The sequence below is a fragment of the Acomys russatus genome, chromosome 32 (assembly GCF_903995435.1).
Source record: "Acomys russatus chromosome 32, mAcoRus1.1, whole genome shotgun sequence".
NCBI classification, from domain to species: domain Eukaryota; kingdom Metazoa; phylum Chordata; class Mammalia; order Rodentia; family Muridae; genus Acomys; species Acomys russatus.
This window is the reverse complement of record NC_067168.1, coordinates 49,496,664-49,568,752: the sequence shown is the minus strand read 5'-3', so window position 1 is coordinate 49,568,752 and position 72,089 is coordinate 49,496,664. Positions and strand designations below refer to the sequence as shown.

The window sequence follows — 72,089 nt, the reverse complement described above, 5'->3', positions numbered from 1 at the left end:
TACAGAGCAATTTCCAGGAGTGTTACACAGAGAAACCTTGTCTCAACTCCCACTCCCCCCCAAAAAAACCCCACAAAAACAAAAAAGCTGGGCATGGTTGTGCACGCCTTTAATCTCAGCACCCTCCTGAGTGCTGGGACTAAAGGTGTGCACCATATGAATGTTTATTAATAATTATAATTAATAATAATTAATAATATATATTCTTTAAAGTATCATGCATCTAAACTTTAGCCAGCCATTTCTAGCTTAAATCCTCAAAGTGCGCATCTATTCATTAACAATTTTTATTATATCACATCAGGGAGCTGAGGGAAAAATGGGTACAAGAAATCAATCCCCTACACGCCCAGCTTCAGTGACAGAGTCATGTCAGCTAGTGGTGGTTGGTGCATTGTTTTTGCTTGTAAGCCTCAAAAAGTCTCCAGCTCCGAAGTTAAGAGATCACTAGCTGTTCTTACGAAGGCCCTTAGTTCAATTTCCAGCAACAACATTGTAGCTCATAACACTATAATGAGATCTGGTGCCCTCTTCTGGCCGGCTAGCACAATGCAGGCAGAACACTGCATAAATAAAAAATAGATAAATCTTTAAAAGAGAGAGAGAGAGAGAGAGAGAGAGAGAGAGAGAGAGAGAGAGAGAGAGAAGAGAGAAGAAAGAAGAAAGAAAGAAAGAAAGAAAGAAAGAAAGAAAGAAAGAAAGAAAGAAAGAAAGAAAAAAAATCCCTTGGCCAGAAAACACTGGGTTTTTCTTTACTCAGCTGGAGCCACAAAAATGCAACCAATCAGAATTACCTGCAGCCTGATACTTCATAAATACTCTTATTTACATACTTAAAATTGGATGATGGGAAATGGTGAGCAAATTTGCTCACCACAACCATACAAGGACTCTTTCCTCATGCCTACCCGGGACCATCAACTGACTTATGATTTAACTTCATAAAAGCTTCATAAAAGGCGCTGATCTCAGAGATGTGGAGATAACAGGGAGTTGTAAAGTCAAAGGATGCTGGAGGACCCAAAACGTTTATGGAAAAGAGCAGTGAATATAGTTGTGTTTCTTAACAAAATACAGGTAAACTACCTAACCTATTTGTTTTTATTTTTATATGGTCTTCTTTTTAATCTCAAGTATTTTTCAGGTGGGTAGGAATGCATCCCTTGACATAAGAGAATAGCTTGCAGGAGTTGGTATTTTTCTTCTGCTGTGTGACTCACATGGATCAAACTCAGGTCCTTGGATTTAGTCTTCATCTTCTGAGCCACCTCACCAGTCCTACTATTTTTTTTTTTTTCTCTTTTAAGTACTTCAAGGTCAGCCACTTTGGCTTTTAAATTATCATCTGTCAAACTTAGTTTTCATTTTTTAATTAATTATTTAATTAATTTTGAGACAGAGTTTCTCTGTGTATCTTTGCCTGTCCTGGACTCATTTTGTAGACCAGGCTGGCCTCGAACTCACAGAGATCTGCCTTCCTCTGCCTCCCGAGTGCTGGGATTAAAGGTGTGCGCCACCACACCCTGCTCTAGTTTTATATTTTTATATTACTGTTTTAATCACTTCTGTTCTTATCTGCCTGGTTGATCCGTTCTAATTTCTCATGAATGTTCTCTTGGCATAATAAAGCTTGATCTTATACTGTGCACCCAGACGGGACACACATCTGCAAAGACGTGTTTATTTTGGTGGTCAATTACTGAAAATCATATTTTAGAACAGAAGCATTCTTTCTCTTTATATTTAGCCTGGAGCTATTTCTGTAGAGCAGGATGTTCTCCCTGATATCTACCTCTGCCCTCAGTTCTTGGACTAATAGTGAGCCACCGCCTGGACAGGCACTTTCTTTCTTTCTTTCTTTCTTTCTTTCTTCTTCTTCTTCTTCTTCTTCTTCTTCTTCTTCTTCTTCTTCTTCTTCTTCTTCTTCTTCCTCTTCTTCTTCTTTTTTGTTTTATTTTTCAGACCTGGCTGGCCTCACAGATCTGCATGTCTCTGCCTCCCAAGTGGTGAGATTACAGGCACGTGCCACCATGCCTGGCCCCTGGGGCAGCTTCTTCCCAGTGTCCACAAACAATTAACCGTTGGTTCATAGGAGCACGAATCTCAATAGAGATCAGATGTGCCTTTACCATTTTTTGTTTGTTTGTTTGATTTGGGTTTTTTTTTTTTTTTTTTTTTTTTTTTTTTAGATTTATTTTATTGTGTATGCAGGGCTCTGTCTGCATGAATGCCTGCCCTCCAGTAAAGACATTAGATCCCATTGTGGATGGCTGTGAGCCACCATGTGGTTGCTTGGAATTTAACTCAGGACTTCTGGGATAGGAGTCGATGCTCTCAACCTCTGAGCCTTCTCTCCAGCCCTGTGCCTTTCCTATATGACTAAGGTTGGGTGTTTTTTTGTTTTGTTTTGTTAGTTTGTTTTTAGTTGTTGGTGGTTGTTTTTTTAGAGACAGGGTTTCTCTGTGTAGCCTTTGGGTGTCCTAGACTTGCTTTGTAGACCAGGCTGGCCTTGAACTCATATCAATCCGCCTGCCTCTGCCTCCCATGTGCTAGGATTAAAGGCGTGCGCCCGACTCAAGGCTGGGTTTCTTTTTGAGAGAGAAGAGGTACTTGTGGTGAGAATGGATGACTCATGTCATCAAGTAGCTGCAAACTAAGGCAACTATTGGACAAGACACAGATCAGATGCACTAAATTATTCCTTCCACAAGGTGGCGCCCCATACCTGGTAATGCACATCCTCATTTCTTCAGGTCAAGCGCATAACCACCTTTGGCCCGAAGAGGTCGCAAGAACACCAATCTTTTGTTTCCACTACCACTGCCTACAAAGACCACAGGACATAGTTCTGGTTAGAATGAGAAAAGTAGTGTTTTAATTCCTGTCACTAGTAAGAATTACGAGTTGACAAGGGACCCTATTCTGTCATACAATATTATGTTGAAGGTTTTTGTTGGTATAAGACAGTGATCGCCTGCCTCTGTCTCTCGAGTGCTGGGATTAAAGGCGTGTGCCACCATGCCTGGCTTTGTATTCATTGAACGTCATAGAAAGCATCACTTGGGGAAGGAAAAAGGAATACTTTACCAAAATCTTTAACAGTTTTACAAGACATTAAGTCACTGGCACCAATTTTTCAGAAATGAAAAATTATTTAAAACACCATTATCAAGTAATATCTGAATGCTATATTCAATCATTATCGTGAATATTCATTTATAAATTTTTCTACCTCTACTTTTTCTGTATCCAGCAAATTATTATTAGAACACATGCATTATTCTTTGCCAGGGCATGGAAAAGTACTGTGGTTTGAATAAAGTTGGACTCCTATATGCTCATATAATTGAATGTTTGGTCCCTAGTTGCTGGAACTATTGGGAAAAGATTTGTAGGTGTGGGCTCCTCCTCTCCCAGGAGGTGTGTCACCATGAGTGGGCTTTAAGGTTTCAAGCCTTCATTCCACACATCCCCCACCCCCCCACTCTCCCTCACTCTCCCCCACTCTCCCCCACTCTCCCCCACACTCCCCCCTCCACTGTGTGCTCTCAGCTACAGATCCAGCATCATCCCTCCCTGACTGCAGCTGTGCTCCATGCCATGAGGGTTGTTTTGGGGTTCTATTGCTTCTAATGAAACACCATGATCAAAAAGAAAGTTGGCGAGGAAAGGGTTTATTTGGCTTAGACTTCCACATCACTGTTCATCATCAAAGGAGGTCAGGGCAGGAACTCTAGCAGGGCTGGAATCCGGAGGCAGGAGCTGCTGCAGAGGCCATGGAGGGTGCTGCTTCCTGACTTCTCCTCGTGCCTTGTTCAGCCTGCTTTCTTATAGAACCCAGAACCACCAGCCCAGGCATGACACCACCTAAATGGGCTGCACCCTCCCCATCAATCGCCAATTAATCGCCTGCTCTCAGATGACTTGAGCTTGTGTTACGTTGACATGGTCATGAGCTCAATCTCTGAAACTGTAAGAAGCCTCCATTACACATTTTCCTCTCTAAGCTGTCTTGGTCAGAGTGCTTTTTCACAGCAGGAGAAGAGTAGCTAAATCAAGCACATGATCTAATATAGCTATATGTTAGCTAGGGTCATAGATGTTTATTACATGGAAAAGCCAAGGGAAGTAAGTTTGCTTGTTACACTGTTCTCTTTCTCTCATTTTTAAATGCTTATTTTTTTTTTTTTTTATTTATATGAGTACTCTATCCATGTGCACCTGCAGGCCAGAAGAGGGCATCAGATCCCAGTATAGATGGTCATGAGCCACCATGTGGTTGCTGAGAATTGAACTCAGAACCTCTGGAAGAGCAGACAGTGCTCTTAACTGCTGAGCCATCTACCCAGCCCCTACATTGTTTTCTTAAAGGCAGATTAAATAAATAGGCTGAGTACCTAGCAATCTTAGATGACATCAGTGCACCTTATTAGCTCTGGCCGTGAGGTCCAGCAAAAGTTTCAGTTCCAGTCTCTTCAAATGTAAAAGATGTTTCTGTCATAACACACTGACACCATACACTAGACCCAGAGTTTGAAGTGTAGTCACCTGCCACTTCAGCACATTCTCATTAAGGATGGACGCCCTCCCATGTCTTAGGCAGTCTCATAGAATCACAGAGGAATTTAAAATTTATACCATTTGATGACACTGTAAAAGTCTTACAGCCATAACAAAAGACATGTGAGTATGTGATGTACAAAAGGCATCTTTCTGGACTGTGTCTGGACTGGACTTGCTGAGGGCCCCACATGCTGTAGAGTCACAAATAAGTTTACAGACTCAGGGCTCCCCATTAGCCCCCTCAGACAAGCAGGCATACTTTAACCTACTGAAGATCTGCAAAGAGGCCTATCTACAAATCAAAGAGCCTCCTTTTTGAGCCACCCCCACCACCTGCAGTTTTTTACTAGAAGCTGCTTTTATAGCCCTGGCTGTAGGAAAATGGTGGTCAGTTTAAGTTTTCCTCCTTAGCTGCACTACAGCCAGTCCCTAGAGAAGGAATCCTAGGCTCCCTCCCCTCTTTCTTCTTTCAGTCCTGAGCTGCCTGAGCCAGCAGCTCAGTGGGGGAGATTCCGCATCAGCACCAGATTCCATCCTGGACCATGCAGACATTGACAGGGATGAGATGGAGGGAGCTGAGGGTGCTCACAGAAAGCAGGCATTTCACCAGGATTTGCTTCCTTAGTACCCTAGGAATACAGGCAGGGGTCAGGCAGGGTTACAATGATGGCAGGAGGCCACAGCAGAAGGTCTGATAGAGAGCTAGGGATGAGAGTGAGGAATTGGACTTTGTGGGAAAGATGAAGATCTGCCATTAGCCTACTTATTTCCCTAATCTGAGTGGTCTGTGTTCCCACAGAGTGCCTGGTAGGAATGGGACCTGGGAGAAAGCAGCAGGCGGGAGGAAGGAAGTTCACAGACTGTGTGAGCCACTGGAGATGGGGAGAGAGGGGAAAGGAGGCTGCAGTGGGCATTGTGCTGCAGCCCAGGGTTAGCCTGGGGGTTAGACTAGTGAACTTCAGTCTTCTGTCCCTGAACTGGGATCTATATATGTAAATAACTCCCCCTCCCAAAGATGGAATTGCTCACTTTCACTCAGCCTAGGTTTGTCACTGCGCTGTATCCGTGGAATGCTCACTGTCACTCAGCCCAGGCTTGTCACTACACTGTATCCGTGGAATGCTCACTGTCACTCTGCCCAGGCTTGTCACTGCGCTGTATCCGTGGAATGCTCACTGTCACTCTGCCCAGGCTTGTCACTACACTGTATCCGTGGAATGCTCACTGTCACTCAGTCCAGGCTTGTCACTGCACTGTATCCGTGGAATGCTCACTGTCACTCTGCCCAGGCTTGTCATTACGCTGTATCCGTGGAATGCTCACTGTCACTCTGCCCAGGCTTGTCACTGCGCTGTATCCATGGAATGCTCACTGTCACTCAGCCCAGGTTTGTCACTGCGCTGTATCCGTGGAATGCTCACTGTCACTCTGCCCAGGCTTGTCACTGCACTGTATCCGTGGAATGCTCACTGTCACTCAGCCCAGGCTTGTCACTACGCTGTATCTGTGGAATGTTCACTGTCACTCTGCCCAGGCTTGTCACTACGCTGTATCCGTGGAATGCTCACTGTCACTCTGCCCAGGCTTGTCACTGCGCTGTATCCGTGGAATGCTCACTGTCACTCAGCCCAGGCTTGTCACTACGCTGTATCCGTGGAATGCTCACTGTCACTCTGCCCAGGCTTGTCACTACGCTGTATCCGTGGAATGCTCACTGTCACTCTGCCCAGGCTTGTCACTACGCTGTATCCGTGGAATGCTCACTGTCACTCTGCCCAGGCTTGTCACTACGCTGTATCCGTGGAATGCTCACTGTCACTCAGCCCAGGCTTGTCACTGCGCTGTATCCGTGGAATGCTCACTGTCACTCAGCCCAGGCTTGTCACTGCGCTGTATCCGTGGAATGCTCACTGTCACTCAGCCCAGGCTTGTCACTGCGCTGTATCCGTGGAATGCTCACTGTCACTCTGCCCAGGCTTGTCACTGCGCTGTATCCGTGGAATGCTCACTGTCACTCTGCCCAGGCTTGTCACTGCGCTGTATCCGTGGAATGTTCACTGTCACTCTGCCCAGGCTTGTCACTGCGCTGTATCCGTGGAATGTTCACTGTCACTCTGCCCAGGCTTGTCACTGCGCTGTATCCGTGGAATGCTCACTGTCACTCAGCCCAGGCTTGTCACTGCGCTGTATCCGTGGAATGCTCACTGTCACTCTGCCCAGGCTTGTCACTGCACTGTGTCCGTGGAATGCTCACTTTCGTGACTGTCAAGCATCAACAGTGTTCAAGGACTCAGTAGAGAAATACAAGGAGCAAAGGTTTCTTTTTGGATCAGCTTGTCCTCCTGGTCACACTCTGTGCCGGCCTCAGTTTACTTCCTGTTTGATTAACTTAACTATATTTTCACTAAATCATCCTTTGTCTGCCCTGTGCTAAGCAGTTTCTACTGGGGGGGGGGGCGGTATCTCTTTAAATTCATTATTCAATAAAATCTTGTCATTCCCTTCAGCAGTAAGTCCCAAGCTTCCTGTTACCATGGGTAACACTCCATGTCTATGCTCCCCCTTCGTTTTCTCGTCTGTTTTCTCTCCGTGACCACCCATGTTCCAGTTTTCTGTTTTCTTCACTGTTTCCATGTCCAGGTAGCCTGGTCTTTGGAAAATCGCCCCCAAAATGACCTTTCTGGGGCATCAGCCTCTTGGCTGTGCTCCTCTCTTCTCTCAGTGCTCTCAGGGTCTGGAGACAGACGACTCCAAACATTGAGAAGGCTAATCTTAATATATTTCTTGAAGTCACTGTCTCATCAGAGATTGGCATGGTCTCCTTGAGTCCCCTGCCTCTGGCTCCCAAGGACTGAATTTAGAGTATGCCACCATGCTCTGATTAAACGTTAGCAGTTTGTTTGGAGTGTTGCTCAGGGTTGTGCAGCTATCTATAAACTGTTTACTAAAAATAGGTGACGCCCTCCTCCTCAGTAACGTGCCTGTCTTTCTTGGCCCAGTGTGCAGAGCCAAAGAGAGAGCACAGCTGCTCCTGTGCCCTTGACTGTAACTAACAGTCCTGCGCTGTCAGGGAAAGAAGACTTCCTCGGTCTACAGCATCAGAGAACACACATGTGCAGTCAGTGGAGGGAGAAACATCTGCCTAGCTGAAAATTTTCAGGCAATCTCAGCTGCTGAATGAACAGGACCGAGGTGTTACTGAGTCCCCTCAGAACTCAGCACTGCTGTGGAACAGCACAGCTGTCAGGTACCATTGTGGAAACCTGTGTGGAGGGAAGCATCTGGGCTTCTCCTGTCTACACACCCAGTTCTCTTTGTTTCAGCCAAAACCATCCCAGGAATTCTCGGATTTCCTTCTCTATACTGAGCTCCTAAAGGCTAAATACTCAAGGGGCCCTAGACTGTGCCAGCCTGTTATATCACCAAGAAAGGAGAAGATACATGTGTGAGTATGTGAGTAGGTGACTAAGTGCTCAGTCCAAAGTCACAACCCTAGGAAATATCAAAGCCAAGACCAAATAGGACACCATCTTGTCTTTAAGTACTTTCACCTTAATCCCACATTGTTTTGATGCTTTTCAACTTAGGGAGCTGTCCAATTAAATAATCATTAAAGTTTCTTTTCCTGCCTGACATTGTCAAGAGGGGAGTGCCAGCAAAGGTATAGGGTCTACATCAAGGGATGAGATAAAGGCTTGTTGGTTCTCACAAGATAGTCACATGTGTTCAGGATCAGAGATACTGGATACTAAGGCAAGTTCGTTTACACAGAGCCATGGAAACCTCAAGATTCTATCAGCTGCTGATTGGCTGAGAGGGCTGTTAAGGTCCTTGCAAGAGGAACAGCAAAACAACTCTAAAACTCATGGAATGCGGCCCACTGGTTAGCAAACCACGATGGGTGTGTCTCGGCAAGGCATAACCCAAGAACTGTGTCCTGAGGTCACATGTTATGGAGCACAGCTCTGCTTGTTACCTTTGTGGTCCTTATAATCCCCTTAATATGTGAATTGTGTGAGTACTATAAAGGGGGCTTCCAGCCCCTTGCCGGGCAGCATCACTGGCATACTTGATCTCTCTCAGGCATTGCTGCTGGAGCATATTAATGATTCAATTACCATCTCTGAAAACAACCTGCTGATGTAGATTGCTAACAATGACTGTTAACTTTAGAAAGGATTTGGAAAGATAGATTGTTAAACACGGTTAGGCAAAGATGTTTTTGCTAGTGGCTCTGACGTAGAAAGTCTTAGGGAAAGATAGATTGTTTAGCAAAGAAAGGTAAAGATGTTTTTGCTGTTAGCCCTGATACAGGAAATCTTAGGGGACAATTGAAGTTAGGAGAAAGTACACTCTTATCAGTAAAGCAAGGGACTTTCTGAGGTTGGTGAAGCAAGAACAATGGCCCACAGCAGCATTGGCTAACGTGACTCTGTCAAGCTGGGCTGGTGACTGAGATGACAATTGATTTCCTTATTCTATTTTTCTGTCCTCGACTTCCTGATATGATTTAATAAAACATATTGAGTAGATGAGCACTTTTAGGACTTAAAGTAAAAATGGCTTAAAGTAAAATTTTTTATACAGGAGTTTAGATTTGTGATTCCTTTAAGATCTTTATAAGGTTACTTAAGATAATTGGTTCCTTCTTTGTAACTGCAAACTGCAGCCTGCCAGTAAAGAAAAGCTGGCTGAGAAATTCCCTTGCTTGCTTTTATTCTCTGTTAATATGTAACAAGTTGTTTACATACAAATGTATGTGGGTTATGAAAAATAACTTGTTATTCATGTTTGTTCCTCACCCATAGTAGGTAAAACATTTGGTCATGGGAAGGTATTGATCGTGTGAAGGTATTGATCATGGGAAGGTATTGATCATGGGAAGGTATTGATCGTGTGAAGGTATTGATCGTGTGAAGGTATTGATCATGTGAAGGTATTGACGATGTGAAGGTATTGATCATGGGAAGGTATTGATCGTGGGAAGGTGTTGATCATGGGAAGGTATTGGGGAACAAATTTTTTTACGTCCATTGTAATCGTTTACTTATACAGAGAGAATGTAAACACATGGTGATTTTTGCTTGAAAGATTTTGTTGGGGTTTATAAACTGTGAGAAGAAGGATAAAAAAAACAGAAAAAGATAAGAAAATGCATAGAATAAGGATGAAAATAAGAAGATAATAATAAAAACAATAAAAACAGCTCGTTGAGACCTGCCTGCTGGAGTCTGCCTCACTTCATCGTGTAGTGTAAGTATGTGTGTGTGTGTGTGTGTGTGTGTGTTTCTTTTCTTCCCCTTTCTTTTTTAGATGCTTGCCACCATCAGTAGAAGCCTCCGCTAGGAGCCATCAGCTCTGGCCCCCGCTTGCCACCATCAGTGGAAGACATTGCTGCTAACTATCAGTTCCGGTCTGGAAGGTCACCCTCAGAGAAAGTCTGCAGGGTCACCAGGCAGCCACAGGATTCACGCCCCACCTCAGTTTTCCCTGTTGCTGTCAAAGCTGGACTTCGATACTTTGGCACCCAAACAGTAGGACATCAATAGAGGGAGAATGATGTCACAGAACAGGTGACAACCAGTACAAGTCTCAGGCGCTGAGTGTAAACAAGGAAAGAGGGGACACCCTGCTAGAAAGGAAGGCTAGGGCAGCCCTACAATCTGGGCAGCTGAATGAACACAACCGTAGACGACCGTTTCTGTTTCCAAGAATCTTAGTTCAGGAAGAGTGTCACATTTTTCTTACAAGTGGTCATTAGTAAAGTCATTGTATCATTTACATGTGATTTTCATATTTCAACGGATATCAGTATATGTTATATGTACATATATGTCCTTAGTGAGTATATTACTTACTGTTTTATTCCTATGAAGAACCACTATGACCAAGGCAACACCATGAACAGAAAGCATGTAATTGGGAGCTTGCTTTTAGTTTTACAGTGTCAGTCCATGATGTCACGTCATAGTTCTGCAGCATAGCTGAGAGCTTCTGATGCTGCGTGACAAGAGACAGGCAGAGAGAGAGACAGAGACACAGAGGGAGACAGTGAGACAGACACAGAGACACAGACACAGAGACACAGACACAGAGACACAGAGACAGTGAGACAGGCAGAGACAGAGACACAGAGGGAGACAGTGAGACAGAGAAGAGAGAGACAGAGACTCAGAGAAAGAAAGGGACACCGAGACAGAAAGATAGTCAAGACAGAGACAGACAGAGATAGACAAAGACAGAGACAGACAGAGACTCGTTTTTTTGTGGTCGCTGGCATTGGCAACTTCTTTTTTACTAAGTTTATTTTTAATTGATTCACTTTACATCCAGATTGTAGCCCTCTCTCTCAACTCCTCCTGGTCCCACACTACTGCTCCCCAACTCTTCCCTAGGTCACCCTGCATTCAGCCCCTGGCTCAGCAGTTAAGAGCACTGTCTGCTCTTTCAGAGGCCCTGAGTTCAATGCTTAGAAGAGACATGGAGGCTCACAACCATCTATACTGGGATATGATGTCCTCTTCTGGCGCACAATTGTACATGCAGATAGAGCATTGGCACCTTAACCCTCAAAACTCACTTCCCGGTATAGAAACCATATACTCTAAAAAGTCCATACCTCCTAACCCTTCCCAAACAGTTCATCACTAGGGCCTAAACATGTGGGGCAATTATCATTCAAATCACTAGGACATGTAAGAGGAAGTAGGGAGACCTCTAGGCTGAGTGAAGACAGCCCTCCTTCAACTTTGTCATCAATCTAATCTATAAAGTCACAGCAGCTTTCAAGGACAAAAAGACTCTCGAACACTGACAAAAAGAATATTTATTCTATGCAAATATTCAAATCTATAGCATCAGACACTCAGAAACTTGTGCAGCCTGTTCAGCAATGTGTGTTGACCTTCATCAAGAACCCAGCCTGGGTGCTAGAGGGATGGCACAGCTACTAAGAACAGTTAACACCCTTGCAGAGAGCCTAGAGTGTGTTCCTAGCACCCAGATGGCAGCTCACAACCATCTCCAGTTACGGTTCCAGGGGACCCAGAAGTCCCATCTGCCTTCCTCAGCATGGACCAAGTGTACAGGTACTAACACTTACACTTAGAAAGTGTTTAAATAAATTAACCTACTTTAGGAAAACAATTTCTGTTTAGTAAAAATTTCTTAATGTGTGTTTTATTTCCTTAACTGTCTTTTCCTAATTGATTTTTATTTTCTTTTAATCTTGTCATGTTGACATTTTGTCTTCACATCATTTTCTTCCTTAAAAATATTTTTTTTGAGTTTCATTTCTTCAGGACTATGTCAAATATGAAAAAAACTACAAGTCCTAACAAATGTGTGAATAATTTCTATGGCTACATAGAGAAACATATACACAGATTAGGTAAATTGATACAGATAGATAGATAGATGGATAGATAGATAGATGGATAGATAGATGGATAGATAGATAGATAGATGGATAGATAGATAGATAGATGGATAGATAGATGGATAGATAGATAGATAGATGGATAGATAGATGGATAGATAGATAGATAGATAGATAGATAGATAGATGGATAGATAGATGGATAGATAGATAGATAGATAGATGGATAGATAGATAGATAGATGGATAGATAGATGGATAGATAGATGGATAGATAGATGGATAGATAGATAGGGGCACACTCTATCTATAATAGTTCATGATAGGTGATAGATACAGATAGATATAAGTGACAGATGGATGATACATTGGGGAATAGGAATTAAACAGATGACAGATACACGATGACAGATGACAAAGTATATGGTTATAGATATAACTATATTCACCTCTCCAGTGAGTGGATCAGTGTACCTGCTTGCGTGTGATTTCTCACTACTATTCTTCAATTTACCAGTGATAAAATTTGGGTCTATGCAAGCATTGCAATAAACTATTTGTGAGCATGGTGTATATTATTAATATCTAACTTGGTTGTGTAGAGAAGAATCTATGATAAGACTCTAACTGGCAAAGCTCATCTTTGAGTGTATCTCTAGAGAGGATTTACTCAGGGATAAGGAATTACCATAAATGTAGGCGACACCACCGCACACTGGGGTCCAGGATGGAATCAAATGGGGAGAGGAGAGATTGTGAGCTCTGCCGTACACACCTCACTCTGATCTCAGTTGCTGAGTTGTGAACTTTTCTGCCACACCTCCTCTATCCTGCCAGGTGGAACCAACACCTCTGACACTATGAGTTAAAATGAATCTTTTATACTTTAATTTATATTTTTATTTGAACCTTCTTTTTTTACTTTTATATTTATTATGATTTATTAACATTACATCTTGTTATCCCCTTGCTCTTATCTTCCCTTTCCCACACTCACTCACTTCTGCCCTTTTCCCCTCCCCTAGACACTGACATGGGGGAAGTGAGCCTCCTACTCAACCATCTGACCACAGCCTATCAAGTCACATCAGGATAGCCTGCATCCTCCTCCTCCGTGTGCCCTCAGGGCATCCCTGCCAAGGGGAAGTGGTCAAATCGGGGGGGCACCAGAGTGCATGTCAGAGGCAGTCCCTCTTCCCAACCTTGTAGAATGAGCTGTCTACCTGGTACATCTGCGTGGGGGTGTTGGTTATCTGCATGCATTGTCCTTGGTTGATGTGTAAGTTTGTGCACCTCTCCCCACCCCTGGGTCCACATCAGCTGGCTTTGGTGGTCTCCCTGTGGGGCTCCTGATCCCTTCAGGACTTTGCATCCCTCCACTCTTGCATACCACTCTCAGTCTGCCTCCCAGAGTCCTGTTGTAAGTCCCAGCATTTGTACTGATCTGCCATTGAGGACTCCCAGAGCACATCTGTGTTGGGCTAATATCCACTTACAAGTGAGTATATACCTTGCATGTCTTTCTGGCTCTGGGTTACCTCACTCAGGATGATCTTTTCTAGTTCCATCCATTTGCCAGCAGCTTTGGGTATCTGCCAGTGTTCCCTGTGATTCTCAAATTACAGTAGGGTGGTGGCTTCCTCAGAGCAACAGTGACACCACAGTTGCCTGTGAGGAGACATGCTTGCTTTGTTATCCTCAGAAAGCAGTGTGTGAAGAAAGATACCTATTAGAATTTTTGTGGTTACTGTTTATGATAGCAATGCACTGGGAACAATGTTTGACAGCTACAGACTGAGCAAATGAACCCTCAACCCCAGCCAGGAACCATCAACCTGAAGTGCTAAAAAATCAGCATTTTTATCCCTATTTTTAACAACTCTCTTCAATGGCTTCCTGTCTGGGCTGTTTATTTTTATGTGGGACCTGAGAGATCATGGCTTCCACATGGTTTCTGGCTGAGGCAAGGACCATGGACACACCAAAGCCTCCAGGTCTTTTGAGAAAGCGCTAACCAGAAAACAAACCATTATCCATCGTCACCAGTGTGAGCTGCAGAACCTCTAGTTTCAGTTCTATCTGCCTCGTGCATGGGGCTCTGCTCAGCCATCATTTTTTTTTTCAATTTCATGAGCCCACTTTTTAAGAGCATACTGTCATCAACCTGCCATTTTTTCATTATTCTGAACATTGTATGTGGTCTGCAGGCTCATGCTCTGCCGCAGTGTCTCTCCTATGAGCCACCATGGGTCTCTCAGGCTTCTTAGAGTTTTCCATGATCCATAGAGCATTGCTGCTCCTGTTTCCTAGCCAGAACTTTCAAGCTTGTCTTTCCATTCAAGTGTGTGCATCTGTATCCAGCAGAGCAAGGGCAGAGCAAAGTCAACTCTAGTGTTGTGATCTGCTCTTACATGCAAACTAGGTTATATCCCATTTCCAGCTTTTGCTTATTTTTTTTATCATGAAAATGCTTAAATTATCTCATACATGTACTCATTTATTTGCTTTCTTACTTCCCAACTAAAATGTGATTCTATGATAACAGGCATCTGCCTTCACTGTCTGTTCAATATCTATACTAGGGTGATACCTATTGCTTTTAAATTATCAGTATTACCAGTATGATCAGTATGCCTGGCCTAGCAATCGACTAAGACACTGACACTTGTTATATTTTAAAATAGCCTTAGTTAACCTGGGGCAGGGCAGACATTAATCCTCTAAACTACTTCCTGCCAAGACCTGCCTTGTTAAGGGAACTCACTAAGCATGTAGGCTGTCAAGGAGGTAATCTGGTGTTTGCAAGGTCTTGCACCATGATGCACCCCCAACTGCTTCCAGCCTCTGACATGCTGTCAGGAGCCATTGATTTGGGGAAGTCCAGGAGGCATGAGAGATCTCTGGAGGTGATCTGGTATTTGCAAGGTCTGTATCGTGATGTACGCCAGAATTGCTTCCAACCTCTGACTACCCTGTCAACTGTGCACTGCTGCATCTCTCTGAAATCTGGCATTAGCGCCGGGCATGGTGGCGCATGCCTTTAATCCCAGCACCCAGGGAGGCAGAGGCAGGTGAATCACTGTGAGTCTAAGGCCAGCTTGGTCTACAAAGTGAGTCCAGGACAGCCAGGACTACATTTATGGCCAGCCCGGTCTACAAAGCGAGTCCAGGATAGCCAAAATTACACAGAGAAACCCTGTCTTGAAAAACCAAAAGTATATACATCTGGCATTGGTGTGAATTGTTATTTTCTGGGTACTGACCATCTCTGATTGAGCAAACTTCCTAGAGGATCTTATAGAAGATGTACTTTTTGTTATCCAGATGAATTAATCCCTGATTATGGAATTCCTGATTTGGCTCAAATAGTTTTAAAAGTTAAAGTTAGTTTATGGCTGCAATAAATACCTTTGTGGACCTCCAGATGCCTCATTAAAGATAGTCTACTAGCAGATTTGTGGCTTCAGATAAGCCTCCACTGCAGATGGCACCACGAATCCTGGTATTTCACCATAAATATGGGCAAGTTTGTTTAAACTTCTCATGACCTAAGTGGAATGAAGCTACCTAGATATGGCTGAATTTACTCTGTTTCTTAGAATGAAAGACAGATAAACTTATTGTCCTGAGCTCATAATGAACTAAGAGATAGCTGGATAATGTATAGTCAGGTCCGTCCTAGCTGATAAGTTGTATACTCTTGTGAGTATCAGACCCTATTAACCTTAGACCCTGCCAATCTTCGTCATTCTGAACTCACCATGAACTTATGTAATGGATACATAGATAAGAAATGTTTAGATTTAGAATATGTTACCTGTTATATTTTAGAATTCATCTGTTTTTGTGATTAATTGTACTCTTTTGACTGTGAGGTAATTCCCTTTTCTCAGAAGTATAAGTATGGTCTACAATAAATGTGGTGGAGAGAAAATTGAGCAGCTTAACTTCAGTTGAAGTTAAGATGCCTGACTTCATCCACCTTTTCTCCTGATCCTCTTCTCTTGAATGTATGTGTGTGAGTGGTTTATTCTCTCTCTCTCTCTCTCTTACTTCTTATTTCTCTGTAGATTCGCAAATAAGTTAGCCAACTCAGGGCCATCAGCCTTCTATGGCTGATAAGGCTAAGTTTACATCAACTTATTGGAGACCTCGGCAAAGAGGCAAAGAGGCCTATCTACAGACCAAAGAGCCTCCTTTTATGACCCCCATGCAGTTTCTAGCCAGAAGCTGCTTTTACAGCCTCAGCCATAGGAAAGTGTGGTCAGTTTAAGTTCTCCTCAGCCGCATTACAGCCAGTCCCTAGAGAAGAAACATTGGGCTCTTTTTCCACTTCCCTCCTTTCTCTTTCAACTCTGATCGGTTAACTGAGCCATTAGCTCTGCCACTCAAGAGATAAAGTGAACTGGAAGGGCATCCACATCCAGCACTAGAGACCCTACCCTGGACCCTCTCCAGAGCACCAGCCGGGTATTAATAACTTCCCATAGTAGGGCAGGTATGGGATCCCTGCTTCAATTCCATGTCATCTGGGTTTTGTTTGTTTGTTTGTTTGTTTGTTTGTTTACCAATTTCTATCAAGCTACTTCTCATCTATAATCCCAAATACTTGTTAATGTTCTTAATCTGTGCCGAATTCCCCATCCACACCAGCAGGTGCTGCTCCTCCATCTAAGCCATGGCGGCCTTTTCCTCTTCCTTGGGTCTCTCCCCTTCCTCCTTTGGCGATCTTTCTTTTCTTCCCAGGGTTCCTCTCTCACCTAGCGCCTATCTCCTTTGCCCTGCCTTGGTGGGATGGCTTTTTATTAAACAAAAGTGGGTGACAGAGACAGCAAGCAGTAATTAGCATCAAAATACGTCAGACCATCCCTCAACAGATATAGTGTAGCCACTTGAACCACATGTGGCTGAAAGGTAACAGGACATTTTACCCTCGTGTCTTTAAAATATATACTCTGCTTATTTTATCCAGTTATTTACATGTTACTGTGTATTTATGGTTGAAGGCGGTCAGTTCCTTTCGAGGTAAGTTAATTCCTTGTGTAATTATATTGGTGAGTGTTGTATGAACAATGGTGGGTACTAACCTGTATTTTTTTGTTTTAAGTGATGTTATGTCATTGGAATTTAAACTTACATAGTTGCATAGCTTTGATTAAATTCAAGTAAAAAACCACAGCCTTTGGTGTCCACACAGTTCCTTTGTGTTTTCCTACAGGGGTAAAAGACAGGCATGCACAGATATGCATGCATTATCACAGATGTGGAGGAACTTGGTTAGTTAGGAGCTGTGTTTCTGCATGAAGTTCAGAAATGAGAGCACTGGGTCCTGAGGAGTTCAGCATGCAGGAATCAGGTGCTAATTCCACCCAATTACGAGCGACCTTGAGAGCCAGCCTTGTTTATGCCTTTAACAGTGAAGTGGCCTGTCACTGGCTACTAAAAATAGTCATTCTCTTGATACGCAAAAGCATGTGCAAACATACATACATATGTCCAGAACATGAAATACATGCAAATAACAGCATGAAATTAGTGGACGCCAAGTGTGAAGAGTCTGCCTGCTCTGACACTCAGCCTCAGGAGGGATAGAGCAGGTGCAGCTATCAAAGAGCCAATGAAGGGAACAGCAGCCAAGCCATCTTTCCTAGAGAGTAATGGCTTATTTATATCTGTGATAAAAGAAACCAGCACATGCATTACACTCTGCCAGGCCTCATTACCATAGTATACTTTGGTTCACTAATATACTTTTGAACACTGGTTTTTCAGAACCTGCAAGGGATGTTCTAGCAATCAAGGAAGACATGTCATCTACTGCATGTCTTCTGACTCAACAGTGCTGCATGTGTCCTGAGCATGGTGCACCTTTCAGAAGACACTGGTTATGTAGAGAAAGCCTCACAGAGACAGGCATGGAGGGTGCGGGGGAACTATGGTTTGACTGTATTACCAATACCATTCTGGCCACAGAAACTGAAAAAGACTCAGGCTCCTTCTTCTGTGCTTGCTTTGTGGGTCCCACCTTGATGGCCATTTGCTTGCTTTCTTGCCTCCATCCAGGAGGGAGAGGCCAGAAGGAAGGTTCTTCTTGAAGATAAAAGCCACGGAACTATGCCCCACCCCATCTGGACAGACTGATGGACTGACTGACCATCCTCTTTCCCAAAAGAAGAAACTTCATCCTCCCAGCATAAGAAGGCGACCTTCCCTCTTGACCCACAGGTGGTACTCTCCCTACCTCCCAGTGCATTTGCCCTCTTTCACTATATAACTCAGTAAAATAAATAAATGGATACATAAGTTTCCAGTTTTATTTGTTTATCGGCTTTCCCTTTCATCTGAGATAAGTTCACCTCCAGTGTATCACTTGTCCTGAGCCACTGGCTGGCTCTGCACAACTGTGCATGTGTGCATCTGTCTGTGGACTGCTGGTACTCACAGAGACCACGAGGAGCATGTCAGAACATCCAGTGCTCTTAACTGCTGAGATATGATTCTCCCAGTGCAAGATTTCTGTACGAATTTAGTTTGCTTTCAGTGTGAATGTTTTAGAATTCACTCCAAAACCAAACCAAACCAAACCAAATGCAAACCAAACTTGCTCCAGTTGAAGATCTGGTCATCAAGGTTTACTTGGGCTTAGAAGAACCTCTGGTTCCTCTAATCTTCCTTTTACAAATTAATCCCACTATGTGAGAATAAAAAAATCAAAGGAAGGCTTTGTTTGACCTGTTGTTTTCTTTTGGAAGTAAAGAGAAATTTTGCCCCCCTTTGGAGCCTGGATACTGTTTAGTGTCCACTTCTTCCTGAACAAAAGTGAGAGTGAGTGACTTTTTCCAACATTAGTTTTTTAAACTATATATTATATATACATGTATGTATATATAAACATATAATACATTTATGTATATGTATATAACACATTTTCTAAATTATAAACTGGAGAAACAGGAAGTTGACCAGTTGTCCGTCACTTTTTCTTTCTTTCTAATAATCAAATATGAAGAGGTGGAGTCTAGTAGCTGTCTCTTGGCTTCCTGGCAGTCGCTAGAAGTGGGGTAACAGATCTGGATTCCTGAGAGGAGGTTGACCAATTGTCCCTCTTTCATAAAATGGGTAATCAGTCCATCAAAAGAGTTGACCATTTTTATTTATTTAGTTATCTATCTATCTATCTATCTATCTATCTATCTATCTATCTATCTATGTATTTTTTACCCCCTTGTTTTACTTCTTTTTTGCAGAAACAGGGTTTCCCTGGAATTCTTTTATTTATTCCATCTACCCATCTTCCTCTCATTATGTTTATCTATGTGCATGTACACCTGCAGGCCAGAAGAGAGCACCAGATCACCTTATAGGTGGTCCTGAGCCAACCATGAACTCAGAATCTCTAGAAGGTGAGTGCTCACTCCAGAAATAGCAGAATAGCAGTTTTCTGTTTTGTCCCCAGTCTGCTCATAGGCATGCACATTCCCTGGGGGCGGGGAGGTGTGTGTGGAAGAGAAATGAGAAACCTGGAGGAGACAGACATTGGGAAGCATTGTGTTCCCTAAAACTTCAAATTGTTTACATAAAGCAATTAATTCATTTTCTCCTTCTATGCAGAGTGCTGGGATACACCATGACTGGCTCTATTATCTAGGTGGGAAGGAAGGTGCTGAGTGACAGACATGACTACCAGGGGTGGGCGGCTGGGTGAATGTAGACTCAGAATGTAGATTCTGAGATGACTCTGTGTGCTTGTTCGGACCCGCTGGACAATCAACTGGGACCCTCGGACCCCTAGGGAGAGAATGAGGGACAAGAGACATGAAGAACAGAAGCAAGTCAAGGAGTCTGATCAAGCTGACCAAATTTTATTTTCTCATAGGTAATTTATATACCATTGAAGCAGGAGGCTGAGTGGTGTGATCCAGGTGGGCGGTTTTCGCAAGATATCAGGAAGTCAGGAAGTTTGGCAGGGCGAGGGCCCCTGTGGCTCTGGGGCTAGGTGGAAGTGTTAGGCATCTGGAACCACAAGATGTTATCTATAGACTTTGTTTCCCTCCTCCTCTGAAGGCCTCTGTAATTCCACGAATACTGAGAACAGCTGAGAGTACCTTGAAGGAGGGGAAGAGGTCGGAAGGCAGCCTTCTGGAATGTACCCTGAGGCAAGGAGGGAAAGAGGTCACAAGGCAGCCTGCCCCAGGTCCACTCAATATATCATGCCAAGGTCCGAGATGCTTGCCGGCTATGGTCTTGGCTCCCCACACGTGCTAGACTCAGTTCTCTGCTACCAGTATTTGTGGAATGTACGCTTGCTTTGTGGGTCCCACTTTGATGGCCGTTTTCTCTGCTTGCTTGCCTCCATCCAGGAGGGAGGCCAGAAGGAAGGTTCTTCTTGAAGATAAAAGCCACAGAACTATGCCCCACCCCATCTGGACAGACTGATGGACTGACTGACCATCCTCTTTCCCAAAAGAAGAAACTTCATCCTCCCAGCACAGGAAGACGACCTTCCCTCTTGACCCACAGGTGGTACTCTCTCTACCTCCCAGTGCATTTGCCCTCTTTCACTATGTAACTCAGTAAAATAAAGTAAATAAATGGATGAATAAGAAGTTTCTAGTTATTTATTTGTTTATCAGTTTTCCCTTTCATCTGAGCTAAGTTCACCATCACCTGTGTGTCACTTGTCCTGAGCCACTGGCTGGCTCTGCACGACTGTGCATGTGTGCATACGTCTGTCTGTCTGTGGACTACTCGAGCCTGCCTGGTACTCACAGAGGCCATGAAGAAGGTGTTAGATTTCCTGGGACTAGAAGAACAGCCAGTGCTCTTAACTGCTGAGACATGATTCTCCTAGTGCAAGATTTCTGTGTGAATTTAGTTTGCTTTCAGTGTGAATATTTTATAACTCACTCTAAAACAAAAACAAAAAATAAACTAAATGAAGCAAACAAACAAAACAACTTGCTCCAGTTGAAAATCTGGTCTTCAAGGTTTACTTGGGCTTAGAAGAACCTTTGGCTCCTCTAATCTTCCTCTTGCAAATTAATCCCCAAAATCAAAGGAAATCTTTGCTTGACCCATTGTTTCTTTTAGAAGTAAAGAGGAAACCTCCCCCACCCCCATTTGTAGACTGGACACTTGTTAGTGTCCACGTCTTCCCAAACAAAAGTGGGAGTGAGCTACTTTTTCCAACTTTTTTTTTAGGGGGGTGGGGTAGGGATTCAAGACAGGGTTTCTCTATGTAATAGCTCCTGGAAATCGCTCTGTAGATCAGGCTCACGGAGATCTGCCTGCAGGTTTGTTTTTTTGTTTGTTTTTTTTTTTTTCCAGCTTCTTGACATCTATAGGCCTCTTTTCTTGAAGGAAAGAAGGCCACCCCTACCAAGAAACCAGCAGCTGGGAAGAAACCATCAAAGAAGACACCTATCACAGAAGAAAAATCCTGCTGCATAAACTATTAACATATGTTTGATTGCCTATAGCAAATAGAGTCAAGCCTATTTGAATAAAAACCTAATCTCTAACAGGCCTGGCTAGCATCCAACTTATCTGTGGGGTATTTTAGAGGCAATTCCTCCCTCAGCTAAAATCTACTCGGTGTCACTTAATATTCCCTAAGCATTGGTGAATCCTTTACATCATCAACTCTACTCTTTCACATCACAGCTTCATACGCAGTCCCCACAGTGAAGTTATTCTGAGCTCACTGCCGGGTTCAGGGAGGGACTAGGACTAAAAGAGACCTCACAGGTGGCAGTATGTGGCCACTGCTTACCACCCAGATCCAGGGTAGACCACCTGTTACTCCTGGTTGTGGGCAGTGACCCTACACTCACAATGTTGAGACTTTAGAGCGTGCCTAAACTTACCTCATTAATCAGTAACTTATGCGGGATTTTCAAGCCCTGGCCACAGAACCAGGTGCTAACAATTAATCACTACGCCCTGATGGTGAGGATCAGCTGCACCCTGACAATGTCCCTAATCAGCAGGAAACAGCATAATGAACATGAACTTTGTCCGTGTCCCTCTGCTCACCATCACCCCTTCCCAGTTCCTCATTTTTTAAATAATAACTAAAAGTGAGGAATGTTAGCAGTCAGGCATCTCTGCAGCCAGCTGCCGAGGTCTTACAATGGAGCAACAGGCATCTCTGAGACCACTCCAGAGACTCAGCGACAGGGAACTGCCAAGATGCAAAGGTTTCCTAAGCCACCTGTGCTCTTTCTGTGCTTGTGCTGGGGTTGCCTTATAAGGGGACCTATTACCCCGCCCCTCTTGTCTCCCTAGAGACAGTCTCTCCCCAGTAAAACCTCTCACATGGGCCTGCTGTGGCATGACTGTGTCTCATAGCTGCGAAGCATAATCCCAACACTCTCCAAGTCTGGTATCCTGTGGAAGATGTTTCTACACACAAGCCTCTGATGCAAATGCTTTGTGAAGATGCAGCCCCTGTAGTGAAATTATTCAGAGCCCACTACCAGGTCCAGGGAGTGGCTAAGACTAAAAGACACCTCACAGGTGGCCTTATGTGGCCACTGCTTACCACCCAGCTCCAGGGTGGACTGCCTGCAGCTCCCCATTGTGGGCAGTGACCCTGCACTCAACATGTCTCCACTTCAGAGCTTGCCTGAACTCCCCTCACAGCACCCAGCAGCAGCACTAAGAGCACCACACACAAGCCTGCTCAGCTACAGGGGACCTGTAACATGGCACCCGGAAGACCCCTCCTCCTCGTCTGACTGGCAGGTCTGCCTGGAGGCCCTGATTGGCCAGAGACTCACTTGTCCTTACTGATAAAAGTCTCGTAAAAATAATACCATGTGTAATACATACGCAGAGGAACTGCTCCAGACGTATGTGGTTCCTACGCTTTCTGCCTCAGTCTCTGTGAGCTCATATGAGCCTGGCATAGTTGACTAAGAGGGCTTTATTTTCTTGTTGCCCTCTGGCTCTGACAGTTTATCAATAGCCCAACAAAACAACCAAGAACCAACCCAACCCCCTTTAAGGGAAATGGGATGTGATTCTGCTAAGGTTGTTTCCTGTTGATTTTGGGGCACAGAAGCCTTTGTTAGATGCCCAAATAAAATTATGAAAAATGCTTAATTTAGAAATAACATTTGTGGTCCAGTCTCTAAATGTTGAGAAGCTTTACGCTTAAAAGAAATTCTGTTTGGAACAGTCTGAAATGCTGGACCATTTGAGATTAGGAGGTTTCTTTGACTCTGTCCTGGGATCAGGTTTTGAAGGAACAGCAGCTGAAGCAGCTGTGTATGGAAAACGCAGGTTGCTGTAATATATGTGTCAGAGTCTCAACATCCCGGAGGATAAATCTTGTCAGGTTTGATCCAGCATCACCAGTGTCGAGTTCTTTTGTTCTGAAAACATGTAATCTCTCACAAGGAATATATAGTTATAAAATAATAAATATCTGAGATGTACAGGACACACAGATGATTACCAGAAGCTTTCTGTTCTTTGTGTGAGCAGAAGAAGTACACATTTAAAGGCTATGTCTGCCCAGTTCCCTACTGCCTTCTCCTGGGAGCAGAGGCAGCCACTCCTGGATTCGTCCACCCAATAAATCTATTTTGAGAGATTTGCTGCCTGCTGTGACTCTTTCATTGGAGGAAGCAAAGAAGAAAAAAAGCAATGAAGAGAAGAAGAGAATAAGTGGAGCAGGGCTGAGGTTCCTCAGCTCGTCAGCTCAGCTGGGGACACTCTCCCCTGGGAGCTACAACACCTCTGCTGAGAGGGCCTCAGGGTTATGGTCTCAGAGCTGTGTGGTTCCTGGGCTCCCATGCCTCAGCATTCCCTTCTAAACTGACAATTGTTTATAGCCTATCTGCCCAGCCCAGCTTCTCCTGGCTCAACTGTTTCCTAACAATATCTTTTGCACCAATCGCCTTCTCTTCTCACTCTACTTATTATTACTTTCTCAGCCTCTGCTGGCTTTTTTATATTCTCTCCTGTTCCCAGAAATCCAAGAGACAACCAACACCGAAGATCATAGGGTCAAGCAATTCTATGTGCTAAGAATTCTTCTTCTTCTTCTTCTTCTTCTTCTTCTTCTTCTTCTTCTTCTTCTTCTTCTTTCCTTTCCCCCTTTCCTCCTCCTTCTTCTTGCTGTATGTAATTTTTATTATACTTTATTTATATTATATATCACTTGTAGTCCCCTCACTCTTATCTTCCTGTTCCCACTCTCCCTCTTCTGCCCCATTCCCCTCCCCTAGACTTCTGACTGGTGTGGTCCACCTCCCCTACCATCTGACCAGAGCCTACCAGGTCTCATCTGGATAGCCTGCATCCCTTTCCTTTATGTTCCCACAGGGCCTCTCTGCCAAGGGGCACTGTTCAAATCATGTGCATGGGAGGGGGGGCAGTTGACAGGCAACTAAACTGGGGACCCTTTAAAGGGCCAGGTGCACAATATAAATCGCACTACACCCTCCCTTTACTCAGTGCATGGGGGTCTATGAGGAAGCCGGGGTCATGAGACCCTGGAAAACAGTCTGCATATAGTGGCTGCCAGAACCCACAGGGTCAGGGTTAGCCATGCCTCTCTCCTGTATCTGGCAATCAAGTGACTTGGAGCACACCAAGACATCCAGAACCATGTGTGAGTTGGTAGAGGAGGCTTGGACAATTGCAGACAGAAGAAGAAAGTGCACAAACTGCTCATTAAATGGCTACATGGAAGTCAAAATGAGATAGCAGTCTAATCATGCCCCTAATGAACGTGGGCCCATACGTTCAGGTGTTTGAATGCTTGTCCCATAAGGTGTGGCACCATTAGGTATCAGGAGGTGTGGGCTTGTTGGAGTAGGTGTGGCCTTATGGGAAGAAATGTGTCACTGATGGGATGGGACTTGAAGTCTCCTATACTCAAGCTCAGCCTAGAGTGGGACAGTCCCTTTCTGCTGCATTCAGATCAATATGTAGAACTCTCAGCTCCTCCAGCACCAAGTCTTCATGCATGCTGCCAGGCTTCCCACCATGATGATAATGGGCTAATCATCTGAAACTATAAGACAGCACCAGTTAAATGTTTTCCTATATAACAGTTGCCTTTAGAAAAGGGGGTAGGAGGCTGGAGAGATGGCTTAGTGGTTAAGAGCACTGCCTCCTCTTCCAAAGGTCCTGAGTTCAATTCCCAGCAACCACATGGTGGCTCAAATCCATCTATAATGAGATCTGATGCTCTTTTCTGGCCTGCAGGTGTACATGCAGACAGAATACTGTATACATAATAATAAATAAATCTTAAAAAAAAAAAAGAAAGAAAAGGGGGTGGGGGTGCTGGAGATATGGTTCAGTGGTTAAGAACACTGACTGCTCTTACAGAGGTCCTGAGTTCAATTCCCAGCAACCGCATGGTGGCTTACACCATCTATAATGTGATCTAATATGCACCGTATACATAATAAATAAATAAATCTTTAAAAAACAAAAAAGAGTAACCTTGGTCATGGCATCTCTTCACAGCAATGAATCCCTAACTAAGACATTAACGTAACTGTAGAACCATTTTTCTATATGTTTCAGAATCACATGAAGCTTAGTTTCCAAAAGAAAAGTCTGTAATGTTAGTGTTTCTATAGAGAGACAGAAAGAGGAAATAGGAGAGTTCCCAGAAGCTCACAGGCCAGATAGGCTGGCACACACAGTAGCAAATTACAAAATACACAGACTCAAAAAAGGTTCAAAGTGAGGTCTGACACTCAAGAATGTTCTCTGCCCTCCACACATGTACTTGACATGTATGTATACACCTAAATACACACTCTCTCTCTCTCTCTCTCTCTCTCTCTCTCTCTCTCTCTCTCTCTCTCTCTCTCTCTCACACACACACACACACACACACACACACCACATCACAGGATGGGGACCAAAATTTTAATACATAGGCCTTTGGGGGACATTCATGGATTTAGGTGGCATTAAACCACATTCTGAGATCTTACCCCCTAAAACTTTATCTTTGAAAGTCTTGATTTCCCTTTACCACAGTAGTTAAATTCTACTTTCAGCATAAAATCCCCTTTATGTAAATCACTCACTCATTCAACAAATATTCATAGGTTGCCTAGAATGTGCCCAGCCCTGTTCTATATGCTAGGAATTTATCAATGAGCAAAGGAAGCAAAAATTCTGATCTTCATGGAGCTCACATTCAACAGTCAAAGAGAAATAAGTAAATGGTAGGTGGTAGAAAAGAAAGTTTTTATGGGAAAGTAAAGTGATAAAGGAGAATTGAAGAGTCAAATGGTTCAGCAGCAAGAGGCAGCCTTGCTGAGAGGATGGGCAAGAAATCAGCAAAGGATCAGTCCAGTAAATAACACCAGCTGCCCCATTCTTTCTTGTAAGATTCTTATATCAAGGATACTGTAAGTACAAACTAGGTCATAACTTTAGCAATAACTGTGTAGAATAAACAGATATTTTATATTATACTGATTCAGTTTTAGGAACAATGGATGCTCTGTCCCCATCACCAGCATACTGCTTTCAGTTCCTAATCCACCCTTCCCAGTATTGGATAGAGACTGTAGTGACCACATTGCACTGACTTCGCAAGCACTCTTTACCGTGATTTGGAGATAGTCTGTGTCTCACAAAATTTCATGTGTTTGAAGCTTGGGTTTAGTGTGGTGATACTGTAAAAGGAGAGTGAGAATCCATTAGAAAGGCACTGATGCAGTTCACATATGCTCTCAGTTAGTTCATTTAAGAGTGGGTTAATACAAGAAGAGACTCGATATTCTAAGAGCATATATAGGGGGAGGAGGTCTCCCTCAATCACAGACATAGGGGAGGGGAGAAGGGGGGAAGTGGGAGGGAGGGAAGAATTGGAGGAAACAGGGGAAGGCCTAACAATTGAGATGTAATATGAATAAATTAATAAAATAAAAAAAGAGTGGGTTAATATAAGTAAGCAATACTGGTAACTTCTGGTTTTCTGGCTTCCTATCTCACTATGCAACTTTATTCTTTTCCTCATTCTCCTGTTAGGATGATACTCTGAGGTCCTTACCAGCACTGAGTTGGTGTGAATCCATGCTCTTAAACCTCCAAAACTATGAGATAAATAGACCTCTATTCTTTATAAATTACCCGTTACTGAGCATGTTACTATAGCAACAGATAACAGACCAACACACCACACAGGCCGTCTTCCTACTGAGTCTTGCTGGCACCTACACTAGGTAAACTCTACTAAAATATTGTGGCATCTGAGAACAGATTTCTTAACAAAGCGTATTATTCACCTTTTCAAAAACATTACAGTGTTATATGATGAATTTTTTGCCTGGGAAGATACAACACAAACAAATTCACCACAGAAAGGGAATCTATTACAGACCAAAGTAAAGATTGCACCAATGTACAATTTGATAAACCACATTTTTTACTGGGGTTATTAACAGAAATGTGGGTGAGATGTTGCTTCAAAGAATCAGGGATGACTCAAAAGCAGCTGCATGATTCATAAAAGCTGCAACCCTGGAGCTTTCTGCACAGCTTGAGGAAACTAGTCAAAAGCTCTCTTGTCTCTGCCGTTGGGACTGTCGGTTCCTCCTCCAGCAGTTGTTTACATGTGGCCCTTTAGATGACGGAAATAGCCACAGAACAGAATGAAGGAATTCTTTTAGTTTATGGTTTTAACAGTATTGGACAGTTGCTTCTTGCATATCACAACATTTGGCAGGAGCAGAAGAACCAGGAGACTCACAAGAAACATGTCTTCAGAGGCCCATGGGACTGGTGGTTCCTCCCTGAGGATCCATCCTCTGGGAGAGAGGAGACTCTTCAGTGGAGCTGTCTGTGAGTTGTGCAGGATGCTCCAGCTATGCATCCTTTACCACCCACAAGAGTGTGGGCTTTTCAGTGATGTGACTGCCTGACTCACCCAAGTTTCTGTAAGTAGTTCCCCAATCATGTTCCTGTAAGTCATGCCAATAAATTCAATGGTTTACCAAGCTACTCTCAAGCAGAATAATTTTCTTTGTCTGTTGTCATTGCCTTATTTGATTAAAACAGACACCTTATTACATTTTCACAGGAAATGTCATACAAAAGTGTTCAGTTTGTGGTTGTTTGAGTCTATGTACTTGGTCACAGTATGTGGTGGAGGATGTTATTCACCCAGTGGTAGACATAGAGAGAAACAGGGGAAGGAAAGACCTTGAAAAGCACACCTCCAGTAAACTACTTTCTCTTGTAAAATCATTCTCCTAAATGGTTTCCACTGCCTCCAAAAATGTCATCACCATCTGGCTCCAAGTACTCAACAGAATGAGCCTACTAGGGACATTTTGTATTCAAACAATAACACAGAGGCCTGAAGGACACTTAGGGAACTCCCATCTTGTGAATCTCACTCATATATTTCAGGCAGTTTCAGGCTCTCTAGACTGAACCTGCTATAACTCAGTATCTTTGTTGACTGCTTAGTGGTTCACAACCTTTCCCTCCTCAGCACTACTTATATTAACCCAGGAGGGAGCCATGTTCAAAGCTAATTCCTTCTTTGGGTTCCCTACTTCAAGCTACAGGTAACGGCTGCTCCCTGTAGTACTATTCCTGTGTCCTTCAGAGTTCTTCTTATTCTCCTTTGTAGTCCATACCCTTTACTAGTTAATAATTCTTTATATTTGTTTTTGTTTTGTTTTGCTTTTGTTTTTCTATACAGGGTTTCTCTATGTATCCTTGGATGTCCTGGACTCACTTTGTAGACCGGGCTGGCCTCGAACTCACATCAATCCACCTGCCTCTGCCTCCCAAGTTCTGGAATTACAAGTGTGCATACTTCTTTATTTTTAGTGTCCATTGTTCAAGTTACTTGTGTGCTTTCTTTCTCATTGGTGGGTGTTACTTTACACATAAACATTAAATTCAGCTCAATGACAGGATATGGGAATGGTGAGATGGTGAGTAGTGACTGGGTGTCAGGTGTCAAGGCTTTAAGTTGACATTCAAAACTGATGTTAGATTTTTGGAATTATCCTAATAGAATTTGTTCCTTATAACTGTCTCTGAAAATATGTTTTCATAGATTATCTAGTACTTTATTTTTAATTACATTATAGAAAAATCGAAATGCTTATTTACAAAAGAATGTACAATGGTGAAACTGACAAATGGCATCTATTCTAATTGTCATACAGTCCTTAGTGGGAAAAGCACAAAAACTACCTTTAGGAAACAATCTGTTTCTTCCTGGGTTAGTTCTTTGTTGTTGAATAGCAGTTTACATGGGTAAATACCCACATGTTGTGAGTTTTGGAGAACTATTTTTGGCAAACCAGAGATGGGGCACAGGAAGAAAAAGTCACAGAAATCTAGGTGGTAACATTTTATTACCTATTGACTTCTGTGATTTTTCAGTGAAAGAGAAAAATTAAAACCAAGAACCAGATCATTTGGATTCCTGGAAACCCAGAGCTCCAAGAGGGAGTGAAGCATGTGTGGAAAGCTTGTTGGTCAGAGGACAGGATGAGGATAAATCAGGCAGAGTAGAAACGGTCATAATGTAGTAACAGTCTGTGCCCATCTAATACCATAAGGAACAGTAGAGACAAGATGGCCTTGAGGAATGTAGTACACTGTGTGAAGGTGTGTCTCTGTCCTTCCCCATCTACCTAAGGCAATCTCTGATTAACTTTAATAAAAAACCCGATGGCTTATAGCTTGGCAAGAAGTGGAAGGTGGGACTTCCTGGTAGAGAGAAAGGGACAATGGGAAAAAATTAGAAGCAGGCAGCTGGAAGTGAATATGAACAGAGATATAGCAGGTCATGGTGGGATGTAGGCAGATCAGGTTAGAGGAGCTGGGAGGTACACCGAGTTAAAGACCTAACCTTTTAAAATATACAAAAGTCTCCGTGTCCTTAATTATGTGCTGACATGTCCATAAAAGTCCAGCTGCACTGAGGAATGTTCTGAATCTGGGCAGTTAGACCAAGCCTTTCCATCAGCTCCCATGTTCAGCCACTCGCTGAGAAACACTAGAGCCTGGACAGGCAGTTCCAGGTCTCAGTAGCCCCAATCCCTAGTAATCTGGAGAGTGGGAAGTGCACTGGCCCAGAAGAGGGCAGCTGGGCAGGTCCCACAGCAAGCATCCTTTACAATTAGAAAAGGGGACCTGGATTTCTTACAAATTATATTTAATCTGAATAATAAGAAATGAAAGCTAAAATTCATAAAGCTGCAGTTTTGTAAGACGGTAGAAACCACACCAGGACACATCACCCTGAAAGAGGAAGTCACGGGCTCAGTGGGCACAGTGTCTATTGCTCCACTAGACTATTAGGTTGGCTTTTCATTCTACCCTCAAAATGTGAACAGAAAGATCAGAGAGGAATTGAGACATTTCCTCTTCTTCGCTGTTTGTTTGGACACTCAAGATTGGACAGCCTCAGAGAAAAATGTTTCCTTTATGTTTCAGTATTTTAAAATTAGATAGCATCCTGATTTTACAATAGTACTTCTAATAAAATTAAATTATGATTCATTCTAATTGTACAGGAAAGTGGTTTCAGTCTGTGCTACAGTCTAGGTGGATGGCCCTGGGTTCTAAACCCTGTTGAGCACTTAGGAGCCTCTGCTTCCTCCCTGCTAGCTAGCCCCAGGGTCAGTGCCTGAGACTCCTAGGGCCACACCATTCCTTTCAGAGGCTCCAGAGCCTTCAAGGATGTAATCTGAGCCACTCCTATCTACCCCAATGTCAATGACCCTGGAAAGGGTCTTAATAAGGTGCCTCTGTTCCAAGCAAACCAGGCTTTCTAAACCACAAGGCTGTTCTCATGCTTTCTGAAGAGACCAGACATGGGGACAGAAAAATTGGTGGTTTTTTCCTGTGGCAAACAAGAAAAGTATTTTTTCATTCTTTTGCATTAGATCACTAAGGAAGAATCAGGCAAGAATTGGGTGATCTGCCATTCTTACACCATTACAAGGCTCTGGGTGCTTTGTTGTCATGAGCCAATCTTTGCAGCATTTACCATTGCTGACACTTCACTTCCTCTTCCCTCCAGGGTTCTCTTCCCTGGGTTTCTATATACGTCTAGTACTAACTTACTTTTGCCTTTCCTAGAGAATTTTCTTGTTCTTTAGTTGCTTGTATTGCTCCAAGTTCCATCTGAGGCATTTTGTTAACCCTTGAGGCTTCCATTGCTCATGGCTCCAGGTGCATCTCTCTACTCAGTCTTCTTAGCGCCCTGCCAGTATTTCACACCCAGTCTCCCCTGCTGCCTAGATTTTTCCTGTAGTTTCTAACTAAACCTGTCTTAAAAACTGAAGCCATTTTCCCAGTATTCTGCACAGCATATAGTCACTTAAGCGGATATTAGCTAAATAATACAGGATAGCCACACTACAATACACAGTCCTAAGGAAACTAAATAACAAGGAGGATCCTGGGGAGAATGCTCAATTCTCATTCAGAAGGACAAATAGAATTAGAAACTTGGAGCAGTTGAACAGAAGGAACAGGAAGGGAGCCTACCATAGAGGTCCCTGAAAGACTCTACCCAGCAGAGGATCCAAGCAGATGCTGAGACACACAGCCAAACTCCAGGGTGGAGCACGGGGAGTCTTAACAGTTGGGGAACAGAAGAACCTCGAGGTGGGGGTGGGGAATGGGGGGTGTGGGGTGTCAGGAGCTGCACAAGGAGACCAATGGAGCCAACAAATCTGAGCAGAGAATGGGGTGCTGCAGAGACTGATGCACCAACCAAGGACCATGCATGTAGACCCTCTGCTCAGATGTAGTAGATACGCAGCACAGTCTCGTGGTTCCCATAATATGGCGAGTAGGGACTACTTCTGTCATGGACTCTGGCCCCACACATTGATCACTTCCCCCTGGCAAGGCAGCCTTACCAGGCCACAGAGGAAGAGGATGCAGGCAGTCCGTATGAGACTTGATAGACTGAGCTGACATGTTAGGGGAGGAGGGAATCCCTCTTTCTGAGGACTAGGGGAGGGAAGGAGAGGGGGTGATGGAGGGAGGGTGGGATTGGGAGGCATGGAGGAGGGGGCTACAATTGGGATGTAAAATGAACAAGTTAAAAATAAAAAAGTAATAAATAAATGAATAAAACCAGTGTTATTCATTTTGCTGATTTGAGGACCAAGCTTAAGTCCCCACCTCTCCCTAAGTTCAAGTCTTCAGGAACATCCAACGTTCCTCATGACATTTAGATCAGAGCCTCTCTATTCAAGACAATGCCTCTGCTATAGTTTCAAAGCAACACTAGTCACATCTGTCTTCAGCCTGACTCTTCTACCACTGTCTCCACAAGCCGTCACTAATGAAAGGTTCCAAACTGGTACTCAGACTGGATTGGTATTCTATCACAGACATGAAGATAAGTCATAGAGGCTTTGCTTGACAAAGTTCCAAAATCTTCAGCTCATCACCAATGCCCCCAAATATTTTGTATGGTACAGGTGTAATTTTGACTAGAAATCTGCTTTTTTACCAAAACCTTTTTCTCTTTATTTCTCAGCCCTAAGAAAATTTATACAGGGAAAACTTTTCCCACAGAAAATGTTGAAAAGAGGGCATCTGGCCAAAGGCTTGAGACAATGGTAGAGTGTTTTGCTCTGATCGTGTGCACCCAAGCAGAAACTGCATGAAAGAAAGTTAAGACCTTGACATAACAGTACCTGGCTAGATACTGTTACCAGCAGAAATGTTTCTTTAGAATCTGCTTTGAGAACAGTAGCAAGTGGGCTTGGATCGGCATGCTTTACAGATACTTTACAATAAAGGATCCCTTGGCAGTTAGTTTAGGCTTGGATAGTACACATGTTGGGACTAAATCAAGTTTTGTTTTTTTTTTTTTTTTTAAATTAGAGAACATTTAACTCAAGCTATGTTGCTATGTCAATCTTGTAAACATATGGGTTTAGCCCGGGAAAATTTGATTAAGCTTTCCTGAGTATTGTTTGAGAAATGATAATCATAATAAATCTAAAAAAAGAGAAAGAATAATCAAGTTATGCTGACCATTGCTTGGAAATTGGTTGATTTTTGCTGTATGCTTTATTGTAAGTTATACCGAACTTTTTATATTTCTTTGTTCAACTGTTCTTTTTGTTGATTTTTGAATGCCCCATTGATTGTAAAAGATGAGAAAAATCATAATGTATCTGTAATGAAAAAAATTGAACTTCATTTTAATAAAATACTGGGGTTGGCCCAAGAGAACAGCAAGGAGTCAGACAGAGCAAGACGGAAGAACAAGCAAGCAAGACAGATGGAAAATAAAGTTCTCCTGGGCACTTGTAGCGCATGTGCCTGGGTCTCCAGTATTTCTTTTTCCTCAGTTCCTCAACCTCTCCTCAACAACTATGTCCTCTAGCTAGTTGTTCAATCAACGGTTGGTTTCCCTTAACCAGCTGTTCACCACCTGCTCAATTCTCCCTACCATGGATCCACCTCTCTCCACTTCACTGTTCCTGGAGCTGCTCTGTGGGAGCAGCAGTATTCTTTATCTTTTACACTCTATGCAAAATCCATCTTTTTTTTAAAGGTTTAATTACTGATTTTATTGTTCATAATAAATTTAAAACCAAATTTTTTTTTCAAAATAAGCAATTTGTCTTTTACAAGCAGTTTATCTCACAGTTACATTGAAACTGATTTTTTTGTTTTTATGAAATATTTTTTACGTATACATTTATATTATTACACATATATACAATAAACTACCTACAGCAAGAAGAACCATGACACAATCGGGAGTTATATAAATATTACATTCTTAGTGTTTTGGCTATTTGTATTTGGAAGCCTTGAAGAAAACATCTTTCTTACCTTGGTGTGTCTAAAATTCTCAATGTAAATCAATATCTATCATATCTCTTTGCAAAATCTGTCTTATCTGTCTTCTGACTTTATTCTTTCTTTGGGTTCTCTGCTTCAACCTACAGGCAATTGTTGCTACCTGCAGTGCTTATTCCTGTATCCTTTAGAGTTCTTCTTACTCTCTGTAGTATGGAGGGGAACATATGCCCTGAAAGTGTAGAGAGTGCCATCCTACAGGCTAGGACCACAGATGGAGCAAAAAGAGGAAAAAGAAAACTAAACAAAGCAGCTCTTCTTTCTATGCTTCTTGGCCATGATATTAGGTACTTTGCTCTACCTAGTGGCCTCACATCTCTGTAGTGGATTCTAGTTCCATTGTTTTTCCAGTTCTCCCTTGTGGAGGTCTCTGCAAGTGTCATGAGCAGCAGTGAAGTGAAAATGAAAACTCAGTTCATCTTGACTCAGTTGGGGTGGGTCAAACCTCAGCTATCTGATGCCAGATGGATTACAGCAGATTTAAACACAGTCCAATTTGGGAGAAAGTTTCCCAGTGTGCTACAACCTCCAGTGCACAAAGAGGAAAATTGCATCAAAACTCAATTCAAACTATGTGCCATTTCTTCGAAGAAGATGGGTTCTAGAGATAGGCTTTATGTATTAGATTAAGGGCCTAAGAAAGAATCTGGCATGGTCTCAAGAACACAGATAGTGTAGAGGTTATTTGGGCTGTTAGCCACCTCTAGTCCTGGTTGTGGGAGCTTGACATGGCCTGACCCTACAGATAAAGCAGATCACCAGGATATTACTCACTTCCAATCTTCTGGATGGAAAAACAGATTATGCATCCTTTTTGTAGAGGGATCACATGTAAAGACTTTCTAGGTTCGTGTGATCTCTGGTTAGAATGCAGACATGTCACACAGCTTTATTCCCTCTGGTTGGAATACAGTCATGCCCTTAGTACATACCTAATCCCAAACAATGAAAGTAAGATTAGTTTACAGAGGGAGGCAGCCATGTTTGAAAGTGACATCCAATTGAGGGGCAGACAAAGTGACGAATCAGAGAAAGGCTTGACAGAATGAGTCAGAGATAGGATACACCCATCTCTCACAAGATCAGACAGGAAACAGAGGTGACTTAAGAGAGCAGTGCAGAGAAAGGGGAGGCAGTTTTCCTGGGACAGTTTTACAGAGAGAGAGTTTGAAGGTAAAGACAGAATGGGCCAGAGAATGAAACGTCAGAACATTAGAACAGATTGCCAGAGTTAGTTTGAGGCTAATCAGAGCGATCCAGTCAAAAGCCAAGAGAAGCCGTTTGAGTCAGTCAGCTTGGAGAGGATTTTGAGCCAGAACAACTAAGTTGGCCGACCCAGCCAGAGCTGAGAAAGGACTGCAAAGGGTGAGCTTATTCAGCAGTGAGCCTCCAGGACAACAAAGTACATCCAGTGAATACAAGTTATTTTTACACTTTCCTTTGAGAGGACAATCTTGTGTGATTAATATTCCTGGAGTCCCTAGTGATCTGTGGGCACAAGGAACTTTGTGCTCCCAGCACTCCCATACTTTCCATTTTTATAGAGTCCAGATAGCATTCTGGGGTTACTTCTTTGTTTATACACAATTCTCACTGGAAATCCAATCTTCACTCCCAGTATCTCTCAAACTTGAGAACCACTTTGGGAGTTAGAACACAGGCACATTGTGGGTTGAATAGATAGAATTGATTACAGTGGGAATCACTGTAAGCTCCCCATGTCACTTGCAAGTGCAGTTAAGACTAAGCGGGGACCAGAACATAGCCTTCATTAGCTGTAGGCCTAGCTCCTGAGTTCATCCAGGCATGATTTTAAGGGGTGTCACTGACTAGGAAACACTGTCCTAACTTGCTGGTGCTCGGAGCCCTCTCTGGGGCGTGGAGTAGACTCTGATCTTCACCTGCAGGGAGAGGAATCTGTCTGAATGGTTCTCACTAGTTTTCCATTTTAAATGTGTGTAGTGTTATAAGAATGTTGCTTCCATTGGTATAATAACAGTAACGGACAAAAGAGAAGATAAGAGTCAAAGAAAACCACCTGCACCTCGGGTGTATTTGATCGGGATGTGAAAGAGTGAAACGCAAGAGGAGTTTGGGGGCGTTTCACATATGTGAAAAATGCCTAGTTATAAATAATTTCCTGACCTTATTCAAAGTCTGGGCTCCAGCATTCCCCAACTATTTCAAAGTGTCAACTTGTATCCTCAGCTGATGCTCTTCCTGTTCTTCAGAAGCAGTGAGAAAGAGCTGTGTGACATCTACCCTGAGCTGCTCTGTCCATACTGGAGTGAAAGACGCAAACCGTAAGCAACTCAGTGAGAGCATGCTCTTTGTAGGATGCGGTCAATGCTGGCTGCCAAACATCCTTGTTATTTGCTAGTTGGCCACTGGGGGGCAGTATGGAAGCAGTTCTAGCCTAGGCTGTTTGCGGTTTTGCTAGCTTTCCCATTGACTCAAGCAGGAAAAAGGTTCATATCCTCAACCTATGCTTTAAAAACTATTTTTTTTTTTTTGAGCCAGGCAGTGGTGGTGCATGTCTTTATTCCCAGCACTTGGGATGCAGAGGCAGGCGGATTTCTGAGTTCGAGACCAGCATGATCCACAGAGGGAGTTTGAGGTCAGCCTGGTCTACACAGAGAAACCCTCAAAACAAACAAACAGTATTTTTTAAAGCAAAAATAAGCTTCTGAGTCATGACAGAATTACAATAACACCGAACTTATAACAGTATAATAGTAACGATATAGACCCATGAAACATTAAAATAATTTTTTAAATTATGAAAAAATATATACTTAGTCATATGATACCTCAAACAGCTTCTCTTCATGGATTCATCTAACAAAGGGAAAAGGAAGGAGTCTGTATATCAACCACGACAAAGGGCAGCACACTCTCCCACACCCCGCGACAGCTGCTCTATCACAGCCGTAGAGAGGCCTCCCTTCCTCTGGTTCTTTTCTCTCTTCTAAGCCCAGCTGCCCCTGCTCTTCTTTGACACGGTCCACCTTCAAATCTAAGGGATGAAAAGCAACTCTTTGACTCTGTACTAGCCAGAACCCTGTCTTGACTGCTACTCAGTTTGTCTGTTTTCCATTCGGAGCACGCAGATAGAACATCTCCACATCCTGCTTTGGAAGCTAAGGCTGTAGCAGCCTTAAAACAGCACATTCCAAACTCTCCCTAGAGCATTTCTCCTCTCCCTGAAAAAGAAAATGTCCATGTAAGTCCCGGAATCGCCAGAAATTACTAACACTCTTTGGGAAAAAAAAAAAAACAAAGAAAAGAAAAGCATTGTCCGGGTGTCTCTATCATGTGTCTCCCACTCAAATGCCAGATCACTAAGTAGCATGTCTTTATTTTCAACTAGATTCTTGACTTCCTGACATGTTTGTAAATATATTAAAACTCTTTTGATTGAGAGTAAGTACAATTTGAAATTTATAATCTTTCAGGACAACTTTGCTCAGAAACTACATGCTTAGAAGTAACATCTTTAATAACAAATTATTATAACAATTTGTCTCAGGAAGAAAGTTGACTGTTAAAACATTTTAAAGGAAATATAATCACCATCAACATCATTTAACCTAAGAACTATATTTAAGTAAGTACTATTTGAGGGTGCTCTCATAATTTTGTGTACTATTCACTAGATCTTTACTTGATTGAAAGAACAAAAATGCAATTATTTTTTAAAAAATCCCTTCCTCCGCCTTTGTTTTTTTCAAGACAGGGCTTCTCTGTGTAACCTTGCCTGTCCTGGGCTCACTTTGTAGACCAGGCTGGCCTCAAATTCACAACAATTTGCCTGCCTCTGCCTCCCTGAGTTCTGGAATTAAAGGCATAGGTCACCATGCCTAGTTATAAAGCAATTTTAATAAGACTCATAGTCAAAGAATTTATAATTTTCTATAGGCTTGAGAATGTAGCAATACAGCTAGGTGAATATATATCTGTAATTCCAGTGCTTGAGATGTAAGCAAGAGAATTTTGAGCTTGAGGCTAGCCTGGGTTACACAGTGAAAAAGAAAATGTAGGAAAGAAAAGGCAAATATTTACTTTCTGCTGACAGCAACAAGGCTTTGATTTCATATTCAGAGCTGGAGAAAATCCGGTAGCACTTCTTGTTAGCCAGATACTTTAATACTTTGAGACACTCTAAGCCCTTTTTCTTTCCTTAGTCATCACTATGAAGATCTTAACTGCTCCAAATTCAAAACAGCATCATAAATAGCAACTGCAAAAACAACAAAAAATATTTATTTATTTATTTATTTATTTATTTATTTATTTATTTATTTATTTTAAGACAGAGTGTAGCCTGGCTGTCCTGGAATTCACTCTACAAACCAGGCTGGCTTTGAACTTACAAAGATCCACCTCCTCTGTTGGGATTAAAGGTATGTGTGCCATAAGAAAAATCTTAGACCTCTCTGCTATGGCTAGATATAGCACTGTTTGTGTGGAGAAGCCATCTGGAAAGGATAACTGAAGCCCTCACACTCAGCCTGGAACACAGAGGGCAGTAATTACACTTTTAGGTTCCTGAAACTAGCAGCAACTTGTTTCTAAAAGGATGGTTATCTCCCAGGTTTGCAGATTGCTAGGTGAATAGAGAAACTTGATGCTCTTTCCTCATCTCTTGGAGCCTCTACTCAAGGTTATAAAGCACTGGGCTCAAACTATGTAAACAACCCTCACCTGGAGTCCACAGGGGGGTCTGGGTTATTCCTAGACCTCAGGCTCATGATTCATAAGCCAAGTGTTTCACAATCCCTGGTTACACCTCAGGAGCGAAGATGGTATGGCAGGATTTGAGTCGCAGCGCAGGCAGGAACAAAATGGCAGCCTGAGCAACATTATGTTTAGGCTGTAAAATGAGACTACCTTCCTAGACCAGGCTTTTTCCTCTACTCATTGTTTTTTGTATTTGTTGTTTCCTCAATGGTTATTCCAACCTAATTAAGCCTAGGGTTCTTGCTCATCTCTACCTCCTATTTACCCCATTTTCTGTTAACTTTGCATTTTATACACAGTGGTGCTTCCCCACTGTCTAGCACAGGTGACTTGATCTTCACCCTGACCTTACTGCTGCTGATCTGCTTTGCCCTAAGTGCTCACCATTGCTAGCACACTCTTAGCCATGGAGTAAGCTTCGTACCAAGCTGTCCTGGTCCTCCCCATCCTGCCCAGAACTTTGAAGAAGCAATGCTGACATGGTGCCTTAGGATCTTTCTCTCCATGCCGTTTTCAACTAGCCACAGCAACACATTTGCTTTGCTCATGCAGTCATGCCAGCCAAAGAATGGTTTCCCTCTCATTTTCTAACATATGACCTATTTAAAATTTCTTCTTATGAAGACCTGTTCCCAGCCCTCCCAGGCCACAGAGCACTTACCTGATCATACAAGTCTCTGGAACTAATTTATGTAGCTTAGTTATCTATTTCCTAACAAGTCACACCCTCATCTTTTCTTAAGAAAAGACATAGACCTGTTTTAAGTACATTTATAACCTGAATTTTTCCTTGTATAGGGAAAAACTGTACAAGGAATTCTCGATTGATGTTGTTATTTCTGTTCAGATAGTCAAGCTCAAAAAAAAAAAAAAAAAAAAAAATCCCGCTTTTTTCTATAGTGAACTTTTGTGGCAAAAGAAGAGTTTGCCAATAACTGGGGGTAAATAGGAATGAGGCCAGGGATTGCTATCTCATCAATACATTCTCATTTGGCTTTATAAAACCGATCAGTTTTAAAAGACCCAGTCTATCCAAAATAAATATTAGAAACATGCATGTATCTTAGGTCCTGTATGAAACTAATTTCCTTTCTTAAAGGACTCAACCCTACTCCCAAGCTACATAGAAAAACTAAGTGAAACACAAAACTCAGCCCAGGTCATAAGCCAGTAGAAACTTCCTGTTCTCCTGTGGATCGGGTATAGACTGAGTTTACACGATCAGGATTGTGTTGCTGGAAAATTGAACAGTGTCTGCAAAAGCGCTTGACAATGTGTTTGTGGAAGAACACTGAGAGATAATTCCGGAACTTCTCCCCAACAAAGGCATAGACAACAGGGTTGATGCAGCAGTGTGTCATTCCAAGAGTCTCTGTCACCTGCATGGCCTGGTCTAGTCTATTAGAACTACTGCAATTATTCAGTCCGAAGAACTCCTGGAAGGTTGTCAGGAGGAGAACAATGTTGTACGGAGCCCAGAAGAGAAAGTAGACGATCATGATGGCGAAGATGAGCCTCACAGCCCTGTGCCTCTTCTTCTCGTTCCTACAGCGAAACAGCGTGTGGAGGATTCCTGAGTAGCAGATGACCATGACAAGCAGGGGCAGGACCAGGCTCAAGATGACCATCTTCAATGTTTGGAAACTTTTCCAGAAATAATATTGGGTGTATGGAAAATGAGGACTGCATGTGTAATGAACACCTTCTTTTTGAGATCTGGTAAGGATTATCTCTGGGAGAGAGGCAAACACAGCTACCACCCATGTGACTCCACTTGTCATCACCCCAAAGGTGACTGTCCTGGCCTTTAAAGCAAACACAGCATGGACAATAGCCAAGTACCTATCAATCGTCAGGAGGATGATGAAGAATATTCCACCAAAATAACCAATGTGATAGAGCCCTGTGAAGAGTTTACACATTATATTCCCAAAGACCCACTCGTTTGCAGCATAGTGAGCCCAGATTGGGAGGGTGAGTAGGAAGAGCAGGTCAGAGACGGCTAGGTTGAACAGGTAGATATCAGTCATGCTCTTCAGCTTTTTGCAGCTTATCAAGATGAGGAAGACCAACATATTGCCCACAAAACCAAAGATGAATACCAGTGAGTAGAGTGGTGGCAGGAGCTGGGCTGCAATTTGTTTCACGTTGGTTTTCTGGCAGAGTGCTACTGTATCGTAATCAGTGTAGTAGGCATAAGTGGGGCTTGTCACTTGCATATTCATCCTGCAAGAACCTATGGACAAATAAAAGACAATGCTTAACACAGTTTAAAGCAGTTATTGGCCTAACATAATTACAGATTGTTTTGTAACTTAGTAGGTCTTTGAGGCATAGGTTTATACATTTAGTTTTCCCATCATCAGATGAGCTGAAATTCACCAAAGATGCATTTCACAAAATAAAATTTTGCTTTCCATATCAACGTGGGGTGAATTAATCTGAAACTGAGTTAGGCACCATGTAGCTCACAGGGTTAAGACCATCTCTATTGAAGATGCTGTTTCTAGGCATTTACCCGTAAATAGTAGGTTTCACACAAGTGCCAGTAAGGATGAACACTAGGTACTAATCACTGTTCTAAGCTTCTTACTCATTCACTCATAGTTGAATTAGCTGTTGGGCAAGTAACATTGTTCACATATTTCTAGACAAAAAGCCCCCTAAGTACAGAAAAAAAAAGATAAGTTAACACAAAACCACACCACCAGGAAGTAACTGAGTTTGAATTCGGGCAGCATGAGCCCTTAACTGAGTTGGTGCCTGTCAGTCATTGGTAACTAATAAGTTTTTAAAAGTAACATGGTCCCTCTCTGTAGTCAGGATGAAATGGGCTAATATCCAAGTATTCCAACGGTGCTATAGAATCTAACACCAGTTATTAAAGTAGGCCATCCTAAGTTTTTCTCTGAGGTTATTTCTACTTCCTAAGTTGCCACCACCAAGCGCTCTCATATAAACAGAAGAAACAATCCATCTCCATGGCTAATATCATACAGGCTAACTAGCTCAGTGTTCAGTCTCTGCAATCAGCTGGCTTGTCCTAAGTTTCACTGCTTTACTTGAGAATTTTCTCTCCTTGACTCTAAGGCTATTCATACCTCCCATTTAGGCAGTCGAAAGAAGCACCCTCCCAAAATCTCATCTTCTAGTGCTGAGCCAGAACAAGAATGCTTTACTGAGTGTGCCATAGAAACTTTGATACCTGTGATTTAATATGAACTTAGACAATTTTTAGGTTTCCCTATTTTCTGGGAGACAGGCAGAGCAAGGCAAGAAAAGAGCACAAGAGACTTAGAGCTTCTGGCACACAAATGTTCTAACTGACCCATGGCAAGGTTTCACTTCTTCTCAGCTGAAGATAATGATTATAGAATAAAATTTCAGCCAGTTCCATTGCTCTATAAGCTATTTTTTTAAGAGGAAAGAACTCTTCTTGCTAAAAAAAATTACTGTCTCTTTAAAATATTTCATTAATACTCATGTTGTATACATTTGGAGACATCACATGCTGAAGCACATCCTACGGTTTACCTTTCCTGTATCTTGAAGATTATGTTTTCAGATAATTCTGTGAGCACCTGGTGCAGACAGATGTTCTCTCAGGGTTTCCTGTCAAAGCTTTTACTCATCACAGAAGTGGAGCTAACTAACCTTCCAAGGGCTGAGAGGTGACTTACCAGAGTTTCTTGTAGTGGGAGCGGATGTCTCACCTCGTCTGGCCAAAGGAGCTGTACAAATCAAACTTAAAGATGGTATAAAGTAAGAAACACAGTCTCTTTCAGAGGGGGTGGAGTTTAATGAGAAAGGGCATTACGTAGTGTTCAGGGTGGAGGTGTCAGATCAGTTCTTCTTTTTCTTTAAAGTTGCGTTTAAAGCAGAAAATAGAAGGCAGTCTGTCTGAAAGTCCATTGAGGAGTTTACCTCATTATTTTACTTATGTTTTCTGCTCATCCAAATACACAGTTTATTAGAAATTAGAAGAAATTAAAGGGCATCAACGCCAGAAGAACACTTACATCCTGTACCCAAGGCCCACATTGGGATCAAGGCAGTCACTGTCCAAGAGACGAACAATGCACACAGCATCTCTGCTTCTCACTGGTAAAGCCAAAGGCAGCAGCACTGTTCTCCTCATCGCTCTCCTGGATAAAGGAAACTCCAGCCAATGTAAAGTCAGATAGGAGGTCTAGTCCACACGACAACCTCGCTCCTTCTTTTACTCATCTTCCCCTCCTCGTCTCATACACAGTTTTACTGCTCTGTATGACTGTTTGGTGTGAACTAAAACAACTGGTTGTCAAAAGGGTTTAGTACACATTTTCCTGGGAACTAAACATATTTCTCAGTCCCCCCACCTATCTGGTAGCAAGTAGTCATTTATGAGGGCCTATTCTATGCCAGATTTGGAGGTAACAGAGTTTCTCACTCCAACAACAGCAAAATTACAGCTTTGCACATGGACCCAACCTAGGCTTCTGCAGCCAGTATGTTAGGGTGAATAAGAGCAGCCATCTTGCTTTATCATTACTCCTCTTTCTCAAGATACGGCCTTCTCTCTGTATCTTGTCTTCAAGGTAAGACTAACAGCTCCGCCAATGCAGGATTGTCTAACTCAAGTTCTTGGGACTACTGATTCTACACATAGACCTGATTTCTGCTCTCACATAAATAGTCCCATTTCCCCCAAAGACTTGGAAATGGGGAGTTGAGATGTAAGTTTACTTCCTTCTGGGTGACTGGGGTCCTCAATAAAACCTACTTTCTTTTTTCCAGTTTGTGTCTCCTAGGGATTAATTTTCCATGTAAGAAGTATTCAGACGTGAGTTTGGTAGCAGCAGTAACAGGCATGCCCTCATAGCAAGCATAGAGATAAGCCACACCATCTCCCCCCCATCTCACCATCTCACACCCAGTGATCTTTCCAAAACAAACACAACTTAAAATCCTCAAATCATTCTGTGACGTGGACCTCGCCAGTGCTGCTAGACAGATGTTATAGTTCTCTCTATGAATGCTATTGATTCTGAGTGTTACCATGTAGAGCTAGGGCTGAGGTAGCTCACCTCCAGAGGGCAGTGTGGAGCAGCTCTGCCTGCTCCAAGTCACTCAAACCCCGCCTCTAGTGGCCTTGGCAAGATACTACACCTCTGAAACTCCGTTGCCTGTCCAGTCAGTCATGTGCTAGCAGATGTGTAAAAGAATAAATGGAAGAAGCCAAGCTGAGCAAGCTTTTACCCTCTGCTAAATGCCTGGTCCAGAGGTGAGTTCCAAATATGCACAAGGAAGCGAGGAACTGTGGACCCATGGGGAAGTCTTTACTAACAAATGAACTTTACATTTTATATGCATTGCAACACAAGCACACTGTCCTGCAGCTTGGATTTTGGTCTCCGCTTCGCTTACTACTTTGTCCCTCCCAGGTTGCCGTGACCTAGTTCTCATATATGCTGTCCTTAGACTCCCACAGAGAAATGATCCCTCTAGATTCAATGTCCATGTGCAGTATCTTAAGCCAGCTCTCCCTTTGGGACATCAATGCATCTTTAAGCAAATTCTTCATCCCTAGTCATTGTATTAGTGTCCCTATCCTTGCTTTGCTCTCATTGCCAACAACATACCTGGACCAATATTCAGAGTATCTTCAGCAAATATGGAGATGCTAATCTTCCCCTGTGAGTTCAAGGGACCACCTACAAGAGCACAGCAACTTCATCCTAAATCCTTATCAGTAGGAAGATGGGCTGTGAAAACAACAAATGAGCAAATATCCAGGTTAGAGAGACAGCTCTGTGGGTAAAGTGCTTCCTGTGGAAGTATGAGGGCCCGAGTTTGGATCCCCAGTGTTCAGATTCAACAAAAAGAAAAGCAAGAGGTCAAATGCGTCCGTACATGCCTGGAGTCCCAGTCCTGAGGGACAGGGACAGGAGGATCCCCGGGAACCACTGGCCAGCCAGCCTAACAAGTAGTGAAGGTGAGGACTATAGAGGACGGCATCTGATGCTGAGCTCTGGTCGCCACACGTCCACACACAGGTGCACAAACCCACATACACATGCATGCACCACATACAGACAAATGTCTATTTATAAAATATGCTTCTAATATGAAGTGGTGGAAAACAAAAATAAGAAAAAAATAGCCACATTCTAAAATTTAAAAACTAGCCCTTTTAAAAACACATGTTAATCTTAGCTCTTTCCCATGAGCCCTTTTAAATTGTTTTCACACATAAATTCCTCCAGCTTCTGGGTTTTCTGTTTTGTTTGTTTTGTCTGGACCATTTTCCTCAATACTGTAGCAAGTTATTTCCTTGTACTATTAAACGTTTTGAAGGTCTGGGCATAGTGGGGGTTTATCTTTAATTCTAGCGTTCTTTGAGTATGAGGCCAGCCCAGGCTCCACAGTAAGTTCTGGGCCAGCTAGGGATAAACAGTGAGACCTTGTCTCAAAAAATATTCTTATTGTGAATTTATTTCTTTATTTGAAGTTTTAATTGAGGTCCTATATTTCAGTCATATAGTCTTATCAGCTCTGATTTGCATGGATTTATAAGACCACCATCAAGATTTGGTGATAAGGAATATATCTTCCATATGTCCCAGGAAGGTGTCCCCCATCCTGCCTGGAGGGTAAGGGTCACTCTGACCTTATATAGATCATGTAGCTTTTAACGTCATAAACAGAGAATTTCTTATGCTACCTTCCTTCTGCCTGGTGTCTTTTGCTCCACACCACAACTTGAGCTGCCATCTACTGAGCAGATAGTGTCTTTTCTGTAATTTACTAAACGGAATAATCACCTTACTAATTGTTATTGTCGATGTTCTTTTGTCCTGTCAAGAAGAAAGTCTAGTTCTTACAAGGCGCTACCTTTTTATTAGAGTAGCCAGAGACTCCTCACAGTCCTTATGAGAATAAGAAAATTCTACTTACTACCTTGTGATGTCACACACTGTCACCCATGTGCCTCAGCAATAATGCTTGGGTTCAATGGCTCCCAGCCTTTTTACCTTCTGCCTCACACTCCTGTCATGGAAAATGCAATTGGGAGGTACAACGCTATTTTCACACCTCCATCTTTGTTCTCCAGATATTTGTAATGGAAAATATAAGCCTCTCCCAGCCTGTAAACACATCAAGCCATGTAAACACCCAGAGGGTGTCTGCTGTATGTAAGTCTAGACACACCATAAACCACTTAGCTCAGTGTGGGACTCTGCCCAATGTATTTGGAATCCTTACTTTAGAACAATGCTAAGACATTGTCTAAGGCAATCTTGGGATGATATCAGGCTCTAAGTACCATTTAAGGCTTACAACATGCCACTGCCACCTTGAGTGTCTCAGATCACACCTGTAGCTCTATGCATAACAGGATATTATGTAAGACTTTTCTGATCACTCTAGACCTGGAAACTATAACCTAAAGCTGAGGACAAGAAGTGTTAAGCATTTCACTGTCGTAGAAGAAACCACTGACACTTGAGGTTTGACACCCCTCCTGGGCTTTATTAAGAAGTGGCAGAACCAGAACCATCCCTGTGCTGTTCACCAACTCCTCCTAATACTGCATAAGTAGCCATTAGGGGAGGACAGGGTTAGTGAGGCCCTTCCCCTCAGAGCTTGGTGGGGCTCTGAGAGAATCGCATTAAAAATGGGGGCTGCACTCCTTAAACCACAGGTCTTCGCAGGGAAACCAGCCATCTGAACAGGGTGGCACAGCCATCTTCACTGGAAATGGCGGGTCATGAAGGCATGCACAATTGCTTGGCACAGTTCCAGCAAAGCTGAGCAGCTGTGCTGCAAATGCTGTCCTTCCATCCATAATTGTTGGGTTTGGTCTCTGCGTGTTGCATTCCTGGGGACTTTCTGCTTTATGATTCAGTTTCTGTCTTTTCCTGAGAAAATTATGTCTGAGTCTTTTTAGGAAAAAAAATCCTAAAATTAACTTCATTTGGCCACTATTTGGAAGTCTTCCTTATGCCCTGGAGATCACTAAGCACAGATAAGCACATAGCTAGATGAGGCCATCACTCCAGGAGTCGTCATGGGATGTCTGCTCCCAAGAAAATTCAAGCAGTGTAGTTGGTACAGAGTAAACAGAGACAAACCCTGACTGGCCAGGAGAATAAATCTCTTTTTATTATAGGCTTAGAGGTCTCTGAAAATGCAGTTTAAAGGTAGGAGGTCATACAGGGTAAATCCCTAGAGGAATAAAACTCAGTTAACAAGATCGATCGACAAAAACAAACGTTTCCTACCTCGTAGAGTAGATGATGAAGCACACAGTTAGATATCAGCATTTGCTGTTCACAAAAAGAGTGGTTCAGACATTTTCTGTTTGTCTGGGGTGCTTTATAACTGCACACACTGCCAGCCTAAAATCAGGCCATCAGATACTGAGTGTGTCTGCTCAGAGGAGACAGTCTTTAGATTCTTTACATTGGAGTAACAAGGCGGATAATAAGGATAAAATCTGTTCTGTTAATATTTTCTAAGTATAAATGAACTTGTAACCCTGGACATGTTATGAAAAAAAAAATCAAACACATAATCTGTACTTCTTGGGTAATCATTAGTCTGTCTTTGTTCTCTGAAAGTTGTATAAATAAGGATGCACCAGATTGCTAGTCAGTCAGAGCTCCACGATTCCCCTGACCCTGGTGCCCAACTCCCTCCTCCCCCACTGACTCCTCATCCCATCTGTAGGCCGCCCAGAGGCTTGCTCTTCTCTCTGTAATCTATGTGCAAAAATGAAGTAATTTCCTTTCTCTTGAATAAAGTTCAATTGGTCTTTTGATTCAGTTGGATTCTGAGAGGCTGTGACTAAAGCAGGTATGGGTTCTGCCTTTTCTGTCTCAGTAGTCACGGTCAATGAACCAAAGCCTTACTAGATTCTCTGACCTTTGCTTATGAATTGCCAAGTTGATGTGACACAAACCTTTCTGCTGGGGCCAGCAGGGATACCAGTCTTGATTTATATAAACACGTACATGCACACATCATATACCACACCACACCACACCAGAATCTCCTCACAGTTACAGATAATATGTGTGTGGTTTGAGTAAGAATGGCTTCCCATAGGCTCACAGATGTGAATGCTTGGTCACAGGGAGTGGTACTATTTGAAAGGATTAGGAGGTGTGGCTTCGTTGGAGGAAGTGTGTCACTAGTGGTGGGCTTTGTGGTTTCAAGGGCCCAAGCCAGGCCGTGTATTGCTCTTCCTACTGTCTGTGGATTTGGATATAGAGCTCTCAGTACTTCTCCAGCACTGTGTCTGCACGCCGCCGTGCCCTCCAGCACTGTGTCCGCACGCCGCCGTGCCCTCCAGCACTGTGTCTGCACGCCGCCGTGCCCTCCAGCACTGTGTCCGCATGCCGCCGTGCCCTCCAGCAGTCTGTCAGCACGCCGCCGTGCCCTCCAGCACTGTGTCCGCACACCGCCGTGCCCTCCAGCACTGTGTCTGCACGCCGCCGTGCCCTCCAGCACTGTGTCTGCACACCGCCGTGCCCTCCAGCACTGTGTCCGCACACCGCCGTGCCCTCCAGCACTGTGTCCGCACACCGCCGTGCCCTCCAGCAGTGTGTCCGCACGCCGCCGTGCCCTCCAGCAGTGTGTCAGCACGCCGCCGTGCCCTCCAGCACTGTGTCCGCATGCCGCCGTGCCCTCCAGCAGTGTGTCTGCACGCCGCCGTGCCCTCCAGCACTGTGTCCGCACGCTGCCGTGCCCTCCAGCAGTGTGTCCGCACGCCGCCGTGCCCTCCAGCAGTGTGTCAGCACGCCGCCGTGCCCTCCAGCACTGTGTCCGCATGCCGCCGTGCCCTCCAGCAGTGTGTCTGCACGCCGCCGTGCCCTCCAGCACTGTGTCTGCACGCCGCCGTGCCCTCCAGCACTGTGTCCGCACACCGCCGTGCCCTCCAGCAGTGTGTCCGCACGCTGCCGTGCCCTCCAGCAGTGTGTCAGCACGCCGCCGTGCCCTCCAGCAGTGTGTCCGCACGCCGCCGTGCCCTCCAGCAGTGTGTCAGCACGCCGCCGTGCCCTCCAGCACTGTGTCTGCACGCCGCCGTGCCCTCCAGCAGTGTGTCTGCACGCCGCCGTGCCCTCCAGCACTGTGTCTGCACGCCGCCGTGCCCTCCAGCACTGTGTCTGCACGCCGCCGTGCCCTCCAGCACTGTGTCAGCACGCCGCCGTGCCCTCCAGCAGTGTGTCAGCACGCCGCCGTGCTCTCCAGCACTGTGTCAGCACGCTGCCGTGCCCTCCAGCACTGTGTCTGCACGCCGCCGTGCTCTCCAGCACTGTGTCTGCATGCCACCGTGCCCTCCAGCACTGTGTCAGCACGCCGCCGTGCCCTCCAGCACTGTGTCAGCACGCCGCCGTGCCCTCCAGCAGTCTGTCAGCACGCCGCCGTGCCCTCCAGCACTGTGTCAGCACGCCGCCGTGCTCTCCAGCACTGTGTCTGCATGCCACCGTGCCCTCCAGCACTGTGTCAGCACGCCGCCGTGCCCTCCAGCACTGTGTCTGCACACCGCCGTGCCCTCCAGCAGTGTGTCTGCACGCTGCCGTGCCCTCCAGCAGTGTGTCTGCACATTGCTGTGCTCTCCTGCAGTGTGTCTGCATGCTGCCATGCTCCCTGTCATGACGACAGTGGACTAAACCTCTGAAAATGCAAGCACGCCCCAATTAAATGGTTTCCTTTATAAGAGTTGCAGTGGTCATGGCGCCTCTTCACAGCAGTAAAACAGTGACTAAGACACTATGCCGAAGTCCATATCTCAACACATTGCAGCTTCTGTTGGTCACTTCCTAACCCTAGTGTGGTCTCTCTCACCCTACCCTGAGCTGTCTTGCCGAATCCCAGCCCAGACTCTTCGTCTCCTGTGATATGTTTCCTTAGAGATACCTGGGCAGTCAAACTTGCTGAATAATCTCATTTGAGGCAAATGGGGTAAAAGCAGGAGAAGGACAGGTTTTAATGGAGTCCTTGCAAACAGCTGCACGCCGCTCTGCATATGTTCAGCCTCTCCAGCTATTTTGATAGCATAGGCCGAAGGCTGTTTATGAACAGTGCCAAGCCTACAATTCCACCAAAACTGCTTTAAAAAAAAAAAAAAAACCACCCATCCTTTGGTATGGTGGCCTTTCTTCCCTTTATTTGCACTTTCCTCCAATTGTCCACTCAAAGATTACCCTCAGATGACTTTAGAGCCCTCCTCTGGAAATACAGAGCAGGCAACGCCTACAGGGCAGTTTATTCTGTGCCAAACAAAACAAAACAAAACCAACCAACCAAACAAAAAAACCCAAAAGCCCCAAAAATCCTACTGTATATGTTCATATTGTGATCCGTGGCCATCCCCATCTCTGGACTTTCCCTGTGTTTATGTGATCATATCTGAGCCCTCTGCACCCATTGCCTGTCTATGGGGCCCTGAGCTGCAAGGTATAAAAGACATGAAAGGCATGACAGTGATACCGTTTTCACCTTACCCACCCAATCTTTAGACCCCAGGCTGCTTGTCATACTCCATCCCACAGTAGAGAAACAAATTTTTAAAAACATCATCTCTCGTGTGTATTAGTCAGCATTGCACGTAACCCATCAGCCTCCCACCCAGTGGCTTGTCATAGTGGACACGAACTTCTTACTCCTCTTCTTCCTGGCTGGGTCCCAGCTTCTCTCCTCATATCTTCTCACTCACTGAGATACAAGGCTACAGTTTGTTGAAAAGAGGCTCATCTCAGTCATGCTGAGGCTATAATTGGACAAGGTGGATGTCATCTGTGTTTATCTTCTATTAGACTAGCTGCAGAAAGGTGTGTAGCCTTGTATGAAAGCTGAAAATCATACCCCTCCATCAATACCCAGGTACATGGACTGGTGAAGTCAGGGGAAGACATGTATAGTTGTGAACGAAACAGTAACCCACACTGGAATAACCAAATACATGCTTGTTGGTTTTTTTTTTTTTAATATTTCTAGTAATATGATAGAGCATGATTTATTTTCTAAATAATAGTTTTGAAAACAATTTACATCTCATCACCATTAAAATAAAACGAGTAGGATATCTTCAGGTGATAATCTCATCCCCTACTTCTTTCAGAAACTTTTTCTCATCATGGGGTAGCAGAGCCAAAACACCATGACTTTCAGCTCCCAGGTTGTCTGCTCCTTTGTGTTTTGCTTCTGTCAGGTAAGAATTGCACCAGTGGACAGGGAAAAGCGCTCCTGCTCTTATGGGAAGGGGCTTCTCTAACCTCTGCCTCTTGTAAATTCACTTTTAAAGCTTTGTTTAGAAGATGACTAGAGCTAGGAGTTCCCACTCACTCAAAGGATAATCTGTCACCAATAGCACATCTACAAGGAAAGATGCAAAGGAAATTGACGAAAACGAGCCCAAGAGAGCAAGCATATGGCTGATATGGCACCTGCACAGCATGCACTAGGATCCAGATGGCTTGGAGTCTAAGTCACCATCACTGGGTAAACCTACAGACCCCAAACCCTAAGTTCCTGGCAACCCAGAGCTGTCTATGTCAGTCCATTTGTTCAAAGCCAGAATTTTCTCTCTAACTAATCCAATATTTTCAAGCTTGGAAGGTAGGAATTCTCACAGAGGTGTTTCATCATATATATGTTAAAGTTTCAAGTCTTGTTTTATTTTTTCTATTTATGTTAAATCTTTGAATTATGCTTGTACCCAGAGACAAGGCTCTGGAGATAATCGATGACATGTTTCTTCCTAATTCATCTATAATTTTTGTATCAGGCTTACCCTGCTTGGCAGTTTAGATATGTTCTCATGGTAGAAGGATTATTTCCAAATCAAGGGCTTCTGTCCCTGGTATATCCAGCCCTTTCTTTGTCCACAACCTATACCCAGTGCTTTTTCTCACCTGGGATTATCCAAGAGTTAATGTTTGGCTGTTTTATAGACACTTTCCCCAAGCCCACTGAGTTTTGAAGTATGGATGTTAAGAGATAAAGACCGTGGGGAAAGAGGCAGGTGTAGAGGGCATGGGGACGCAGGAAATATCAGCAACAATATGGCCAGTTTACATGCAGACAGCAGCTCCTTCTCAGTGCTGACACATCCATTTTGCTTCTGATTCCATGTGGCTCTAAACACTTCCCTGCTGTTGCCCCAGAGATCCCTGTCTGTTTGCTAGAGCCCTCTGTGCCTTGTGGAGGGGCTGGCTTTTCTCCTCATGCTTGGTAACTCACTACCTCCAGCCTTAGGCTCTCCCTGGAAAGATCAAACAAGAGCCTTTATTATCTTTAGGCTAATCACTAATGATGCATATTTTATAAACAATAATTTTATCAGGTAAGGAGCTGTGACTTGAGAAACAAGTAAACAAAGAGGTGTGATATTGAAAAGATCTTCCATGTTGTCATAGATAAAAATAACCAAGCCAAAAATGTGTCTTGCAGTTATGTATAAAAGGATCATGGAACTCAAGTGAAGTTCCCCACAAGCTATTGCAGTTCCTAGACTTCTCACAACCTGATAAAGCCTTCAGAATTAAATGCAGGTCGGAGATGAAGTCAAAGACCAGGACATTTCGTTCCAAATGAAAAGGCCCCTGCTCACTTTCATCTTCATCTGGATCAAGAATGCTTGTCACTTCCTCCTCCTCCTCACTCAGTCCTGACATGCTTCTTCCACTCCTTTCTTGTTAGACACAAGGAAAAGCATGGTGAAAATTGGTAAAATAGTATTATCACAAGGCAGTGAGGCTCTTCCTAGGGACAGAGATGAGTTCACTGCAAAGCTGAAGACTGTACCAATAATTATTCTAGGGTATTTCCTGAGCATGCGTTACATATACAAGAAGAGAGATGGTTCAGTCTTGGCATGACCCTAAGGCTCTGGACACCTGATTTAAAGCTCTTTAGTCTTCAATACATTTTTTGAGCAGTGGTTCTCAACTTTCCTAATGCTGTGGTCCTGTAATACAGTTCCTTATGTTGCGGTGACCCCCAACCATAAAAATATTTTTGTTGCCATTTCATAACTAATTTGGATACTGTTATGAATTGTAATGTAACAATTTGTGTTTTCTGATGTTCTTAGGTAACCCTTGTGAGAGGTGCACTTGACGACCCAAAGGCTTCATGACCAAAAGGCGAGAATCACTGTCTTTGAGATTTATTCCTATATACAAACTGCTCCTTCCTCCCCTGCTTTAAAAAAAAAAAATAAAGCAAACTCCTGCTTGCTTTACAACCCGACTGAGACTTCTTGCTCCCCAGTGGAAGGGGTGAATGTTGAGCTCACTCTATCTGCTGTCTCCCTATAGAAAACTGGGCATTGTTTGCACAGACGTTTGGCAATGTGCTTTCTGAAGAATATGGAGAGATACCTTCGGAACTTCTCCCCAACAAAGGCATAAATAACAGGATTAATGCAGCAGTGTGTCATCCCAAGAGTCTCTGTCACCTGCATGGCCTGGTCTAAGTGCTTGCCAGTCGTACAGTTACTCAGTCCAAAGAACTCCTGGAAGGTTGTCAGGAGGAGAACAATGTTGTACGGAGCCCAGAAGAGAAAGTAGACGATCATGATGGCGAAGATGAGCCTCACAGCTCTGTGCCTCTTCTTCTCGTTCCTACAACGAAACAGCGTGTGGAGGATTCCTGAGTAGCAGATGACCATGACAAGCAGGGGCAGGATCAGGCTCAAGATATTCCTCATTATTGTATGGAAATTCTTCCATATTAGTGGAAAATAAGGACCACAGTTATTATAAGAATCTTCTCTTTTGAATTTAGTAAATATGATTCCTGGGAGAGATGCAAACACAGCTACCACCCACGTGACTCCACTTGTCATCACCCCAAAGGTGACTGTCCTGGCCTTTAAAGCAAACACAGCATGGACAATAGCCAAGTACCTATCAATCGTCAGGAGGATGATGAAGAATATTCCACCAAAATAACCAATGTGATAGAGCCCTGTGAAGAGTTTACACATTATATTCCCAAAGACCCACTCGTTTGCAGCATAGTGAGCCCAGATTGGGAGGGTGAGCAGGAAGAGCAGGTCAGAGACGGCTAGGTTGAACAGGTAGATATCAGTCATGCTCCTCAGCTTTTTGCAGCTTATGAGGATGAGAATGACCAACATATTGCCCACAAAACCAAAGATGAATACCAGTGAGTAGAGTGGCGGCAGGATCCGGGCTCCAAATTGCTTCACGCTGGGCTTGTGACAAGGCTCACCATCATCGTAGTCGTAAGGTGTGGTGGCCTCTTCATCGAGCTCTTCGATACTTCTTGTAAATAGAGAATGAGATGTTGATAGTGTGTTATGGATGATCTGAGATAACATAGTACTGTCTTCCATTTCCCTGGAGTCTGTGGACAGAGAACAAATGATTATCTGTAACACAAATTTCTTAATCCAAATAGCCTTGCGCAAACTCTGTCAGCATCCCAGTTCCTCATGTTGTGGTGACCTCCAACCATAAATTATTTTTTGTTGCTGCTTCATAATTGTAATTTTGGTACTGTTATGAATTGTAATGTCAAGATCTATGCTTTCTGATGGTCTTAGGTAACGCTTGTGAAAGGGTCATTTGACGTCCCGTCTGATTTCTCCTTTATAGTCGTCTTCTTCACATCATATGTGCATCACTTTTCTCTTATTCCTAACAGCAGACACACCTTGTCAACTCAGCAACTATGTCTGCATTTTCTACCTTCTCTGCATGTAGTGAACACAGGCGTACAACCCATCAGCGAATGATAAGATGTAAGTAGGGTCCTCTAGAAGGCTTCTAGGCTGGCTCCTCCATAATAAAAGAGATACAGAAGAGACACTGATGGCCCCTTCTCCTATTTTAACTTGTCTAGCATAAGCTTGGTGCTTTTTTGGACTATAAACCAAAAACCTAGAGATTGTATAGAAGCCACATAGAGGACTCACTTTCTGACTTCTTATCTGAAAATGAAAATAAGACATTATAAATTGCACCATTTATTCCTTGAAGATGAAATCTCAACTTTTGCCTCCACCACCCTCTCACACTTCTTTTGACAAGGTTGCAATGACAATTCAATGTTAAAATGCCTTAACTTTGTTCCAAATTCTTTTCATTGGGCATTAACTTCTTCATTCAAAACTCTTTTTAAGAGATTGAAGATGGCTCAGACAGAGGCACTTCCTGCTCTTGCAGAGAACCCAAGTTAGTTTACTGCACCTACAGCAGGGAGCCCATAACTACCTGTCATTTCAGTTTCAGGGAATCTAACACCTCTTCTTGACCTCCATGGGCACCTGCACACATGTTAGTCACATAAACTGAAGTAGGCACAAATACACAAAATAAATGAATGTATAAACCTTTTTAAATACATTTTTTTAGCTTCTAGGACACTCCTACCTGACTGTGTGTTAACATCTTCATGCCCACTTCATCAAGCGTCCCAGCCACTATACTTGTCTTTCTGACACCCCTTTTACCTTTTGTCTCTGTATTCTTGCTCCAAAATTCTTCCGATTCAGACTGGCTGCGTTATGCCAGCTAACCGCAGGATTTTGACTCTCCTGTATACCTATGTTTTCCAAGGCTCTGTGTGCAAGTCCCACCTTCTCTGAAACATCAGAGTTTTAATTTTTGCTGTTTGATGGTATCTCTTCATGAATTGGTCCACATAGCTAACATTTATTTAGCATCCAGTATGACTTATACATGAGGGGGACACACATACACTGGCACACATGTTTGGAGATCACTGGGCAATCTGCTCTTTCACTCCTATGTGAGCTATAGGGATTCGAACTCAGGTCACTAGGCTTTTACAAGTACTTTGACAAAGGAACTATCTTGCCGGCCAAATTGTGATGTCTTTATCTTAGTTATTATCACCTATTACATTGTATAAGAAGCAAAGTCTGGTATTCCAAATCATTCCTCTTTAGAAAATTAAGAGTTGTCCTTCAGAACCAAATAGGTTGGATTCAAGTCCTGCCTCCAGCTTAGCTGATTAGATAGATGACTCAGTAGCTAAGGGTACTTGCTGGTTTGCAGATGATTTGAGTTCAGTTCCAAGCACCCATGGTAATTCCAATCCCCTCTTCTGATCTTTGCAGGCAGCTTAACTCACATGGCATTCACTGACACAGATCTGCACATATAAATAAATAAAAATAATCTCAAACATAAAATCCTGCCTCTAAGGTGAAAGCTATGTAATTTAAAGTCAGGCATGTTTTCCTGTATAGAAACTCGCTAAGCTGCTGTGATGAAGACTCAGCATGCGCTGCAGATGGATGCTCTGTGGTAGGACTGTGTCTGGGAGTTCTACCCCTACACCCTTTTCAAAGTCATCCCCTCTGCCCTGTGTGAGCTGCTAGTTTCTTGCCTTATCTGCTACTCACTCCACACCGAGCTTCTCTTCACCACAGCTCATCTCTCATTCTGCTCTGACAGTTGACACTGCATACGCACTCCTCAGCTTGAAATCCCAAGTAGCCACATGACATGGATGTGGTGGGACCTCATAGTGGTTGATCTGCTCTCAGATTCGCAGTCCTGTGCACAGCCACAACCATCTTCCGTTCATTTCCTCCAAAGTCACCGCTTCCTTAACCATGCTTCAGTAATTTACCCCATGCTTGTTTCTTGGCGTAAAATGGCTCCTACTCAAATTCCCCTTCTCTTGTGAAGCCTAATCTGCACCCTCTGACTAATCACTCTGCTCTTGTGAAATCTAAGTAACCCTTATCATGCTATCTGTTACATACCGTACACCTCTCTGAGGTTAGGGCGTGGCAGTGTTTTTAATTCGCAACTCTTATAATTTCATCTGGATAAAAGAGTTACAGCAAATGCTCACTGAAAGAGTGCACAAAAGTCTATAATAATTATAAGGTTATAAGATGTAACCTTATTAAATCTTGATGTTAAGACTGTTTTTCCTGATATCAACTACAAATTTATTTTTAATCCACCTATATAGCACAGCACTTTCCCCATCCTTTCAGTAATAGCCATATTTTACAAGCTTGCATTTCACATCACCATATCACTAGCCCACAGAAACTAGATGAGATCTTCGATGAAAGTAAAAAAAAAAAAAAAAAAGAAGAAGCATGACCCTGAAGAATTACACTGTGCTAAGCCCTGGTCTGTTCTGAAGTTCTAGCTATTATGGAAAACACTAAGCAAACACTCGTTCATCTAACACTGTGGCACATTGAGAGAACCCAGCTACTAGACCAAGTACTCAGCAAAGTAACTAAAAGGTACTGACCTATGTATCATTTTTGGCATCAAGACCTAGCACCCAGAGCTGTAGGGAAGAGAGAGAGGGGATGGGTGTGTCTTTTCAGCCTGTGTGGGCCTCATGATGAGACAAAAGGCAAATTTAAAAGGCATAGATAGACTAAAGGTGAAAGACTTCATGATTAAAATTCTAGAAATTTGATCCCTCTGCATGCTGAGAGGGACAGAGTAAGTCTGTGGGCGCCTAGAAGATGGCCAGGCAGAGTGCCTTTCCTTCCTTTGCTGTCCCTTTATAATCACCTGATCCCAAAAGGATGGTCCCACCCAGCAATGCGTTGATTTCCTCACTGCCACGAGGGTCTTTCTAGCATTTCTTGGTGCACATTATCCTCTCTCTTCTCCTCAAATCTTGATCATTGTGTCCATGTGCACAGGCTGTACAGCCCCTCTGACTGTCTGCCTAGCATCCTGCACCTTAAGCTTGGAGATGCTTGAGCTGAAAATTCATAAATTCGTGGAAAAAATCATGACTCACCAGGAATGGCTTCTTTTTGGTGGCACTGGTATCTCAGGCTTCTCAGCAACAGAACCTCAGATCTGGAGGTACAAACTTGGTGTGCAGAAGTAGGAAATAAAGTTTCCTGCAGAAAGAGAAGGCGGAGATAGAAGGCCAAGTGATGGTAAAGATTTGAAGAAAAAAAAAATATCAAAGATTTGCAGTTCTTCTTTTCCAGCCAGGAGTGTTATATGCTGGGCTGAGGTCTCCACAGGATTAATTGTGAAATCTTGTTTTTGCAATTGTGAGTGTGAGTCAGCCACTCCCTGTCCCGTCCCCCCCCCCCGCTTTAGTATATGTCAACTCTGGGCTTCTTTGCCTTACAGGTCTTTCATTGCTTTTCCACTACCTGTTCTTCTCTCTGTGTTAATTAGAATGATCCAAGTACAGTAGAACTTATCGCTCCCAGAGAATAAATGCTAAGGAAGCCATTGGTCATAATGAAGGAAAAGCAGAGATGTTTCACTGAGACTTGTGTGTTGCTTTCAGAGTGTAGAGAATTGGAATCTGGTTACAAATCTAACTTAAATACAGATTTCTAATAAAGGGAAATGCTTAGTGATCTTTAGTGTTAAGGATCTTAGCAGGAGGAGCTGTTATTGTTATCATTGTAAGTTCTTTGAAAGAGACTTTGTTTAAAACAAAATCTGCATAATAAAGCATCTACTTAGGAATATTTTGCAAACCTGGACTGAGTTATCTGACCTGGCCTCTGGAATTCTGCAGAATCAGCAGACCTGGCAGTTAGGAAGAGTTCTGAGGCCTTAGGTGGGCAAATGGATACAAAACAGATCATGAATAAATAATCTGGTGTACAGTAGGCATCCAGAAGAGAGAAGGGGGAAGCACCCAGGCTGCTGAGGGCAGTATACTGAGGAGCGCAGCCCCTGGAAGTGATGGCAGCAGCAGGGTCGCTCAGTGTGGACCACGAGTCCTCTCCAGGTTTCAGCAAGCTGGCAACAAAAACAGGTTTTGTTAAGCAGTAGGGTCTCCAGTGTTTCTTAGAAAACTTTCTTTTCTTGGTCTAGAACAGATCCACGTCTGTAATCAAGACCCCTGGTTAGGACCACTTTTCACTTCCATCTTCATACTGTACAGATCACTGATTCTAGCCATGGTATTTTGAAAACAAGGAGAAACACAGCGTTGGGGAGATGAAGAAAGATCTGACTCTGGAGACTAGAAAGTCGAGTAGGGTCTGAAGGACCAATGTCTAGAGACTGGCAGCAGTGGAAGCTGCTGCCCCTGTGTTTTTGCAGGCAGCCCATGTTTACCTCAGAACATGACTCTTGGCCATATTTCTTGGTATATTGTTGGTGGCTGGTGAGAAGCTACAGATTCAGAAAGCTCTCTGCCCTCCCTGTTACATAAAAGCAGAACACACACATTTTGAAGGCAAAAGGTGTCCTTCCACCTTAGAGAGAAATGGCTAACTACTGAAGACAGCGTTAGGTCTTTATCAGCCTGAAAATCACACCAGAGCAATCAACACGCACACATTTTCTAAACTAGTCTTTTGCTATCATTTTTCAACTGTCCCACAAATTACCACCCATAAAGATGTAAATTCCCTTTCTCTTTGTGTTATTACTTCTTTAAATTTACTTTTCTTTGTTGAAGTGTCTATATAAGTTGGAATCCAAAGCCATATGTTTGAGAAGTATTTATTCTTTCCAAATATTAAATATACTTCTTTTTTCTTCCCTTTTAACTTGTCATTTGATACACAAGTCTATTCTTACTTAAAATAAATAATGTCCAGGGCTGAGGAAAGAACTTTGTTTTTCTCCTTATAACTTGAAGAGTCAAAACCAAAACAAAATAAAACCATCACCTGAGCTCTGACATTCAGAGCTTAAAATCAGTTGCTAGAATTTGGCAACATGGGGCAGAAGAAAAACCTCAACTGCCTCCTCCCACTCTCCGACCCCGAGTCTGACTCCCAGTGACTAGACCCTACAGGACAGTAGAGCAGTGGGAAGTGAAGATGTCAGGGTGCATCTTGGGGAACCACTTACCACTTTCATCTCACTTACACCAAATAAATAGTTAAATTTTTTGAGAACTTACATCTGAAAACCTTTATGTGCATAAGGAAAACAGAAAGGATGCTTTTGTGTGTGTTTGAGAACTCCATATCTATCTGCCGGCAATGAGTTTATGTTTTTCAGGATTTTCAGCCTGGAAGATGAGTGCTACGTGGGTCTGGATTATACTCTAAAGAAAACACACCACCAGCTCACAGCTCTGGTACGCCTGCTATTAGTGTACAGGCAATTCCACTGGCCTGCTCTTAGGAACCTAGCAGCTGCTTATGTCACCACCTGCTGTCTCTGCCAGGTGTGTGCAGCAGATAAAAGAAACCACTCACCACTTCTGTCTCAGCAGTCCCTCTCTCTCTGCATGTGCCCATTTTCTGCCCCATCTGCCCACCTCTCTCTGCCCTCATGGCTCTCTCTGTTTTGTCTGTTTGTCTACATGTCCACTAGTCAGCCTCTATCTCCCCCACAGGTTCTCACCCCTTTCCCCTCCTCCAATAAACCTCTTTTATACCAGACCTATTGCATGGCGTAATTTCTCAGGGGCGCACCTTGGTACCAGCTGGTCAAGGATATCCCCTCGGTGCATTATATTTCATAACTCATGCTAGCTAAGAAGGATGCCATTGAAGGCATGGTTGTGGCACTTCAGGTTGCCTGAAGAAGGATGGAGACCATCTCAACTCTTCTGCAAACCAATGAAATGAAAACCATGTGGACTCCCCCAAATGCTGTAAGAAGACTAAGACTGGATACGAGATGCTTAAGATCATGCTGAAGGTTAACTAAAGGTTATGTTCTCTCAAATGTCTTAAAAGGATTCATTTAAACTCCATTAGGGGTTAAACTATTCAAACTGAAAGTTAAGTTGGTATCGAAACCTATCTCTCTGCAGTGGTGCTACAAGAATACAAACGTTCAAAAAAAAAAAAAAAAAAAAAAAGAATACAAACGTTCTTGCCTCTTCTCATCAAAGATGCTTTGGGCTGACTGTGGTTTCTATGGTTTGTGTGCTTCCTGTGACCTATTAAAATAAGCTAGTGAGTTCTAGGATTTTATACCTTTAGTTTGGTCACACATGATCTGGACTATTATGATACACACAGATAAAGCAGTCATTATATTTTTATTTTCTTTGTTATCTTCATAATAAAATATACATGATTTCCACAGCCCTTGTGCCAACTGGTAAAGTAAGACAGGACACAGAAATGCAAAAGAAGAAAGGCCAGCAACTTCTGGTCCTTGTAAAGGATTAGAAATCAGGTATGAATTTCTCTCCCCTTTTCTAAGATCATGAAAAGTGCCTAGATGAGTGAAGAATAAACAAAACTACATAATGAAAAATAGAAATGAGGGTTAGGAAGATCATTCAGAAGGTAAGAGCATTTTCTAAGCAGTGTAAGAAAATGGGTATGAATTGTCAGGCCCACAGGGTTAGTTACGGCTGTGCAACCCTGGCACAATGGGGCATGGTGGTCAAAGTATTGCACAGGCTTGCTGGCTGCCATCCTAGCTCCAGGTTCAGTGAAAGACCCTGTCTCAGGAGAATAATGTGGATGAGCAGGACACCTGGTATCGTCCTCCGCCTGCCATGTGCACACACACACAGGTGTGAACACCCACATGCCATACATACCAAACATATACACACATATCAGAAAAAATATTCCAAGTAGTAATTAAGTTTTAGTTAATTTATAATATAAAGGTAGCAGATTAGATATTTCTATTTCTTTTTATTATGACTTCTTTTTAACATATACATTTATATTATTACACATGTATAAAATAAACTACACACAGCAGGAAGAACCACGAAACAATCAGGAGTTATATAAATGTTACGTTCATAGTGATTTGACTATTTGTATTTGTCAAACTTGAAGAAAGCATCTTTCTTATCTTGTTGGGTCTAAATTTCTGAATGAAAATCAATATCTATCATATCTCATCTCTATCAACTTAAAACATCTATCTTGATCTAAAAACATCCCAACCCCTAACCAACTAAGCTTAATTGTAAGAATAAGCTATCTGGTCTTCAACTCCATCAGAGACTTGAGAAGGAGTAAAACTTAAATACCTGAGTGAACCGGAAGTGTAGGTTAGCAGCTTCCAAAATGAAAAAAAAAATGACTGAGACAGCTCACTGCCTGAACAGTCACCCAACACTCTCTATAACACTGGAGCATCATCTTCAGCCTTCTAGCCCAATATCTCTGACAGACATATTTGCGAGGCAGGAACTATAGAAGACTTACTTACTCTGTTTTGGCAGAGTTCAGCCATTGACTCTGCCTGCATCTAAACTTGCCCATTTTTAGGCAGAATTCTGTCTGTGGCAGAAACGAGGACATTATGCCCAGTGGCTAGTTTGCCATATTTGAAACCAGCTCCATAAGGAGGCTCTTTGATGTTGATCACCTTCTTTGAGGTAGGCTAAAGAACCAGACACTGATGCTGGATCAGGCCTGACAGGATTCATTCCTCTCAGCAGGCTTCATGCTGACATCCTGCATCCTCTGGGTTCCAGTCCCAGGTGCCTCAGTTGCTGTTACCCACCAGAATTGCAGAGCTTCCAGGACAGCGTTGTAGAAAGCACCTGATCCCAATTGGTCCAGCATTTCAGACTCTCCCACACAGGTTTCCTTTTAAGCCTGGAATTTCTCAACATTTAGGAAACTGGACCACAAATGCTATCCCTGGCTTGCTTAACCATTTCCCCCAATTTTGGCCCCTTCAAAGGTATTATTCGCCCTAAATCAGCCTGAAGAAACCTTAAGTGAACAAAATCCTCTGGTGAGCTTTCTAAGACTGATATAACCCCACAGTTTGTGATTTCAAAGGTTTAGAATGTGCCTGAAAAAAATACACTCTTGACAAGCTGTCAGTCAAGCCTTCTGATTTGGTCTAGCAGGCTTAGATGTAAACCTGATACTAAGCAAAGCTCGTGGGGTTCTGGGAACTGAACCAGGAGGAGCAGCAAGTTCAGTATAAAGAACCAATTATCTGGTTGTGAGAGTTCAGCAAAAAGAGCATAAGACAGTTACCAGACAGGGGCAGTTCTAGCCTGGCCTCTAACTCAGGGAAGGCTTCAGCGGTCATCAGTGTCAGTCTCTCAGATGGAAAGCAAGGGCACAGAAACTACAAGAACAAAAACTGTTTTTGCTTTTAAATATTCTTTTAATAAAGAAATTATACTACTCTCCCATGAAGGACACTTGAACTCTCAACTGGAAAAGTACAGAGAATTCTTTCCTCTGGGCTGCTATTCATGGACCATTTCCACCTCGTTGTTTCTTGGTGGAATACTCAGGGAAGAGGGATGGACAGTTGTAAAATAGCTCAATTTCTGTTCCTCTTTTTCTATGATATTATCTTCCTCTTTTGGTATTTTACTCTGTGAAATGTTTCGCTTCCCTTTCCGTATTTTTGGACCAAGTTTCTATCTTTCAACAGACGTGTCATGGGTACTTTTTACTGGGTTCCTTAAGATCAAGACCCCTGTGGAGAGCCAACATGAGATGAGATACAAAGCCTCTGATTTAAGGTGCTGATTTTGCTTTGGATGTTTGTTTGGGGTTTTTATTTAGCTTATAATCAGTGCTGGGGTTTCTTGGTAAGTCATTCATTGGCATAAAGATGAAGTCATCTCATTTTATAATGTTCAGTTTTGATAAAATATTTTTGCATATTTTATACCATGCCTCACTTTTGTCCATCCTTTTTGCCATTTTAATAACTATCAAAAATGTAAACTATGTGCAGCACACGTATCTACACAATATACCAGCCACGAGTTTCTCATCTCCCTTCTTTCTGCTTTCTCAGCATTGTTGCTGGTTAATAAACAATTTTTCTCTTCTTTTATTATTATTATTATAATGTATTCACATTCTGTCCTGACTGTTATCCCCTTTATCTTATCTTCCAGTTCCTGCTCTCCCTCCCTACCTCCTCTGCCCTATTCCCTCCCTTACACCTCTGACAGTGGGAGGGGGCCTCTTCCCCCACTGCCTGGCCACAGCCTGTCAGGTCTCATCAGGATGGTCTGTATGGCCTCCCTCTGTGTGTCCACAAGGCCGCCCGCTGAGGGGAAACGATTGTGGGCACCAGAATGCATGTCAGAGGAACCTCTAACAATCTTTCTTTTCAAATTGCTGAAATCCTTTTACTTTGTGGCAGGCTGTGTTGGTTCTCTCCATTAATCCTAACACACTGGAGGCAGAGCCAGGTGCAGCTCCCTAAGTTCGGGGCTAGCTTTCTCGATCTAGCAGTTCCAGAGCAGTCGGAGTTACATAGTGAAACCCTGTCTAAAAACACTTTTCAGACAATGGAAAACACTGGGAATAAGAGACGAATGCATTTTTTTTTTTAATCAACACTGCTTAATATAGCACTGGAAGTCCTCAGCAGAGAAATTAGACAAGAAAAAAATTACTAAAAGAGGTCTGAAGAAATTGTTCAGTTAGTGAAGTGCTTGCAACACAGGCAGGAGAGCCTAAGTTTAGTTCCCAGAGCCGACAGGAGATGGGGAAGGCCAGGCATGGCGGTGCTGACTTACAGTCCCAGCTCTAGGAAGGTAAATATGAGTGATGCTTCGGGTGCACTGCCAGCTAAGCTAGCCAAGTTGGTGAGCTCCAGAGCAGTGAGAGACACCTTGTTTAAAAACCAAGGTGGACGTTTTCCACGAAGCAACATCTGAAGTTGACCTCTAGCCTACACACACACACACACACACACACACACACACACACACACACACACACGTGTGCCTGTGCATTTGCATTCACCCCAGCACGTACGTGCACATAGGACACTGAAATTAGAGGAGACATAAGAGACCCCTGCTTATCAATTACATGACCTTTCATGTAGAGTCCACACCAAAGAGAAAAATCTCTTAAAGGTGATAGATTAATTTGTCAAAATTACAGACACAGAATCATACAAAACGGCTTGCAATATGTCTAAAAACATAAAAAGCTAAAAAAAAAAAATTAAGAACAATTCAACTTGTAATCATACCACAAAGAATAAAATACATAAAAATAAATTTAATCAAGGAAGATAAAAACTCATAGCTGTAAACTATCAATGTTGCTGAGAGAAATTAAAAGAAGCTTCCCGAATGGAAACATCTTACACTTGTGGACTGGAGGAGTTAATATTATCAACACTGTTCATGGGTTTTGCTCTGGCCTGGCCTCGCTTCCTGGTCCTGGTGATTGGCATTAAAAGGCAATGGTTTCTTAGGTACAACACCAAGAGAACAAGTAGCAAATAAAAAAGATATATTACACTATCACATAATTTGATATGAAGTTTAAAATAAAAAATGTGCTTACAAGCCGGGCATGGTGGTGCATGACGACTTTAATCCCAGAACGTGGATGGCAGAGGCAGGCGGATCCCTGTGAGTTCAAGGGCAGCCTGGTCTACAAACCAAGTCCAGGACAGCCAGGGCGGTTACACAGAGAAACCTTATCTCAAAAAACCCAACACCATACTTTCTTTCTCTCCTTAGAAAACACACAGGCAAAAAAATATAATTTTTTTTAAAAGAAAGAAAAACCATGAGAAACATATGAACACACACATGTACACACATACACGTACACACACACACCACACACACCACATCACACACACAAACACACACACACTACACACACACACACCACATCACACACATACCACACACACACAAACACACACACACACAGAGCACACACACACTACACACACACACCACACCACACACATACCACACACACACAGAGCACACACACACCACACACATACACCACACACACACACACCACACACATACACCACACACACACACCACACACACACACCACACACACACCACACACACACCACACATACATACCACACACACACACCACACACACACACACACCACACACACACACCATATACACCACCTGGTCTAAAGAGCGATTTATATACAGTGTGAGATTCCATCGGAGAAAACGAATTTTTCCTTTGCAGATGGTTGTCAGTTAGAGCTAGCTTTTCGGTTAGGGAGGGAAACTTGTGTCCATTTTCCCCTCTCAGTGCTGGGATCCCTCTGGCTTTGACTTTTGTGTGTCCGGTGCATGCTGCCACAGTCTCTGTGAGTTCGTATGTACACCAGTCCTATTGTGTCTTGAAGACCCTGTTTCCTGGTGTCTCCTTGCCTCTGGCTCCTAGAATCTGTCTCCTCTTCTGCGTAGTTTCTGAGCCCTGAGGGGTTTAATGAAGACAATCCACATAGGACAGTTTTCTAAGGCCTCTCACTCTCTCAACACTGTCTAATGTGAGTCTCTGTGTTAGTTTCCATCTACTGCAGGAGGAAACTTCTCTAATGATGGCTGAGCAAAATATATGTGCATAGCAGAATGTCACCAGGAGTTATTTTATTGCTATGGTCCTTTAGCAGAAGATTAGTAGTTTGTTTTTCTGTTCCCCACTAAGAACCGTCTAGTCTCAGGGTCTTTGCCTCCTGTCAGTGGTAGACATGAGTTCAATTGCATGGAGTGGGTCTTGGTGACTCCATCTTTGTGCTATCATTGTACCGTGTGCATTGCAGGCATGTCACCTCTGTAGATCTCAGGGTTTGGAGCAGGATTGCTGGTTACATTTTCCCCCTGGTAGCATGGAGAGTACCTTCTAGTACCCTGAGCACTAGTCAGTCACTAGGGGTAAAACCTCTACTTAGTACCCAGCTCAAGTTCAATGTACTCAGTGAGATATATAAGTGTTGTCTTGAGCAACAGGACCTCATCATCAGTTTGTAGAGAACAACCAATAGCCTTGTCAATATCCTGAGCTGTTTTGGAGTTTCTATGGGGCCAACAACTCAATTAGATTTAATTCATCCCTGGCATTGGAGGTTTCTGTTATTGCTGATGTTTAGCTTTAATCTCTAGTGGCCAGACAGGATGCAGGGTGTTATTTCAGCTTTATTACATCTGTTGAGATTTGTTTTGTGACAGTACATGGTCAATTTTGGAGAAAGTTCTATGAGCTGGTAAGAAGAAAGCATAATCTTTTGTGTTTGGGTGAAATGTTTTGTAAATATCTTCTAGGTCCGCTTGATTTGTGATGTTAACTCCAGCATTTCTCACTTAATGTTTTTCTGGATGGCCTATCCACTGGCAACAGTGAAGCCGCTGTTACTGTATCAGGGTCAATATGGATTCTAGCTGTAGCAGTGTATCTTTTATGAGTTTGGTTGTCCTTGTGTGCATAAATGTTAAGACCTGCAGTCAGGTAGTGGCGCAACACACCTTTAATCCCAGAACTCGGGAGGTAGAGACAGGTGAATCTCTGTTAGTTGGAGGCCAGCCTGGTCTACTGAGTGAGTTCCAGGCTAGCCAGGGCTACACAGAGAAATCCTGTCTTGGAAAAACAAGCAAGCAAACAAAAATGTCTGCATGTGCTCAGTGGTGGTGGTGCAATGCCTTTGATCACAGCACTCAGGAGGCAGAAGCAGGCTGATCTTTGTGAGTAGGAGGACACCCTGGTCCTCAGAGTGAGTTGCAGGACAGCCAGAGCTGTTACACAGAGAAACTCTATTTCAAAAAACCAAAATAAATAAATAAATAAAAGAATTGCAATATGGTCTTAGTGTTTCCCCCCTTTGATGAGTATATAGTGTTCCTTCCTATCTCTTCTGATTAGTTTTGATTTGATGTCTATTTTGTCAGGTATTAAAATGCCAACACCTGCTTGCCTCCTGGGGCCGTTTGTTTGGAATACTTTTATCCATCCTTTTACCCTAAGATGGTATCTATCTTTGCAGGTAAGGTGTGGTTTTTGGACACAGCAGAAAGATGGATCCTGCTTTGTATATTAGACCATGTCTTGTTATTGGGGAATTAAGACCATTAATATTAAGAGTTACAACGTGCAGTGTTTATTGCATCCTGCTATTTTGCTGTGATGGTGTAAGTTTTTCCTGCTCTTTTTTTTATTCTAGGATTATGCATTCCTTGTGTTTTCTTAGATGTTTCCTTAGACACGATTTTCTTCTAGGACCTTCAGTAGAGTGTGTAGATAGATACTGCTTATATTTCATTTATCTTGACATGTTTTTCTTTCTCCTTATATTGTGAAAGGTGCTGGGTATAATCTGTGGTCTCTTAGAGTTTGTAGAACATTTGCTCAGGTCCTTCTGGCCTTTAGAATCTCCACTGAGAAGTCAGGTGTTAGTCTAATGGGTCTGCTAAATGGTACTTGCTCTTCTTCCCTTGCAGCTCTTAATTTTTTCTTGTGTTCTGTACCTTTAGTGTTTCGATTATGTGTCATGGGAAATAAGAACAGTAATTTTAAAACTTTTATATGAAAATTAGCAAAGACCTTGAAAGGGTCTTTTCTTTTTCTATTTTTCTAAAAGAGAATGACAAAAAAAAAAAAAAAAAAAAAAAACCCAAAAAACAAAAAACAAAAACACATGACAAAATATTACTTCTTTACTTATTTCATTAGGAAAATGCAAATAAAAATCACATCAGGATACGTCACATTCATTAGGATGACTATATGTTTATATCTCTCTATATATGACTATCTATCTATCTATCTATATATGTAGAAATGTGGAAAACTAGAACCCTTATTCATCACTTGTGGCAATGCAAATGCTGAAGAAAACTTACAAAAGTTTTTCAAAAATAGAGCTATGATATGATCTTTTTTTATACAATCTTCTTGATCAATGAATTGGAAGCAGTACTTAAGCAGATGACTATATATATGGACTTATAGCAATTTTTAACAGTAGTCAAAAGGTGGAAGAAATCCAAACATGCATCAATGAGTACATGAGGAAAGAAGATACACTTTTATAGATAGTCCTCGGTGTAAGACGGTTTGAGTTATTATTTTCACCTTATAATGTGGTGGATATAATATGGATTCGGTAGAAGTCATACTTGAAATTCTGAGTTCTGATAATTTCCTAAGCTAGTGACATGTGGTACTATACTCTCTTGTGGTATTGGGCAATGAGGGGGAGTCACAGCTTCCTGTCAATCATAGGATTACAATGGGAGGCAACTATGATTCCAAGACGTAATTTTTAGTGGGGTACATGTAATCAATGCACTTTTGACATGATATTCTCAACTTAAAGCAGTTGTACATATAGCCCATCATAAGCCAAGCAGCATCTGTACACACAATGAAATGAAAGCTATTCAGACACATGCTAGCACATGGATCGACCTCGAAGACATCGTGTTAATGAGATAATCATTCACAAAGGGGGAAATATTCTATAATTACATTCATATCAAATACTTAGAGTAATCAAACTCTTAAAGACCAGATGTAGAATTGTGGCTATCGGGGCTCAGGACAGAGCCTCAGTTTTTAATTAGGACAGAGTTTCAGTGTTCAGGGCTCTGGAGATGAACCGTGGAGTGGTCATGAGTACACTTTGAACATCACAGAATTGTTCACTTTAGAATGGTTTAAAATTGTAACCTTTGCACCATGGATATTGTGCCACACTAAACTGTTAGACCAGATTTCACTGCTTCAAAAGGTATACAGCTGAAAGAGTTCTTTACGGCTAGACATTCCATCCCACCTACAGCTGGAGAGAGTGAAGTCCAAAGAAATGTTATGTCTTGGTTGAGGTGAGTTTCATATAGTTAGCAGAGGAGCCCATACATACATGCATGCATGCATGCATACATACATACATACATACGTACGTACATACATACAGAACCTCAGGTATGAACGGCAGTGGGGGTAGCTGAGCTCAGCAGATTTCAGCCTCACTTCCTTGTTTCCCTGAGTCAACTGTAGCAAAGCAAGGCCTCTCCTGCTTTGGGAGCCAATGCTTCTCTATCTCCATCTGCGTGAGGGTCCCCAGATAGCTCACTGGAAAGCTAATTCGGCTTCAGTGGGACTAGAAGGAGCTGGAGACTTGAGTTTTTATTTGATTTTAAAAATTAATTCATTCCTTTTGCAGTGTCCAGGATCAAACTCACAGCCTATACATAGTAGGCAAATTCTTTAGCACTGAGCTGTATCTCCAGCCTGTGATTTGCAATTTTTAAAAATGAGCTCTTGGCTATCGCTGAGACTGCTGGCCTTGGATACAACACTGAGCTTTTGCAAGACCAACTTGTCTTCCCAGGGAATAGATGTGGTTTGTGTTGTTTATAGCAATGTCATTTAAACATTTTTTTTCATAATGGAATGACATGAAAAAGGATGAGCTCTACACCAAAGAGTTGTTTACTTTGGGTGGGTATAAGAATCACCTGAGGAACCACAGGCCCAGGCCTTATCAATTTCAAAGAGCATAAGTCCATAGTCCTCTATTGTAATCAGTCTGTTAAGAACAAATACATTTTGAAGAGACACTTGTGCCCTTTATTTGGCTGCCAGACTATTAAAACAACAGATTAAAAAAAAAAAAAAAAAAAAAAAAAAAAAAAAAAAAAAAAGGAAAGAAAGAAAGAAAAAAAACCCTGCAATTCCTCTAGCAATTTTATACTGGGAAAGAGAAAACCTAAAACCTGGTGCCAGCCAGAGGAGCACTTGCTTCCCAGAAAAGAGATTAGACACAGTGCTGACAACTTGTCAGGCCACCTTGCTGGAGAGACTGAAGGTCAGCACTTGGGAGCAGGACTGCTTAGAGATGAACATGCCTGGCCCTCTGAACATTAATGTTACTTTAGGACCTTGAAGAGGGGTTTCACTGGAGGTCACTGGATCTCTTTGGCTTACTTCCCAGTATGGCCATATAGAATATATCTTTTTCCGGTTTAATTTTAACTTTTTTTTTTTTTTTTTTTTTGGCTATTAATTTGGTTCTTGTGATTGACTTATTGAAGACTGGTGGCCTACCTGGGGCAGACTGTGACCTCAAGTTTAGTAACACCATGGCTCTGATCCATATTACAGTGTAAGAACCATTGCTCAAACTGGGTGATTTTAGATGCCTCAGGGACTAGGCAATAACTTTCAAGAATGCGGTAATGCCCTCCATCCACTGCGAAGGGCAGCGAGGCTGGTTTTTCTCCATTCACTTAGCAAACAGGGATCACTATGTGTGATTTGTGGTTTTTGAACGCCAGTGATATAGGTGCACAGAGCTCAGTCAGCATGGACTCTTCTCAAGAAAAACTCGAAAAACTCAAGGCTTTGCTCAAGAAATAACAAGGGGTTAGTTGGAGTAAATCCTGTGAGAATTGACACTCTCACAGAAATAATAAGACATATATTTTTGTAATGTAATCTCCAGGGAATAGTTACTATGAGTCAGGTGCTATGGTTACAAAGATGAGTAAGATAGTGTCCGTCCACGGGAAACTTGCGGACATAAAGACAATGTAGATGAATAGATTAGCATGTCAGTGTTGCTGGGAGTCTTGAACGGCAACTCAAAGAAAAAACAGGCTTTTCTCACTCAAGGATTCGTTCAGATCAATACCTGTTTAAGTTGCCATAGAAAATAGAATGAGTCTTCATTCAAAGTAGTTTTCACAGATATGTTGAAATGCCTAGTTGATATATTTCCCCAGATCCATCTTTTATGCCTAATTCACAGCTCAAAGGCATCAAAGGGGAAAGATTTTGATATATACTCTTTCTTTTGTTTTCCTTTGAGATAGCGTAGCCTAGGTTGGCCTTGAATTCATGATCTTCCTGCCTTATCCTCAAAAATACTAAAGTTACAGGTGTGTAAACCATACCTAGGTAATGTTTAATCAAAAGAGAATTTCATCTTTGACATGCCACAGCCTATGACATAGCAGTCTCATGCTCATCTATTGAGGTAAAAATATTAGGGTAAGACAAACATTGGGAACAATAGGAAGATAAATAGGATGGCTTATATCTGGGTATGATTTAGCCACATTGACAAGATAAGGGGAAAGATAAAAACTAGGGCTATAATAAAAACAACAAAATGGGTCTCACAAAAGACCTTTTGAGGAATACCTCCAAGGCACTACTGTTGTGCTTCCTGAAGTAAGCTTTTTCACTCTATGAGTAGCCACATTTTTATACATACTACTAAATCCGTGACCTGCTGATTTGTGAGCTAGGCGGCTTCTAAGAAAGCCTCCGCCTATTCCAGAAAGGAAACCCCCGCCAACAGCCCTAAGGACAAGGGGAGAGAAGTGACAAACCAAGGCTTACACACTGAGAAACTATAAGCAGCTGCTGCCTGTTGCTGCTCGACTCAGTCTGCATCCACTCTCGGGGGGTGGGGTGGGCTGCAGTTTGCTTTTGCTTTCTCATTTGACAAAATAACTTCAATTACTTGCTTGCTCTACCTGTGGCCCACGTGAACTCCAGGGGCACAAGAGCTAATGCTGCTCTTGAAATTAGGATGGGGGGTGGAATTTGGGGAGGACACATGTCTTTCCTCATCAATAACACCAACCTCTTCCTCTTTAGTTCCACTTTATTCCACTGTTTGTAGTTTTTGTGTTCTCAAATCCATACAGCAAACTTGCCACAAAAAGGAGAGGCTCACTTTGCTCTTCCTTACTAGAAGCTACAACTGGCTCAGAGCAGAAATGACTCACTTCCTCTGACCTCCCGCTCCTTGTATGTCAAGGCTGTAAACTACACAGTCAGAATCAGGCTTATGAGAGCCGTTTGCTATAGGGCTCTGGTATCTTCAGCTGTACCACCTGTGATAAGCCTAGGACTAAGGTCACCCACCTGAAGCAGAA

The 72,089-nt window shown here is 42.9% G+C and overlaps 3 protein-coding genes across 3 annotated transcripts; 1 reads left to right on the top strand and 2 right to left on the bottom strand.

The window, feature by feature from the left end:
* Positions 1-39,406: 39,406 nt before the first annotated feature.
* Positions 39,407-42,367, bottom strand: LOC127183924 (C-C chemokine receptor type 5). The gene is made up of 2 exons (XM_051140054.1): positions 42,217-42,367; positions 39,407-40,772 (listed from the first exon to the last, which is right to left on the bottom strand). Exon 2 carries the CDS (start codon positions 40,759-40,761, stop codon positions 39,697-39,699), a length of 1,065 nt encoding a protein of 354 aa, XP_050996011.1. The 5' UTR covers positions 40,762-40,772; positions 42,217-42,367; the 3' UTR covers positions 39,407-39,696.
* A 5,549-nt stretch (positions 42,368-47,916) lies between these two features.
* LOC127184173 (keratin-associated protein 10-11-like) lies at positions 47,917-52,664 on the top strand. Its single transcript, XM_051140418.1, has 2 exons — positions 47,917-48,840; positions 52,620-52,664. Exons 1-2 carry the CDS (start codon positions 47,917-47,919, stop codon positions 52,662-52,664), a joined length of 969 nt encoding a protein of 322 aa, XP_050996375.1.
* On the bottom strand, positions 52,607-57,479 carry Ccr2 (C-C motif chemokine receptor 2). Its single transcript, XM_051140052.1, has 2 exons — positions 57,308-57,479; positions 52,607-53,899 (listed from the first exon to the last, which is right to left on the bottom strand). The coding sequence occupies exon 2, from the start codon at positions 53,886-53,888 to the stop codon at positions 52,767-52,769; it is 1,122 nt and encodes a 373-aa protein (XP_050996009.1). The 5' UTR covers positions 53,889-53,899; positions 57,308-57,479; the 3' UTR covers positions 52,607-52,766.
* Between the last annotated feature and the right edge of the window lie 14,610 nt (positions 57,480-72,089).

What these genes read in the sequence shown, in the direction of transcription:
- LOC127183924 (XM_051140054.1), bottom strand. Translation starts at nt 40,761, where the DNA reads ATGAATATGCAAGTGACAAGCCCCACTTATGCCTACTACACTGATTAC.
- LOC127184173 (XM_051140418.1), top strand. Translation starts at nt 47,917, where the DNA reads ATGCCGCCGTGCCCTCCAGCAGTCTGTCAGCACGCCGCCGTGCCCTCC. An exon ending in GCCGTGCTCTCCAGCACTGT is followed by an intron (nt 48,841 to 52,619) that starts GTCTGCATGCCA and finishes TGATGTTCTTAG; the next exon opens with GTAACCCTTGTGAGAGGTGC.
- Ccr2 (XM_051140052.1), bottom strand. Translation starts at nt 53,888, where the DNA reads ATGGAAGACAGTACTATGTTATCTCAGATCATCCATAACACACTATCA.